The sequence below is a fragment of the Anas acuta genome, chromosome 21 (genome assembly GCF_963932015.1).
Source record: "Anas acuta chromosome 21, bAnaAcu1.1, whole genome shotgun sequence".
Lineage (NCBI taxonomy): Eukaryota > Metazoa > Chordata > Aves > Anseriformes > Anatidae > Anas > Anas acuta.
In genome coordinates, this window is record NC_088999.1 from 3,464,737 (window position 1) to 3,530,665 (window position 65,929).

Genomic DNA, 65,929 nt, shown 5'->3' on the forward strand with positions numbered 1-65,929 from the left:
AAAACCTGCCACAAATCATTAATTCAAGACGTAGCCTGAGAGTGAGTGAGGCTGCCAGGTGACATTGAAGCAGATGCATTGTGAGATGTTTCTGCCTAGCACAGATAACTGGATACTGGCTAACCAGCATCTGGCCAGCTCTGAAGTACTGCAGGATGCAGCTGAACATTCTGACTTTCCAGAAGAGCTCCCATTTCTCAGGTGTAGATGAGAAAACTCCTGCTCAGAGGAATCTCCAAGGGCACTTTGTCCCTCCAGCTGAATTCCCCCTGAGCTTCTTCCCCATCTGCAACCTGAACAGAAAGCTTCTTTTGCTGCCTGCTTGCCCTTTCTGATTTTTTCTTGCCCTTTTCTGATTTTTTGAGAATGCTTTGAAATCTCTGGCAGGTCTGTTCTGAGGACTAGCTTGTGTAGAAATTTGTCCTCTGGATGGTAAGGCTTAAGAAAGACCAGAAAACTTTCCTTTAACTTTATTTTTCCCCTTATACATCACAGCTGTCCTGAAATTCCTCAGTCTGCCTTCAGCTCCCTGAACCTCTTCCCTGTAACACTTCTGTGCCTTCTCTGATGTGTGTTTGGAGATGCTACAGGGGGAGGCAGCGGCACTTTGGAGGCACAGAGGAGGCATTTTGTAACGACGGCGCATCCATCGCTGTGACTGGCAGTGTGTGTCAGTGTTTGCAATACCGACTATAATCTCATATTTGATTTCATCCTCCTCCTTCAGATAACAGAAAATTATAGAAACCACTTAGCTTTAACTGCAGAAGAACAGCCAGACAGCTCTCCAATCAAGAAACACACAGGACCTGCACTGGATGGCTTTCTTAACAGAACACTACACAAGATTTTAAAACGTGGGCTTTGTTCTGTTAATTATGCCTGTTTATCTGAAATGGTGCATAAAAATGTACTCTTACAAGTGTGTGTATATATATATATATCACCACAGTAGTCATACTTAGAGAAAATGAATTAAGGGGAAAATGCTCCAAAGACCTGTGCTGCTATATAAACACTGTAATCAGCGGTAGCTGGAGATGGATCACACTTTGCAGATCACAGATTTGCAAAGGGCCAAAGCAAACCTTCTGGACGGGGTGGTTGCACACCTGGCCCCCTCTGTGAGCACAGCTCTGGAGGAGCTGCAGCCTGCAGGGGATTGGGATTTGGGTGGTGAGAGAGGAGGGACAGAGGGAGGGGATGCTGCTGCTCCTGGCCATGCAGCGCTGTGCTGGCAGTGCTGGCCCTCCAGCCAGCTTTCCTTTCCCACCCTGCCAGCTTCTTGGGGGCACTGCCACTCTCATGTGGCAGATGAATCCCCCAGGGAAGGGCTCTGGGCTGAGCAGCAACGTGGTCAAGGGACAGGAGCTGTGCTGTTCTGAATTTGTCTCGCCAAAACTCCTCAACTGCAGTCTCTGCCCTTTGAAGGCTGGTTCTGAATCCCACCAGCATTAGAAGAGCCTTCCGTTCATGATACAGGCACTGACATAGTTGAACAGAGTTAATTTTAGAACAGTTCAGTTCAATATCACACAATTACAACAACTGTTACTAAATTCAGTTCTAATACAAGCGGGATTCCAATGGCTGCGTCTTGTGTGACTTATGGGATAGAAGTCACGCAGTGAGAACGAGTGGGAGAACTTAAATAACATCACTGCTGCTAAAATAAGGAACTAGTCTGCATTTTCTCTTTCCATTCTCTGAAAAAAAAAAAAATGCTCAAATTCAACCAATGCAGTCTCCTGAATCCTGCAGAAACATAGGAAATAGGCAAATATGAGAAATTTAATAGCATGGCTCTGTTCCCTGCTATGAGAACTGTTCACGCTACCTGTGCTAGAGGACTAGGCTTTTCTGTCTGCTGTTGAAGAGAAAAATACTTTCTTCACCAGCTGACTTAGAGTATTTAAGTAAATCATACTTGCATCTGATATTTGTAGCTGAGATTTGTAGACTTCTGTGGTTTTGGGCAATTGCATAGAAATCAGAAAAAAATGGGATTTTTTGGTGATTCTCCTATTCAATTGAACCACCAAAGCGTTTGAGGTTCATCCATCACAGCAGCATGCTCCAGTCAGATAATCACGCAATGCAAAAAGACACCGTTTGAGCTATAAATCTGGAAGTGTGGGCCCTGTACCACAATCTGCAGGTAAATTAAACTCGCCTTGAGAAGCGGAGCTGTACATAATAACAAATGCTGGCTAAGACCATGTGAACAGTAAGAAATCAGCAGCCAGAGCTCTTTCTGGAAACTTGAGGGAAAGAGGCATTGCCCTTGGCTTTGGAAATCGGCAGCAAATGGCAGCGGGGTGGGTTCAGGCGCTGGCAGTCCCCAGGGGGGTGCATTTACTGGGGGGCAGGACCTGCACTGCAGGAGGGGAGGTGGCTCTAACCCAGGGCTCTGCTCCACAGGTGGGCTGCTGACACCCCTGCGTGGCAGCCCCCTCTCTAGGGAAGCCGGGGTGTTAAATCTGGCTGCATGACCTGCTTGTGCTGCAGCACAGTGAGGAGCTGAAACCTGCTGCTAGAGCCCAAGGTAAGGACAGAGCTGCTGGCCCATCCTTGGGGCTCTGCCATCTCCTCCTTTGGCTTCGGGCTCTCAGCTCCTGGGTGAGTCAGGGCATCAGCAGCAAGTCCTGGAGCTGAGCTTACGCTCTCTTAGGAGGGTTGGTGTGTACCAGCAGAGGAACCTTGATTGGAGATGTCAGGAGGGGGCAATAGCTATAGAGCCGCCTTAAGTTATGATTGCCTGGAGATGAAAATAGCTGCAGCAGGTGGTGAGGGTGCAGATATAAATACCGAGTCTGGCAGGCACCGTCGTATCTGAAACACTTTCTGGTCTCCTGGCTAAAAATGGTCCTGTGGGAATAAGGTGTGGGAAGCACCAGCTCCTGGTGGCATAGCGAAAGGCATCCCTCTGCCACGTGCTCCCTTTTACCCCCTCTGGTGCCACCTTCACCACACTGTGGTGGGACACGAGGTGTGCAAGGGGGTTTGCAAGGGCAGAGCCACCCCACAGCTCGGGGGGCTGCAGAGTTGTTTGACCTATGCTGGGGCTACCCTGGCGTTCTCACAGCCCCTCTGCATCTCTCTCGGGGGTTCTGTAGGTTGGTGTCAGCTCTGTTTTTTCCAGTGGTGTGATTCGCAAAGCCACCCCTCTAAAATAACCCTGCACACCCCAAGCTCCTGGGGAGCCTTGTGCTGGAGGAGCCCTGGTGCCAGCAGGGACTCAGCCAGAAGCAAACGTAGGCAAAATGCACTTACCCAAAGCACCCCTCACCTCGGGGTTTGCTTTGGTTTTGTTCAGGACTGCCAGCACGTGGGAAACCAGTTTTGTTACAGACCAGCTGATGCGTGGCAACTTGTTAAGCTGCAGTTGCTGTTTCATATCTTTGTTTTTGAGTTACTTGAGTGTTTTCTGAGACCTACAGCAGGTCGCAGGAAGTGGTAACAGCGTTCATACAGTTCAGCGCACGCTTTGCAAGTGTGAAGTTCACATTCAGCAGCTGTAACCCTAATTTTGTAATAAAAGGCACTTGGAGATCCAGCAGTCCTTCGGCTTCAAATTGCAGTGCTGCAATAACCATGCCAATTTAGCCCAGGTGAAACAGTTTTGCTTATCACAATACTTGTAGTGTTCCCTGCAGCTACTAGAGAAAACAGCGAGTCAGTGGGTAATGTTATTCTGGGAAGATAACTGGCAATTTGACAAAAGAGGTCCCTTCTATGGAGAACATGAATGCTTTTGTGGGATTTGGAGTCTTTATCCTATGGAGCTGGCCCTCAGAAGGCCATATATCATCTGTCAGTGTCCTACATGCAGGAGGAGGGATAAAATAGCCTGAACCACACAGTTTGGTTGTTTTCTCTCTTTTTCATCTCTTTCATCTTTTCATTTCTTATTAAACAGCTGTTCTTCCTGCCCATAGCTTTCTGGCTTCCTACTCTTCCTTTTCTCTTCCCTGTCCCCACTCAGGATGTGGGGGAAAGCAAGTGAGCAGCTGCGTGGTGCTTGGCTGTCCATGTGGGTTAACCCTCATTAAGGTTCTCTCCCTGCTGGCTTCCTAGCTAGAGGTCAGAGTATCAGGTGTAGCGAGAGTTTCAGGTGCAGTGTTGGTGATAGATTTTAATTTTTCTTGTGTAGCATTAGATTTTTACTCCATTTGCTTGGAGTTACACTGATGTGCAAGTCTAAAGTCCGACAGCAAACCAGGAAGGTTCCCTGGAAAAGGATTTTGCTCTTACGGGAACTGCTTTCAAGATTTCTGGGTTAGGACAGAACAGAAGTGTCTCCGTCGCTGCATAAATGCCAGGGGCTGTGGGCACGAACTGCTGTGATCATTAACTAATGGTCTGCCTGAAGGCAAGCTAGGGGTTCCCAGCTCTGAAGCTGAAAAAGAAGAGGAAGAAACTCTTGTACTAGCAGCAAAAAGGGCAGCAAGTGAAGGATGTTGCCGAAGGGGGCCGTAAGGCGGCTTTGGGATTGAGCTCTGGGTGCTGCCCCAATGTTCCCAGCCCAGCTGGCCCACGGTGCACCCAGCGAGGCGCTGCTGAGCTGCCCTGTGCTGGGCGTCCTTCCTTCAGCCTCTCAGCTCCATCCATCAGTGTGAGTCTTCCAGACGCCCACCGTGATACTTCTTCATGGGTCAGAGTGGGACGAAGCAGCGTGACTAAAATTGCTTTTGGCATTAATGACTTTGGCTCCTAAAGGTTAACGAACAGGGATTGATGTCACTGTCCTCCTGTGGTCAGGCTGGGAAGTCACTGGACAGCAGCCAGTTTCCATGCTGGAACAGGACTGACCCATACAGGACCTTTGAAAAGAAGACACCACTGTTTCTCATCCCGATTCCTGCCCCCATGTGCTGCTGTGTTCTCTATTTTTGCTGTTTTATCAGTAACTTGCCTGGGGCAATTTCTACAAATAGCCAGCTGAGGAGCCCGGGGCTGTTTGGCTCACACTTGTGCCAGTGCTCCCTTTAATACCAGGTAGCAGGACGGTTTCAAAGCCGTGATTTCCCAGGCTACTTCTCATATGGTCATTGCAGGTGATAAAAAACAACCGAGTGTGTTCTCAAAGAGCAGAGCAATCTGTTCTTGCTCGGTTTCACACGGAGGCTCTGGCAGTGCTTGTCCTGCCCCAGACGGGGCTGGGCAGGGTCTGTGGTGCTGCTGTTCTGGGGGCCCTCTGACACCACGTTACGCCTCAGCTTGCCAGCGTGTCACACCTAAAAGGGCCTGGATTTAAACGTAGGGCTTGGAGCCAAGCGTGTGTGGCAAAGGAAGCCTGGAGTTCAATCTGTCGAGAACAAACCAGCTGTTGGGAAATCATCAGAAAAAGAAGATGGTATGTAAAGGGGAGGGGAAGGAAGGCAGACCTCCTGCAGCTCAGGCTGTCACTAGCCCTTGCTAGTGGTTGGACTTGGTGATCTTAGAAGATTTTTCCATCCTAAATGATTCTATGAGGTTGCAGGGATTCCCACAGCGCAGACCTTTTTCCACGTGGAGCTGTGAGGTGTCTCAGGGCAGACTGCCCATATCAGCAGGTTTCTTTCCCTTGCCCAAGCAAAGAGGGGGTCTCATGGTGAACCTGCCTGGAGGGCAGAAGGAGGGCTGCTGATCCCCCTGGGACACCCCCTTTCTGTGCAAAAAACCAAGGCATTGCCCTAGTTCCCCATTACATTACATCCCTGTGACACTGGATAGGATGTAATTTGGTGCAGGTACCACCTGGGAGGTTCTGGGGTGCTCTCCCAAGTGGTGTGGGGATGCGTGGAAGTGGCAGCACCAGCTCAGGGCACTCTGACCTGGGCAAGGAGTCTGGCACGGGCTGGGAGCGCCCTCAGGGCTCTGCTTTCCTGCGGAATCAAAGCTGCAAAAGCCTGGCTGGGTGGGGAGAAGCAGCTCTTAGAGCAGCCCGAACCTTTTTCATTAAAGCGAAGGTAATAAAGGAAATTAGCAGCTTCGAGTGGCTTTTTTGTTGTTGGGTGGGTTTTTTTATTAATTGAAGATTTCTTAAGAATTCAAGTGTCAGGAAAGCCTTTAAGGAGAATGCATCAAAGCTGGTTTCAAGTGCCACTTCAGCGGGTGAAGTGATGGGTAAGCAGTCGGCGTGGCTCTTTTCTGAACACACAGGGAGCCTTATTCGTGGTCCCAGGAGCTGTGGAGAGAAATTGCTGGAGTGTGGTGATCCAGCTGCATGGGGCCTCAGGTAGCACTTCCCTGGGGAATTTGTGGTGAAGCCTGCGGCTGGCCAGAGTTGTGGAGGACACCAAATGTGGCGAGGCAAAACCTGAAAGGTGGGCACAGGTTCCCCATTCCCCTGATGTTGTTCCTGTCACCAACTGAGAAGTGGCAAACTGTTTGCAGTAGGGCTTTCTGCTCTCCAGGCAGCTGCTCGCTGCTGCCCATAGCAGGGAGCAGGATCTGGAGCCCCCCATGTGTCCATCGAGCTATCCACCGGTCCCATTTGCATGTTCCTGTGCACAGGCTGCACAGAGAAATATTTTCTGATGCCCAGGATCCTCCTCCAAAGCACAAGACTGATTGTGCTCAAGGCTGTTTACTTAAAATACTAATTCCAGTAACTTCATCATCCTAAAATTCAGCTGAAGGATGTCTCGCTGACAGCTGGGTTGATCTTCAAATGGCTGGGGAGTGAATATGGCTTAAATACCATGACCTATGTAGAGGCAGACAGGTGAATTACAATTTTCTGTGGAAGGAAGAGTTTTCCTGTGTTGTGTCTTGGCGTGTGTTTTTTTAAACGGGACTAAAACTCAAGGAATGTGGTGACCAGGTCTGGGTTCCTCTCTGGTGCAGGCAGCGTGCTTCCAGTCCACAAACAAGCACCCAGCTGGCTGGTAGCCCACTGATGGGAGCTTCCTTGGGGGAAGAAAAGCCTCCATGAGCAGCCCTCCCTTCCTGGAGGAGAGCTGCAACAGCAGCCTGACTGCAGAGCTGCTGCAGGGCCAGCTGTCCCCCTCGGTTCGTGCTTCTCCTCCCTGGATGCCACTTAAACCGTGGTGATATGGGGAGGGTGTCATGACTGCAGGTATTTTCCTGCGCTGAACCATAAATCCCTTCCGTGGCCATCATGCTGCATGACTGCTCCATTTAAGCTGTGCTCACTGGTCTAACATTTGTCCCTCCGGACTTAGCATTTTACAGTTGCCTGCATTAAATTGCATTTACTGCCTGAGTCACCTAAAAGATGCAAATCCTCCAGAATCCGGGTGTATTGTGTTCACTCTCGGTGGGAGGAGCGGGAGAAGGGGGTATAATAGAAACATGTTCTTTCTTTGCCAGCTCTTATGAATCTGTTCTGACTTAAGCTATGAAAAAACATCCAAAGGTGTCATGCCTTCTTTTTGCTTTCCCTTGAATGTGAACAAATCCACAGTATTTTCTGGGGTTTAGATCCCACTCAGGCCCTGGCTATAAACCCTGCTTGGGCTCCGGTCTTTGCTGGGGATTTTCTTTTGTTTCTATCACAGTACCTGAGGGGGGAGCCTGTTGTACTAGTCCCTCTGTATATTCAGTGTAAGCAATTCCTCAGCCTCAGGAGGCTGTAATCTGGGCAAATCTGGAAGGATTAGCCTTGATTTGTGCATAGAAATCTGGGACAAAGCAAGCTGGGTTTGTGCAGCAGCTTTGTGGAATTGTTAACACAATATCAGTGTAGGTCTGTGTTGTTGGCACAGGTTGCAGAGTAGCTTGAAGAACAGGTAGCTCACTTCTGGTTGTGTTTTACAGCATTCAGCAATTCCAAGGTATCTACACCATGTCCACACAAGGGTTGGTCCCAGCTGCAGAGGCAGAAGTAAAGTTGGGAACAGGAGGTTCAGAGTCTGCTTCCACTCCTACTTCCAAATGATTGTGAGCCTTGTACCTCGCAGGTTTGGGATTACTGCTGTCAGATTACATGGTTGCTACACATTTTCATGCCTGAAACCTAGCCTGAGGGCAAGGGAGAAGTCTGAAGAGGCAGCTCCAAATGCATCACTATAGCATCTCACATTCCAGTAGGGTGTGTAGAAGTATAGGGCTCCTCCAGTGAAAACAAGTCCAAGAAGACTTAGTTTTGCCAGAGGTGTTGTCTGTTTATTTCAGAAAGATGCCCTCAGCCCCCTGCTAGCATGGCATTAGGATACCCAAGGACTGCTGGGGTCTGCTTTGTGACCTGTGCTGCTGAGCATAGTGGGAAAGATCTGAAAGGTGAGGGAGCAGAAAGGGGATGAAATTTGCTCACCATACTGTGTTCTGTGCACCCAATCTGAGGGCAAGCCATACAGAATCGCAGAAGGGCGTTATGAGAATAAATGGCAGCTGAAACTCAGTGCTAATAAATGGAGTCCATGTGTTGGGGAAAACAACCCCAAGTTTGCATAAAGTGGGTTCTGAGCTGACTGCCACCATTCTTACGTGAGATTTTGGGATTATGATGTGTGCAAGGTGAGCTCAGTTTCCAAGATTAGTCAAAAAAAGCAATCAAAAAAAGTTAGGCATTAGGAAATGAATAAAGGAGTACAGTGCACCCATATGTTCCTGTGTAAATCTGGGGTTTGCTCACACCTGTACAGTTCCTCTCCTAACACCACTTAAACATGGTTATTGGAAATAAGGATGATTGTGGTCTGCAGTATTTTTTTTCTACAAAAAAAAAATAATAATAATCTAGGTTTGGGTTCAGCTTGATGGAGATGACTTTGGGGGGATGGGTGTTTTGCAGTGGAGGTCGGCAGAGCCAAGGACGGCGTGCAGGTGCTGCAGCAATAGCTGTTCTCTAGAGCATGCCCTGGGAGCCAACAAATGATCCTGAAGATGCTCAAAAGAGACAAGTAGCAAGGCTGTGGAGCTGCTGGTCAAATGGGTGTTGTGTGTGACAGCTACATACAGACTAAATGGCAACTGAGCAAATATTAGGAGGGAGATCAGTTTAGGATCTGCTTAGCCCAGTGCTTATGCCTCAGTCCTTCTGAAGGAGCACGATGTGGGTTTGGTGGAGCTGGGGTCTGCTGGGGTCTGCTCACCGACCTGACCCCCCCTTGCCTCAGCAAGGCTGCTGGTTGGCATTTTCCCAAACCAGCTCCCCCTGAAACTGCAGAGATGTTCCTTCTGTCTCTGCACTCTGTGACAATAACTGGCAATTCTTAATCACTTTCAGTAATTACAACTTTGCCTGGTTTATGCCTCCTCAACTCTAGCTGAGGACAGGAGCTGTTCCGTATCTAAATAATATTACAGCTGGATTGCTCTCCTGGGGAGCTGTTGGTCTTGAAGGCTGAGGTTTAATTCTCCGCACTGCTAATTAGATCAGGAAAACAACTAGGAGGATGCGAGCAGGAGGTTTGCAGGGGTTGTTAACAAACACGTCTTCTGCTTTGTTTTAAGAGCGGCACAATGGGCCTGCTGTGATTCACAAACATTCATTTCTTACAGGGGTGGAGGGAAGGGAGAAAGAATTGGTGTTTTCTCCCTAGATACTGTTTTTCAGTAGCACAGCAAGGGAAGGAAGTGGAAGGTAGGAGTCCAAAACTTGAATTTGCTTTAATAGGAGAGAAGTTCCTTGGCTGGGAGAGACCTGACAGAGCTGCCAGGAGAGGAGGTCATGACTGCAGTTAGATCAAGCTTTTATGCCGAAATCACTCTGTGATAACAGGAGACTTCGGTTTGCCCCACACCGACTGATTAAATATCGTGGCAGAGTTTGTTCAAATGTATTTAGACACCAGGACTGACAGCTCCTTGGAGCAGTCGAGCAGAAAACCCCCAAAGGACACATAGCTCAGTGAGGCTGTAAGCTGCATACGGGACCCAGCTCAAGAGGTAACCATAAAGTTCAGTTGCAGAGGCCAAATGTACTAAAATTCAACGCTTTATGGCTGCGGAAGAGCCCAAAAGTGCATTAAAACAACACTCTGACGTGGTTTTCCTTTCTTGCAGACAGAGGGAGGAGGAGGGAGGAAGGGTAAAAGGTTTGTGGGAGTCTTGGAGACTGCTTACAGACGTGCTGTGAGCATTTCGGAGTAAATGCTTCCCCACCTATCCAAGCCACAGCTAAAATACTAAAAATAATAATAATAATAAAAGATACAACACCACAGCAGTTCAGTCAAACAGTAGAGTAATGGGTGCTTTCAGAAGCTGGGTGTAAAGCAGCGTTCCCTAAAGCAACTGAAGACTGTTTTTTTTAAACACCATTGTCGGGTAATATCAAAGGGTTAAAAGCTAGAAATAGGCAGAAGGAATGAGAGTTACTCACAAGGCAGTTAAAATGCAAACTGAGAGGGTTACAGAAGATCTCCCAAGACTGAATAATGACCGGAGAGAAAATAATTAAATGTTTATGGAACTGTTCTTGTCCTTCCCTATTTATGTTACTTCTTTTATTTGTCAGGATACATTAAGCAGACAAAAACCCATCCGTATAGGGGAAAAAGGGGTGATTTTAATGGAGGATACGTAATGATACAAAACTTCTTTTTTAACCTGGGCGGAGTGAAAACTTGGTGAGGAGCAGACTGGTGAGTGTTTATTTCGTGGCTGGGGCTTTATGCAGCACTGGAAGTGGTTTGATTTAGGTGATTTAATTTACTTGTTGTACTCCTCGTGCCCAAATCCTCCAAGTGTATGGTCATTAGCCTCTTCATCGCGGGAAGTTCCTTAAGCTATCAGAAAGCTGTTGCTCACTGAGGTGTGACTGCTGCCCTACTGGTGGCTGCTTCCTTTGCATGAAGATAATTAGAAATAATGCATCATTTGGGGGTACTGGGTTTTTTCCTTTCTGCCTACCCATACCTAAAATCAAAACTGTTTTAAGCTGTTACAAGGGAAGCTAAAATAGATTGTTTCTGGTTCTAGAGATGAGAGATTGAGGCCAGAGGGAAGAGAGCCTGCGAGCAGTCTGCTCACCTCCAGCTTCTGCAGCTGGTGCACGCCCTCGCTTTCTGCTTTGAGCTGTGCCTGGTGGGAGCTGCTTTTTTGGTACATCCGAGGCACAACTTGAGAACATGAACTAGAAACTGGTTCTTTTCTGCACCATTGCTCCTGAGGTGCTGGTGCCCAGCTCTCCCTGGCTCCCCAGGACTGTCCCACAGCCCCAGGAGGGAGCGTCCCCAGCCCCAGAGGACAGCACCATCGGCTGCCGCACTCGTCTCCAGGCTGTTTCTGTTCTAAACCACTGGATATGGACAATCACCTGCTTCTTCCCTGGCAGTCAGGGAAAATGAACTCCCTGCTTTGAGGTTGTCTTAACTGCTTTCCTTAACTGCTTTGACTTCATCTCTGGTCCCACAGCACTCTCTGCATACCTGCCCTTTCTGATCTCCAGGCGCTCTCCGCTCCCTTGAATGCTACAATTGTGACCGGTCTGCTTCCTTACAGCCTACTTTTTTTCCTCTGAAATCTCCTATTTCTCCTGTTATCTTAAAACCAGTGCTGCAGATGGTGTGTTTCCTTTTGCACCCTGCCAGCTACCTGCCCAGCCTTCGTGGCAGCGGGTGCAGGCAGTTCATGGGGCTGGCCTCCCTCCGAGCTGCAGCATTCCTTGGAGCCGTGTGCTTCTCACCATCACCACCTCAAATGGGAAGCACAGACTTGCACAAAGGGCTGCATTCATCTGCCCTGGCTGGGACATCTGAAGGTTGTTTAAGTCAGCTCTCAGGCAATGTAAACCAACCCCAATTCATGCAGATTTAATCAGAAGCAGTCCATTTTACAGCAGATTTACCAAGTTCTTTTGAAAGAAAAGAAGAAAAACTTCAGGCTTAACTTCGGTTATTAAACTACTGCAAGTTCCTGTAGAGCAGCCTGATTGCAGCTGTAGCTTTGCATGAGTCAGTAATAGTTTGTATTTTTCTGAAAAATATTTTGTTCCTTTTCTGACCTTTAGTCTCAATAAAAGGCAAAATATAGATCACCTCCTTAATGTGGTGCAATTTGAAACATTTGTCTTTTCAAACTGGGTCGAACGGTAAATTGGCGTTTGAGACACTTAGGGATCCATTTGCTATGCGTCGCAACAGGGAGATATCTGCTGGAGGCTCTGAAATGCCCACCTGAATTGGAAAGTTGAATGTCAAGATTAATTTTTGGCCATTCTGCAGCACAGAAGGCACTTTCAACCCCCTGTACTTCCAAGTTGCAAGGCAAGCAAATTGGATACCTCTTTATTTGGTGATTTGTAAAGATTATTTCTGCCCTCTCCATATTCTTTTTTTGCTCTCGAGGATGTAAAGTTTCATTCTGAGTACTGCAAGTGGATTTCAGACCGAGATAAAAAGACAATTTTGCTAAATACAAAATCCAGAAAACAAAGGAGAAATTTAAAAGGTATTAAGCAGTAAAAGCAAAGAGGGAAACATTTATGTAGTAGCCCATGAATGACTTACGTAAAAACTCTGAAAATGCTGTTAATTATGGGTGAAAGGCCATAGTTCTTGTCTTAAAATGTTTACTACAGAGGACGCCTTTATAGCAAGCATTGTTTTCCTGAAGGCTTTTACTCCAACAAAACCGTTTTCCCCACCAGGGTAGTTTGTGGTAGGTGCAATTATTCCTCTCCAGCAAAGGTGACTGCTTTTTCTGTTGCATTTTACTGCCCCATTCCCACAGCAGGGGAAAATGTGCCTGTAAAGAAAATGGCCAAGCCTGCTGGTGGTCAGCTAGAACTTTGGGTCACTGTTCTCACACCAGTCCCCTGTGGGTTTTTTTGGCCAAGGTACTGGTGTGCCCTGTGTTCCCAAGCTGCCTATGGGGCTTAGGAGCCTGAATCCCAAGCAGGAATTGGTGCCTTCAGAGGATTCAGCTGTCTTGGGAAGTTGTGGCTGTGTTCCTGGTCCCTCTTGTGTTATTTCATACAGAGATGAAATGAACTTGTTTTTTCCGCCTCAAGCTGAGTTGTCCTTGCCTGTCCTTGATCACCTTGAGCCTGTTTGGTCCTTTGAAGCAAGGATTCATAATCCTCAGGTGAAGCATATTACAGTGTTTCACATCTTCTGTGCGTTTTTTACAAGCGACAGCCTGGAGTTTTGAACCTTATTATTAACTATAAAACCTAATGATTAAATGCAGCAAGGTTTATTATTATTTAATCAGGACACTTGCTCCATGCTCTGTGAGATGAGACATTGCAGGAAGCAACAGAGAGCTAAGCTCAACGGTAACAATTCTCCTTTTTTCTGCAGATAACTTTACTTTTCCACTAAGCTGCAGGTCTTGCCTCTTCTCTGAAGGAGGCGGGGGGCGTGAGAAGGGTACAAACAATTTAGCAAAACTTGTTTCTGTTATCTCTTTGAGGAAGTTTCTTCTCCTTAGTAAGATGGGTAATGATGCCTGGACTTTCTTGATCCTCTCCGCAAAGGGATTAATTTCATTCTCAAGTCCTCTTTGTTAGGGATGAACAAGGTGGAATTAGATACTTTGATGGGTGGTAAATAAGCTCCTAAGCCCCAGTATCCTTACCAAGCAGGGATCCAGTTATCTGAGAACAAAAACAATCCGATGCTGCCTTTTGTTTGCTCTGTGCACTTTTCCTGTCATCCACATCTGCACTGAAGAAGAGAATAACTTGCCTCCAGTCCCCTTCCTCTTTGCCACTTTGCAGAGTGGCTAAGATAAAAGTTGGGCCAAAATACCATCCTTTTAGTTGTTTTTATTCTGGAGTGGTGACAAGCCCGCAGTGAGAGCTTACGCAGTCCCTGTTGGGGCTGCACCAGCCTGTGGGGGCCGCAGCTCCCAGTTCAGAGCCCCGGTGATGGCTAGGGGCTGCCTTGAACCCAGGGCCTAATCAAATATATTTGTCTGTCCAGAAGGACCGGGGAACACCAAGCCCCTAACTCAGCACAGTATCAGTTCTGGATAGTACACCAATGACGTTGCCTCTGAAGAAGTATGAATATTTCTACTAAATAGTGGTTTTCCTTCCCTTTTCTTCTCTTCCCTTCCCTTCTGGCCCTTACCAGCCCAAGGAGCAGCCTTCCTCTGAGTAATGGGGTTGGTTGCTCTGATGTGATTCACAGCCAGGAGGAGCACCTCTACCTTTTGACCCTGCTGAACCAATCATGGGCAGAAAATGAACGGTTCCCCAGGAAACATGGAACCCACCTGTCCCCTGTTAACTCGCAGGACCTGCACTCCATGAATCTTTTTGTTAAAAGGCATCTAAAGGTACAGGGAATGGGCTCTGATGCCAAAGATTGCTCTGCAGAAACAACGGTGATGTGTGGAGGTCATGTCCAAAGCTAACAATAGAGAAGTGGAGGCTGCAGGGTCAGGGGGTTTGCCTGGTGAGCAGGGGACCAATTTATTTCTAATGCTGGTGGTGTTTTCTCTGGAAGAGCTCAGTACCTTCAGCCCCATTGACCTGAGTGGTGTTTCTCAATCTGCCCCAGTCTGAAAGGACCAAATTTCCCAACTTTTCTCTCAGCACTTGGAGGAAGCAGTTGGAGCACCAGTCAGTGCTGGTGCTGGGTTTTTGCCCTGTGCAGCCTGGTGTCTCGGCATTAACAGTCACACGTTGTGACCCTGTCTGTCCCCCCCCAGCTCTTCAGCTGTCCACCTACAGCAATGAGGTTCCAAGGAGCTCTGAAGGAAAAGACAACTGAGAAGAGGGACCTTGCTTGTTTGCCAGCTGAGAAAGAGGAGTCCTTCAGCTCACTGCCATGCCTAATGCTCAGCATGAGTTCAGTCTGTGACCCCTGCTACAGGGAAAACCAAAATCAATGTTCAAACACCAGAAAGACCCTTCTGTTCTTTCACTGCTCTGTAACAGTGTCACGGGCTTGAATGCTTATGGTGTGACTTTGTACTGCTGTGGTAGAAGTGTTTAAAATGTTCAAGGTGCTTTTGGGTGCCAGAGGAGTTGGTTAGTTAACAAAACAATAAATCCTGACTAATGCTTTTAATGAACGTAAAAGATCTGACTGAAATTCTCAACCTCGCTATTCACCCCTGTGATGTCTATCTTTCCCTACTGCTTTGTTCCGTATTAAGTCTGTAACTTAGAAGATCTGAATCTCTATAATGAATAAACAAGGAGAGGTGATGTTTGGACCATTCTACATGTAGGACTTGTCCTTTTAAGGAACTGTGGAACCAAGATCAAATAAAATCTTACATCTTTTAATTTATAGTGAAGCTGCTGTGCAGCATTGGGGAACGTAAAGCAGCCTTGACATGGTCATCAGTTACTGCATAGTTCCTGTAGAACAGTCTCATCCTAAAAAGAGCAAGTCAGTCCTTTAATTTATGGGGGAGGGGGCCTGCGTAGGTCAGCTTTAAATTGGAATACACTTCTTCCAACCCAGTCTGCAATCTCCCCATCATAGCTTTAACATCTGGAGTCCTGTACTTACATGTTTCCCACTAGAGAATATGCGGTATGATGCAGAGCAGTCACATCTGAGCTGTAACAAAAGAAACCCTTGTAAAGCCTTCAAGTGTCATTACGAACTTAGAAACCGCAGCTCCAAAGGCATTTCATTGACTTCCATTAAAGGGCTCAGAATTACGTCTTCAGGATTCAGAAGAACATGTAGCTTTTTTTTTATTTTTATTTTATGGCATGATTAATGACTCTAGGAACAAGTTCTTAAGCTTAATCTCCAGATGGAAGAACATTAAAAATATTGATTTATTGTGGTTTCTTGCGTGAAGTCTGCTCAAATCAAGCTACTTGAGCCAATTTTGCTGTCAGTGTGGTCACTCAGCCCATGAGGCTTTGCATTTCTGCTCTCATTTGGTTCCCTAGAGCACTCTGGGGAAAATTTCGGTTCCTTGCAATGTTTGGGGATTTTAAAAACAATATAATGAAATTCCCATTTACACGTGTATGGGAACTGTCCATCACAGCATGCTTTTGGAAATCCAGCTGTGGGCACAACAGCACCAGCTCTGACTTCCTAATAAATAAATAAATTTTCCCATTCTTGGAAAAAAAAAAAAAAGAGGGAAAGATATCAAGAGCCTAAATCACTGTCAGTTGTTAAACCTGCTCAGGGCTGTGTCCTCAGCTGGTGCAAGTTAGTCCTGTGCACCTGGATTAAGTTGCAGTAATTCAAGAGGAGAATCTTTAATGAAGCAGAAAATCATGATCATAAAACTCGGTTCCTACATGTACCTGTTCTGTCCTAGGCTCCTCTGCATGTGCAATTGTGTCCCAGAAAGTCTGAGCTCCTAGATTAAAAAGAAAAAAGAAAAAAAGAAAAAAAAAAAAAGCCTTCTGTTAGACAATTTGATGAGCTTTAAACAGTTGTAAAAATTCTTCCTTAATCAGCCTCTTTCCTTCTCAGGACTATACTAGGCTGGGGACCTCAGGAGGACCTCCAGGTCCCCTACAGACCCAGCTGTGCAGCAGCTCCGGTCACAAAAAAAACAGCTGCTTTCTCCCCCAGTCAGATTTGGTATTCAGAAAGTTGTTCCTGATGTCTAAGCTGATTTTCTTCTTGCCGTCTCAGCACATTCTTATTATTTCTACCATGGGTGAGGGAAAGAGTTATTACCTTGTTCGGATTTGCAGCTTCTGGGATGGCGCAGCTGTAGTGTTGGACTTGCGCCGCTCTTCGGACTGGATCAGTAGCGGGTTCTGGCCAAGCCCGGCTCAGGACCTGGGTCCAGACAAGCTCTTCAAGTTCCTGGAGGGAGCTGAAAGCCAGTGGCCTCTGCCCGGTGCAAGCCTTTGCAGCTCCTCCTTCACTCCTCTCAGGAGCATGTTGGTGGTAATTAATCAAATACATTGTTCTCCCCTGCCTGGAGGTAGAGACTTTTCTCTCTGGGTTTTTAATTTTCCTTCAGTGCTTCATCAGATTCAGCCTGAACACCTCAAAGCTGTTATCAGCCAAGCCCCCAGAGTGCCAGGCTGAGGTCCTTGGCCCTCACCAAGCACAGCCCCTCACCTGCGTGCAGCCCTGGGTGCCTGCTGCAGGCATCCTGGGGAGGGCCGGAGCCCCTCAACCCACCTTTGCTGGCCCAGTATTACAGCTCCCAGTGCTTATTTTGTCCCCTTTTCTCCTTGATTTGCTTTCCACTTCATTCTTCACTTCCCTGTATCATATCACAGCCCAGTCACCCACAGGCCGGGATTGCTGCGCTGCACCCAGCTCACGATGGCCTCGCGGCCTTCCCTGCACATTGCTGTTCATCTGGATGTAGGCGGGGACTGCAAAAATATGAAAGAATATTAAAAACTAAAGCTAGCAGTGTGCAATAATGAATGAGATACTGCTGACCCGTGGGCTTTCTCTCTCTTCTGGATAATTACAGAGGAATAACTGTATAAATCTTAGCTGGATTTCCTGCCCCCTTTTTCTCTTGGAAATGGATGGCTCTGTTGTGTTTCTGTTCCCCAGGCTGGAGGATTGTTTTAATTTAAATGCAACTTTACGATGCTTTTCTGCTGTAGCAAGTAGAGTTTAAAAAAATAAAAACAAAGGAAAAAGAGCGAAGCTTTTAGTTAACTTGGTTGTTTATCATGCTGCTTGTTCTTGGGCCTGAGCTGCAATTTGTTACGCTGCCTAAATGCAGCCCCAAGCAAGCTCTTGCCAAAAGCCTTGGATTCTCTCTTTTCCACAGATTTCCTCTTTTCCCTGGCTTAGAAGAGGAGGGCAGCACTCCTGTGGTTTTCTGTTTTGGCTGATCAAGCCTTGGGGTAGCCCCTGTCATGTTACGGTGTGGGTGTCCGAACCGCAATGACTTCTGCGATGGGGCTGGCACGAAAGCTTCTGTGTGGCGGTAGCACCACAACTCCTACACGTCTTTTTTTGCTTCCAGAATTCCCAGTTCCCTTTGATCCTTTACTATCAATGCTAGGGCAGGTAGGATCTAGCACCTGGCTTACAATGCTGTTTCTCACCCAGCGTTTTATCACTATATTAAACACGTGTGTAAATACATTAAATTTTTGTTCTGTTTTATCCCAGCTTTGAAAGTGCTTGCAGCCACCCCTGACCTCAAAGTGTCATCCATAAACCCATTAAAAAAAAACCTTTGGGTTTCTTGCAATGTTCCTTATTAAGATCAGAAATCCCTGCTTGCTCTGCAGCCCTTCCCCTTGTGGCACCCTGTGCTCCCCAGGGACCTGGCCCTGACCCTAGGGGAGGCCGGCACTGATGAGGTGCAGCACGAACCCAAGGCATAAAACAGTGAGAATTAGATGGGTAAGAATCAAACAGAATGTGATCGTGGTTTGGATGCAGGCTAGAGCCTCCCCAAAGTGCAGGGCTGACCAAGGCTGATGTTTTCATCTGCATCTACAGGAGAAATGTAGGTTCACAGGAGTTTGTGTGACACTGTTCAGTTGAAGCTGCCTTCAGGCTTTGGCATCCATGGCTCTAGGCAAACCCATTATGTATGGCCTGGATTGCCTGCGCTGGATTGCATTAAATCCCAGCCTAGGAGCTCTGCTCTTCAGAGTGGTCTAATTCAATGTATCTTACTTTGCATTCAGCATCAATTAAGCTAAATCAAATTAGTGCCGTTCTAATTCTGAATAGGAAAGTGCCTACAAGGCGCCTTAATGCAGTTTGAGTAACCACTACAAATTCACACCTTTAATTCAATTAAATATTTAAGGTGCTTAAAAGCTTGCCTGCACATTGTTAGTGAATACTTTCCTTATCTAGGATAGCGTATCTGAGGAAAAAAATTGGATGCAGGTTGGACGTATGGTGGTTTTCAATCAGTGGTGTTGTGAGCTTTATTTTAAATCTCTCTAGGGCATGTTGTTGATTTTGGTGTTTGAGTGTCTTACTAAAGGAAACAGGTGTTAGCATTTCTGGCCTAAGCAGCTGGGGAGAAAAACTTTTTATATATGGATACATATATGGGTGTGCTCTAAAGTCTCTCAAAGCTGATCACAATTTCTAAAGTGTTTGATTCTAAGCTTATCCCTTGAATGTGAGGAGAATAACCATGTTCCCCAAACATTCAGAGGTCACTAAACTGTGCTTCTTACCTCTCGTAAAGGTTAAGCTTGTGATATTTCCATGCACCGAAAGGTCTAGGGAGGGCATTTTTTGGAACTCAGTGTAATCTTTTCACAGATCACAGACCTTCCCATCCAATCAGTGATACGGCTGGATGCTGCTTGATTCACCACACCGACCAAAAGCCCGGATTGTCCCAGACTGGGTGGCAGCTCCTTGTGGATGACTGAGGGAAACTTGTGCTGATGGGAGGGAGGCATTACAGCTCCCGCTTCCACTCCCAAGCAAACACTATAAAGGTGTAATTTCTCGTTCCTTAACAATATTCTGCCTGCATCTGTAGCTGACGTTGTGGCTATGGAATGTCCAAAGCCTGTTCATTGCATTTAGAAGATAACTATTTGCCAGCATGTAGAATGGCTGTGTGTTTGAATAAGGAAAAGCTACTTATAATCCATTAGCAAGCTGCTGGACTGCAGTTTTTTAGGTAATAGGATAAAGAGTGAGCAAGGAACACCTTTCGCACAGTAACTGCAATGCTGTAATGCTCCCATGTGTTCTTCCCTCTTAAATCATGGTCTGAACTTTTGGGTAGACCTGTGCGGTGTCAAGAGTTGGACTTGATGATCCTTAAGGGTCCCTTCCAACTCAGGATATTCTATGATTCTATGATTATATTTGCTTGTTGCTGATGGAGAATAGCATCCTGTTAGTAAGGAAGTCCTGAAGAAACCTCAGAGGGCAGCAATATCCTGGGCTGGGGACCTCAGAGGAGTTGCACCTGGGAGTATAAGCTGCAGATCCCAAGCATAGGAACATCTTTCTGTCCTCCTGATAAAGCTCTCCAGGCACAAAGGACTCTGTTTTCTCTGTCTTCTGACACAGCAACCTGATAAGATCCAAAGCCTCTTCCAGAGCTGAAAGCCTTCCCTCTTCTTCCCATTTTTATAGGCAAATCTGTCAGATCCAGATGATGATTTTTTTCCCCAGTGTTATTTTTCTGAAGCAATTGTTCTATTTAGAAGTTGTGTGCTTATTCGCTACAGAAACTTCTAGGAGACTTCCTCTAATGCCAAAAAGGGAAAGGAGGGAAAGAAGGCTGAAATATGTGGAGTGGACAAAACTCTCTTTTACCTCTCCTTAAAGCCCTCTATTTCTTTTTAGCCTGTTGCCTACTAGCTGTCTCCTCTGCCCGAACAGGGAGCTGCCTCTACAGGGAGTGTCTTGGCTAGGGCCATGATCTTTCTTTCAAACAGCAAGCCACAGAATTGAGCAAAAGATCACTTCTAAAAAATGATTCTCCTTTTTCCTTGACCTAGACTCAAATGACATGTAGCAAAGTTGAATGCAATCCTTCCAAGTGCAGCAGAACGTTCCTTTTCCAGCCTTTTCTCACCTATCCCCCCCTCCCTAATCTGGGTCCTTGCCATTCTGCTGAGTTTGGATCCACTTCTGCTTTTGTTCAGCCCACCCTGTGACTGATGTTTTGCTCCACAGAAGTTGGAGTGATGCATGGATTTGCTTAGAGCAGGATGCCAGGACAAAGCCATCAGCTTGTCCCAGCCCTGGCTGCACATCTGAGGTGCCATGAAGCTGCCAGGGAAGCTATTTATATTGTGCTCACCAGCAACAAATGGAGACGCCAAAAGCTCTTGAAGTTTGAATATGGAAAGGAGCATTGGAGATGTCCAAGCACCTGGTGCCTGTCTCCTCTTTGTTAGAGGATAAACAAGAAGGGCAGAGCCTGAGCCATCAGCTGTGACCACAGATGTGATCGGGATTCTGCTTTTCTAACATAATTCAGGAAGGTGCAGGGAGAAATCCAGCCAGTGCCAAGTTCTCTGTGGAAACTCTGCCATCATTTGCCACCAGATCCACCATTGTCAATTTGGGTGATGAGGAAGGCTGCTGCGACATAAAATAAAGCACTATTCCTCCCCCAAAACATGGGAAACACTTTTCTTCAACAATCTGCTGTACAGTTGAGAGCTCTGCCATGCGCCAGAACAAGGTCTTCAAGTCTCTGCTTCCTTGATGGATGCATTAAGACTGGGGCAGGTTTTGTCCCTGGTGGGTGGAGGGAAGAAGTCTTCTCTGTTTCATCTCACAGCCATCCCCGAGCCCCCTCAGGTTAGATACAACCCAATCCCCACTTTAAAGGCAGCTTTGGAAAACTTTCCCACAGATGCTTGCGGCCAAGACTGCTTCAAATCCACTATGTCCCACTTCATTTCACATAATTAGGCGCTGTGACTTCCCTGACCTGACTCTTTGTGTCTTGAAATGAGATTTTCAAAGCAGCAATCCACCAAGGAGAAATTGAAAGCAAACTGATTATCCATGTGGGATGGCTCTGACCTCCTGGTATTAAAGGATTGACCAACTTCTTGCTAAATTCACTTAATCTTCTTTTTCCCCCTCTCGCTTTTTTAAAAATAAAAGACCTTATGCTTAAGGAGAAATACAAATCCACTTATGTATTCAGTGCCCACCTTCCCTTTGCTTCTTGTGATTGCTTTTGCATCCTGTGATCCTGAACTGGGTCTGAACTGAGAGGAGGGGGCAGAGCTGGGTGTCAGCTCCAGGTGCAAAAATGTCAGGTTTGAATCAGACCAAAGAGTTTCCCACACACTGCATCAAAACCAGCAGCAAACTTATGGCAAGGTGAAAATTGAACCAAGTTTCCAGTTGAGGGATCTTATCTATGTGCAAAGCCATCCTTCTGGGAACTAAAGAGAGCAGCAGAGGACCTGAGCTTCCTGGGGGCAACGAAGCAAAGCCAGGTGGCTGAGGCACAGACCCCAGATGTAAGAAACAGGCGATTTCTTCCAGGGTTACTTTAGGCAAGTTGATTTTGCCACTCTGACTTCATTCCATGGGTACGAGCCTTGGATGTTTGATGTTTTTCTCATGCTCCTGTGCTGCTTCACCACCTGCATCTGCAGCCTTGGCAAGGCAGTGACCCAGGCATGCACCCCAGTGAGCACATCGTGGCTGAAGATGCCTCGCAGGGAGCACTGTGCCAAAAGAGCCTTACGAAGAAGTGGGGAGCACCCGAGGTGACGTGTGGCTCACACTGGTCACATAGTGAGCCCTGGTCACCTGTTTCACCCTATCCCTCCAAGCCTTCAAACTGGGGATCAGCACGAACAGGGATTCAGACACCCAAGCTGAATCCTGCCTTTATTTCATGCAGGCACAGGAAAGAAATTTATCAAGCACATTACCTAAAATTAGCAGCAGCAGCAGTTTAAGTTGCATGTAAAATTAATCTGATTGGATTTTAAAGAGAGGGTTATAATAAAGAAGGCTGGGGCTGTTTACAAACCTCACCGCAATATAATTATATTTTTCAGCATGAGTTGAGAGCTACAGGAGTGGCTGGTCTGGTAGCAGCTTTATTAGATTCAGTGAGTCCTAATGAATAGGAAGCAGATTGCAAAATATTGTATATTTTTATTGTTATTCATGGAGGTGAGTTTTGCAGCAAGGAGGTCACTGACTTTATTGCTCTGGGTTTCCACGGAAGAGCAGAGCGCTTTGCCGAGGATCAGAAATGAGCTGCTGTCAAGGGGAAGGAGGAGAGATGGGTCTGCTCTAGCCTGAGAGTCACAGCTTCATGGCAGGGGAGGTGCCGGGGGCATTAATGTGACCTTCAGGACTCCTTGGACCAGACCCATGCCCTGTGAGGAGTTCCCAGCTGAGCTGTGCTGCTGGTGACCACCGTTGCCCTGTCCCACAGTGGTGCAGCATCCCAGTAGGGATCCCATACACCTCCAGGCTGGGCATGCACCCTGAGCTGACCGTGCAAACACCATGGTGTCACAGGTATCTGTCTGTTGGAGCGAGATGAACTGGCTTTTCTCATGGCCCTGGGAAGGGCTCCTATGAAAACCACACCAGTTTGGCCCTTCAGATCCCAACCCCAAGCATAAGTGGGAAGATCTGGCCACAAGCCTGTTGGTGACTGCGTGCCCCGATGGGCATGACAAAATCAGGGGGAAATTCTGTGCTGTGGTATTGCCCGCATGTGAACACAGGGGCAGGTGTCATGCAGACCTTAGAGCAACTCTCTGCAGGTAAATTTCCAGTTTAAAATGTAGATTTTTGTGCCAGGAGAGAGAAACTTCAGAGGACAGCATTGGCTGTTGCTTACTGGCTTGCATGCAGCCTGGAGAGAGATGTTTATTCCAGTTTGACCTGTAATGAGAGAGCCCGGAGAGGGCAGAGCCCCAAGCAAGCAAATGTTCGTGTGTTTCTTACAACTTCCTAACAGTTGCTGAAAGAGTGGCAAAGATATATGTTACAAGATTTACAGGTAAAATGTAAGCTGCAAGTACACACACACACACACACACACACAATTGTGCTTGCCTGCATTTTATTTTTGTTTTAATGAGTGTTGATAATAATAACGTGGTAGAAGATCACAAAGGTTTTCTTCCTTAGGTGTTAAAATAAGAAGCAATTAAGGCTGTTAAAAGTTGCCATGGTGGCAGAATGAAGATAGTTTGGGGAGGTGAGTTGTTTATTCAGGTTGTGTCTGGGATTGCTTCTTCATTACTCCCACTTGCCAGTGCTGGGACAGTTCTGTATCTATTGGGGAAAAAAAAAAAAAAGACTTCAGATTCAACTGGGTCAAGTTTATACCAATAAATAAATAAATAAACAAAAAATCGTAATGATTATTCAGCAAGGAGCTTTTGAAGGACACCTGAGCTTTGATCTCAGGGTGCCAGGGCAAAATTTGGGCAAGCCTTAGACCTGTGACAGCCTGGCTAGCTGAGGATGGGCCTGTTTCCTAGCCCAAAGCTCCTGAGGTCACATCTCCAGGCACACCTGAGCTGCTCAGACTCTGGGCACCGCCGTCCTGCCCTTCTGGGGCCTCTCTTTCCCTCCAGCCCCCTGTGCCCGCAGGGAAGCCGTGGGGCCCAGCCTTGCTGGCTTCTGCCAGCCCCACGGAGCCTCATGGGCAGGAGGGGGTCCAGCACGTCAGGTGGGATCTGCCGAAAGTGAGACTTCAGGGCTTGAAGCACTCATCCTCATCCCTCTTTATAGGCAGTGCAGAGAGACAGGCCTCTCCAGAGGGCTATTTCTCTCATGCTGAGACAAGTGTTAACGACGGGTCAGAGGAATTGCCCTCTAGCAGTTCTTATTTCTCTCCATTAACTACGGAGAGAAGCACGTTAACTAGCTCAGGCTGAAAAATTAAACTTTAAACCACCCAAATTCAGGCAAGGTGAATACCTGGCCAGGAGGAGCCAGCGTTTGTGGCCTGATGCTGGGAAAAAAAAAAAAAATAATAATAAAAAATCTGCCACTGCAGAGATCCCTTTTTAGCCTTTTTATGCATTTTGTGGCGTGCAGGTTCATCGAGAGGCTCTGCCAGGTGGGTGCCTTGCAGGATGCCATGGGGAAAGGTCTGGGCATCCCAGTGAAATCCTGAGGTCCCTCTGCTTTTCCTTTCCTACAGCTTCGTAGTGCAGGCCAGGCTGCTGTCTCCTAGGCTCAAAAGAGGTTTGCGTCAGCAGCAATGTCTGCAAGCAGGCCAAAATTACTGAAATTACAAAAAATTGGCCCAAATAACCAGTGTTACGAGAAAAAGACTTTGTAAAGGACCTGGTTTTTCAGAGTCAATGTCTGAAACTGTTTTAATCCCCAAACCCCACCTGATTAATGCTCTTAAAAGCTATGCACAGCGTTTACCTGTGGGGTCAGGCTGCTGCTGTTGGTGGTGGTTACTAACAGGCTGCTCAATTAAAAGGAAGGGGTGCAGACCTGAGCTCCTGTCTGGGTACCCCAAATCTCTAAACACCTTTCATTCTCTATATCGTCAGTTATTTTCCCTGGAAAATAGTGAAGCCCAGGCCAGAGGCTGTTCCTGTAGGTGGTGTGGCCGATGGGGTCGGGGCAGACTACAGCTGCATGGGCAAAAGCCGTGTGGTGCTGCGTCACCTTGGGGCAGAGAGGGGGAGGAATCTCCAGCCTCTTTTATTTGTGACTACAGAACAAGGGAATAAGGCATTAGGATAAAATAATGCTATGCAGCTTGCTGGAGAAGAAGAAAGTGTTAAAATGTGCATTACGACACTGCACCTGAGCGTGCTGAATCATAGCAAGGAGAGAGATTCTGCTTTCCCTTCTCATAGGCCCTCTGAGCTGCTTGATGCAGCTGGATCCAAAATCCCCAAGCTTTAGCACAGGGTGAAGAGTTTCAGCCTTCCCAGGGACACGCAGAGGTCCCTCCGCTGTTCTTTGAGATCAGTAGGTGACAGGAGCCTTGTGACAAGCTGTGCTGCTTCATTTCTGCGATTCCAGCTGCAAATGTTTCCCTAGCCTCAGGATGCGTGTTCCCTCTGCAAAGACCTGGATTTGGGTAGGTTTTCACTGTTTGTTTTTCCCCTCCTATTTGTACTGCAAGATATCCTAAGACTGTGGTTGCTGCCCTCCTGTCTGAAGATGGCACTGCAGCATCTCACAAGCCCAAGCACCTCGCAGCAGCTCCTTCCAGCCCTAAATGACTGTGGGGAGGCTGAACCAACAGCAGAGAGAGAAATGCCTGAGCTCGGGAGCAATCGGGGAGCGAGGGTGGGGTGCTCGGACGTGAGTTGTGCAAAATCTGCCAATAGTTTGGCGAGGAGGGGATAAGCAGGAGAAGATCGTGGGTAAAGCTGGAGAACTGTGAATTCAGCCGAGGTGCTGCTTCATCCTCCTCCTTTCCCCTTGGTGCTTTGCCACGGGTGGGATGCTGAAACGCCTGATTCACACGCGAGGCCAAATCCAGCACGGGTGCAAACTGGCTCCCTTCCGCTGCCTTCATTGCGTCTGCTGGCTGAGGCTCCGGCACTACAAACTCACTTAAAATAAGAAAACGGGGGTGTTAGTGAGAAAGGAAGGAAAATCCCATTGACTGAGATGATTCAAATGCTGAAATAAAGCCCCACGCTGCAGACAGGCACCTCGTGGCTCACTGCTGCCGGTTAATTCTGTGGCTTCAGCACTGCACGGGCAGAGGGGCATCACCTTTTAGTGGGAAGAGTCTGATAGATATTGAAAAACTGGAAGGAAATTAAGAAAACGGATGTATATATATGATGTTTAGCTGAGGTTCCTGTTATAGCAGTCTTCCCGGAGTTTGGCATGATGAGCCAGAGATAGGTTGAACATTCGAAATTGTGGTCACAGCTCCAGGGAGATGCCGAGGTGTGCAGTGCAGGTGAAGAATTCCCTGGAAGGACGTGGAACAAGAGGAAAAATTTGAGGGCACATCCAAACCGAGTCCACAAGGCAAGGTCCTGCTTTTGTTTAGCCCAAGAGCTATGGGAGATTCAACCCCAGCCTTTGAGGCTTGTATCACTGACCGCACCTTGAAATGCTTCCAACAACCTGGTGAAGGCGTTGAGCTCAGGGAGCCGGGCGAGTCCCTGCCCTGGCGCTGCCTGCATCGCACCAGCCCCTGCAGGGAGCCCTGGTCGAGGCCCAGAGTTTGTCCTAACACATCGAAACCTCTGTGCAGCGCTCAGCACAGGCCTTTTGAATGACAGCTGTGTCAGACCCAGCTCCTGTGTCTGCTCTCTGACCTGCTGCGAGCTGCTGTAACTGGTAATCCTCCTTTGCCATCTCCTTTCATCACTGCCTGAGACCTCTCCCATCAGTTACCCTGCGCGGCACTGAAACAGCAGGTAATCTATATGTACAGTAAATTGACTTTAGCTTTTGCCTTGAGCAGCTAAAAATGAAACAAGAAAAGAAAAGAGGGCAAACACTGATTAAAAACAAGTTATAACCTCTGTTGCAAAAGGGACAGCCTGTCATCAGAGCATCTTCTGCCGTGCTCTGCTTCTCCAGTGCAGAGTAAACAATTTTGTCCTCACTTTTGAATCGAAACACCTGAACTGTGTGGCCTCAGCTTTGAAAAAATTGCAGGTTCATTCTGGGGAGGAACGGGCAATTTTCCTCCAAGAGAGAATTGTTAAATGTCAGTCAGCCCCGCGTGGCCTCCGCAGGAGCGGCACGCTGTCTGAAGGGCTGGGAACGTCTCAGCTGCGTGGTGCCCTGTGGTGGCAGCGGCCAGTTTGGAAACCCAGGGGTGAGGCGAACAGAGAGGTTTTGCACCCCCAGCTCAGTGGGTTCTGGGGGTGCAGGGGGAGCTGGCACGAGGCTCAGCACTGGGCTCATCATCTGGGCTGACCAGCTCGGCTCAGGGTTTTCCAGCCTCCTGCCTCCTTCCACCCACAGAGATGCTTCAAATTCATCTCTGCTTCCACTTCGGGGCAAGGCATTTATTTAGGAAGTAGTGGAGTTGTGGAGGGGGGGGAGCATGGTCTTGGTTGAGGCAATGCTGCTTTCTTGCTGTTCTGAATCCATGGGACAGAGCATGTCCTTCTCCCGCATCCATCCACGCAAGGGCTGCCCGGCCCCAGCGGTTCAGAGCCTTCTTGCCCTGACAGAGATGCCCTTGGGATCAGAGCCACTCGCTCTGAAGTGCTTAGGAGGAATTATCCTCCATTTGTTTTTCGTTCGCTGCAGACCTCTGTGCTTCTCTCCTCTTTCCAGCCATTGATTTGAAGTCCAGACGTTACGTCGTGGGGAAATCGAAATTCTTATCCAGGCTCCATCACTCTTACGTTTAGCCAACTCATAGACATCCTTCTTGTCTCTTACTAGAAATCTAGCCTTGAAGCCTTCCAGAGAGATGGCAGCCCTGGGGGAAGCGTGGCCTCGGGAGGCTGTTAGAGCCGCAGAGAGGTTTTGCACCAACAGGAGGCTGTGGGCTCCAGTCTGGCTTTTCCATCCTTCCCAGCACACGTCGGCACGAAGCAAGCCCTGCTTAGCAGGCACCTCCAGCCCCTCGCAGCTCTTTGTCTTCAGGAGAGAGTGGGTTGGTATTTCGCGTTAGACAGAGAAGGTTAGAAATTCACCTTCAAGAAATTATTGAAAGCTTTAAATCTGAGGCACAGAAACCAGCTCCTGCTTGTGCTAAATCCTCGAGGCAGGATTTGGCCAGAACCTCAGCCAGGACAGGTCTGGGAGCCTGAGTTTGTGCTCTTATAACACAGGGAAATCTTGGTATTTCAGTTCCTGGGGCTGTAGCATTCACAATTTATTTGGCCCGGAAGAAAGAGGATTTGAACCAGGGTCCCAAAACAGGCTTAAAGCCAGAAAACTGTCTTTTACTTCAGGATCTGATTCGTTTGATGCACAGGTACCTCTGGGGGCATTGCTGGCTGTCACTGTAAACTCAGATAAATCAAAGAGTGTGGATAAAGGAGGGAGGGAAGGAGATTTCTGCTTGTTTTGCACAGACAGGGAAACCAGGAGCTCTGAAGCTTTTTCAATATTTTTCAATGGGAAATTGTTCTTCTTGGTTGTTTGTGTTTTGTGTTTTTTTTTGTTTTTTTTTTGTGTGTGTTTTTTGTTTTTCTTTTAATACAAAATAACACATCTCTGATCGGTCAGATTTAGATACCTTGTTCCAGGGTATCTAAATACTCTTGCCATGAGGACTTTTAATGGGAAAAAAAACAGGTTTTCAACATGTTTTCAAGCTATTTTTTCCCCTAGTGCTAGGGAAAACACCAAGACAGGGCTCTGAGGAGCCTGGATCCATTGCTGGTTCTGTCCAGTCCTTCCTGAACCTCAGGAAATGCTCAGCCAGGAGCTTTCTCTGCAGTGGGTCATGTTCCCGCAACAAGGACTGGTTTTGACAAATCATCTTTTTTTCCAGCAATAATCTATATTATTTTCAAAAAATTAATTAAGAAAGTCTCTAATAAATGATGTCTCAATCTCACAAGCCATCTCAGAGCGGTTCTGCTTTGATTTCTCCCAGCCTGGAGGAGCCCTCCCTCACCTCCTGCATAGCAGCCGAGTCTTTCCCTGCTCGTGCCCATTTATCTTTGCTGCAGACAGGGAAGAATCATCAGTCAGTGCGCCCAGCTCAGCGGTGATTGATACCAGCAGGCATCGATTGTGTTTAACAGACAGGAATTTCTGTCGCCGGCTTCCCTCCCCTTAGGTTTTCAAGTCATTTCTGCATTTTGCTCAGCTCTCACCCCTGTCTCCTTACTGTGAATGCCACATCCACTCTGGCCCATCATCTCCTTCACCATGAGCAGACACATCACTGATGGGTTGGAAAACAGAGCACTGGCTCAAGGGGGGTAATTAATAAATAGGAAGGGTGGACTGAGACAGTGCCCTGGCCTCCGTGGAGCAGGGAGACCTCTGGTCCTTACCTGCTCCTTCCACAAACCCCATGTATAATTTATGTTCTGCTTGTACTCTGCCTTTTTCCACTTGTTCTGCTTGTACCTCAATCTTGTGTACCTCTCTTTCTCCTCGTATCTTTGTGTTTATTCATAATAGCCAAGGCATGGGCTTATAGGCATCATATTTTCCCACTTGTCTGATAGGATCTGCTGGAGCAGCAGTGTTCTAGCTGAGAAAGTTCCCGAGAAGTTCAGCACTAATATCGGAGGCAGCAGCTTGATATGGCAGCCACACTAAAATTGCTTTTTTCTGGAAAGAAACATTCTTCTGCAAAAAAAGAGAGGCTGCTCGATTCGATGCGTCTGGAAATAAGATTAGATTGTTGTCAGGGGACTTGACATATTTTGTTGATCACAAGTAAAGCCGAGGCAACCAGCGAGCCTGAGAGGAGCAGCTTTCACCTGAAGAGCTTGGCGTGCTGTGCGTGCAGCTGCTCCCAGGACGGATCTGTTCCTCCAGTCTTTCTTCGGGTGGAGAAGAGGTGGTTGGAGAAGAGCAGATGGACTCTAGGAAAAGCTTATGCCACTTCGCAGGGCTCTCGGATCCAGCTGGAGTTTCAAGTTGAAGTCCTAGAAGGAGTTGAAGTTCTGCGTTTCTGCTCTGAATGTAGTGCTGGAAACCAGAAAGGCAAAAATCACAGGGGAGATAAAGGACTCACTTCAACGGGCTCAAATGAGATGGTATTTCAGCCAGACTTGAGAGAGCTGGCTTGAAAAGAGTCCTCCTTTAGCCAAAGAAAATCTGAGAAACCTCACAGTACTTTTGTACAAAATCCAATAAGAGATGCAAAAGCTGCTTCTTGCAGGGTTTGCTGCTTTTGCTGTGAAAATTTCACAGAGCTGTGAGAGGGTAAAACTCGCCTCTTAAATCTAATTTATAAGCTTGAAAGCATCTTCTCTACAACTGTTTACAAATGTGAAGGTTAAATGAGCAGTGATCTGTCTTTAATTTGGCTTTGGCCAGTTTGGAACAGGCCAGTGATTTTCTGTTTTCAGGGTAAGGATGTATATTTTTCTACGAATTTAACATACAGTGGAGATTTTAGAGAAAAGGGGGGTTCCTTAACTTTGCAATATTATGTTGTAGGGGTGGTAATACTTCTTCCTTCATCCCAACTCAAGATCATCTGAGGCTCTAGGACTGGTCAATATTTATTCCAGCTGGTGAACCTCAAAAAAAAAGTTCTCTGTAAAAGGCTGGAAAGCGTTCCCTGGCAAATAAGGTTTATGTGTAAAACCTCCTCTATAAAAACACAACAAAAATCATTTTTATTTATAAAACTCTAGACTTCCCTAACTAACCTGGTTGCAAAGGGAAGGTTTAGCAAGTGATCCCCACATCACCAGCAGAGCTCTGGCTGGGTGGACAGCTTGAAAAATAGCTCTGAGAGGTGTGAACATCCCCATTCATCCTGAGGACAAATTAATGCTGAAACCCAATCACCTGGAGAGTGAGGGCATTTCCACTCCAGCAGGAGCGCGAGGACAGGGCTCCAGTGCTATAGGACAAGAGATTTTTCTTCAAGAACCAGGAATAATCCATCCTGTCAGAGCACTGTGCAGTTTACTAGCTGCATTAGGCTTAAATAGTCAGAATAAAAAACCTAAATGTGAACTTTTTTACAGATGAGACCAACGTGATCTGGCAACTAGGAAGCAACCAGCTCTGTCTGAGACATCTCCATCTGAAATGTAAAAAAGCTATTAAATGTCCTCTTTAAACACGGCGCAAGAGGCCAGTGAGAAGGTTGTGTCTCCTGACAGCTCGGAGAGGGAATGGTTCCTGAGGTCAGTGAGCTGTGAAAGACTCATGTTTCCTCCCATTTAATTGCTCTGTAAAAATATGAAGTGAAAAGTGCACTTCCAAAGGTCACCCAAAAAGTAGTAAAATCAACAAAATCTTCCCAGCCAGGGTTCCTCCCCCTCCCTCTCAGGAAAGATGTCCACGGACGTGTCAAGGGCAGAGTCCTGAACCCTTTCCATGGTCCCAGGAGCTGCCCCATTGCTCTGTGCCCCGCTTGCCCTGCAGAATTGCATGGCTCCAGCCTCTGGATGTTACCCAGAGAGAGGCTCAGGAGTTGCCCATGGGGCATCTGGCCAGGCAGAAAGCCCCAAGAGACCACGAAATGAGAGCTTTTGTTGTGAAAAGGCCAGTGGCAGCCTTGCAGAGAGATTTTGTCTTTTTGTGGGAGAATGGCCCATGCACACAGCCACATGTACACACACCAGTAAATACGCACAGATCCATTGCACACCAGTGAACAAGGAGTAAAAGGGGAGGTGCTCCTGCAGATTTGCTCCTGATGGCATATCAGGGCAGTGAGAAGCCAAGGAGCACAGATCAGGTGCCTGAAGTCTTAGCTCAGCGAAACCTCTGTTGTACCCTGTTTCCTATTCCTTTTCATCTGTTATTTCACTGCACATTGTGCCATGAAGTCAGAAACATCTGAAGCTTCCTCTGTTGTGTGTATGTACTTGGTCTTGCAGCAGGAATGCAGGGAAAATCCACAAGCTGTTACTGGAGAGGTATGGAGGGAAAGGAAATCACTGCTAACATGGAGTTGCACCAGAATGAATACTGCAGAGTCCATGTAAAAAAAATCCAGGCAGGTTTTCAGGAAATTCAGGAGATATTTGCAAAATCAGTAAGCTTAATGTTTCTTAGTATGGGTTGCTAAATAAAATTATACAGAACTTAATGGATGCAGCCATGTAGAAGATATCCCCAGTGGAAGCATTGAGCATCATTTTCTCTGTTACAAGACTAATTTCATTCATCTTTCTCTTAGTCAATTAACACAAAACTCCACTATTAATATTAACCAATACAAGCCTGGAAGGTCCTGTACTTAGTAAAGAAATGATCAGGAGAAAACGGTGCCATTAATCATCTTTCAAAGGGCACCAGATGCTCACAGATTCAGCAACTGAGAGCGTATATTTGTGTTTTGGTTTTAAATTATTATGTGCAATTTTAGAACGATTTGTAGCATAATTAGAAGTGGTTAATTAAAGCATGACTTGCTTCCAGCATCAAACAGCATTTGTGCTTTGGATTTGGACGCAGGGTGCAGTCTAGATGGGCTCATACCCAGTTGCTGACTTGCTGGAGCAGTCGGCAGCCTTAGGTATCAGGATGAAGTCCAGTGCTCCAGAAAGTCCCCATTTAAGTGTGCTATGAAAAGAGCCAGCTGCATATTTTGATGGCTTCTAATTATTCCACTTCATTTCTGGGGAAAACATGCTCAGGTACTGCGAGTTTTTCCCCTTATCAGGAACGTACTCGCAAAAGAGATTTCCTTGCCTTATTGGCAATGGCAGCGCTGATTTTTGTGCTAGCTCAAAGGTTCAGGCGTTCACTGGTCACTCCGGGATCTGCTGTACTGTTGCTTTTCACTTGATTTTAATGCAAGTGAGGTTTCCTTCTCTGTGCTTGTTCACTTAATGCAAGAATAGGCGTCTGTCCTGCGTCTTCCTGTGAACACCAGCACTCTGCTCTGGCTACAGTCCCAGTCCAAGCCCTGTGCCTAACTGGGTAAAGACACAGTGGTGTCAGAGAGCCACTCAGGCTAAGTCTTTGATTCACAGCCTGATGGCTGTTTCCCTCAACATATGCTTAAATGGGATAAACAGAGTCAAGGACAAAAATCTGAGGCTCTAACAACTTATTGTAATGCCTCTAATTGAGAAGCTTGTCAGGTGTCTGATTAAGCATGCGAGCATTGAGATTAGTAGCAATGCAATTATATTAATCCACATCTTAATACAGGCTGCAAAATATGGGAACTTTTGGTATTTACAAAAGAAGTGATTTCACTCTGGGAAGCCTTTTTTATGTTTTCGCAGAAAACTGACATGCCTACTCCAAACCTAGCTCAGGCTTGACTGTCAGCTTCAGTGATAGATGTTCAGCATTGACAACAGACTGTGACAGTGTTCCAACCTCAATGTTTCCTGAAATTTGGGTCTTCACCCCTCTCCGTCCCTCCTTCCCCCAGCAAATTAAATCTTCTGCAACCTTAGTAACCAGTCGCTCACAGGAGGGAACGAATGTTTTTCCACTCGTCATTTGCTTAGCAATTAGGAGCGATGAATAAAGTCAGTGAAGTCGCATCTCGTCTCCATACATCTCCCTTGACTCTGTAAACGGCGTGAATCAATTGCCTGTTAGCAAATTGCCGGGACATTTACCCAGGCAGCAGATGTAGCTGGAAGAGTCATCAGCAGGTGCATCCCATCTTCTCCTGCCTAAATGTTCAACTTTATAATGTGCTGCGATGCTCACGCTCCAGCCCAGGTGTGTGCTCCCTGCATGCCCAGGGAACACATCGCAGGATTGCTGGAGGGTTTCTGAGTGCTGGTCCTAGCCTAAGTAACCCTCACTAACCTCTGTGGGCTGCACCAAACCTATGGGCTGCACCTAACCTGTGAAGAACTATATGGTTGCACGCCCAAAAGAGAATTAATGGTGAGTGCCATCGTGTACTGGGTAGTAGCTGTGCACCTGAGCTCACTATGCTGTGTGTTAGCAAAAACCAAGTGCTTGGAGAACCCCACAGGCAGAAGAGATGCTGACTTTTGTCACCTTGGTGAAGGTCTGAGGAGGTTTGGATGCTGATTTTGTGGTTGTGTGCATACCCAACACCATCAGTGTGACATCTGGAGGGCTGTACTGATGGGGGATACAGTGCTGTGGGAATTTAGGCAAGAGTTGAGAGAACTTAATTTGGGATTTAGCACCTGGAGTAGCAAGGACTCTCCTCACCTGACTTGAGATAGCAGCAGTGCGAATAGCTGCAGTTGAGGTAGGCACCGTGGGCTCCTAGGGGAAAGAAATGAGCATTTAGGAGGTTGATCTCACTTCTTTTAGAGCTTTGAAGGAGGTGGTGGGTGGCCTTAGTTCCACTGATGGTGTCTCCACTGGGATGTCCCTGCGCAGAGAGGTACTGCACTGGTTGCATCAGATATACCGAAATTCCTCTGAAGTCTGCCTGGCTCCACAAAGGAGCTCAGTATGAGGATGTTCATCTGATGAAGGTTGAGGTATTTCAGTGAGGGCACATGCAGAGATTAGGCCAGCCTGCCAGTCCCCTGATCCCAGTCACCCTCTGGAAGTGGCTGTGTCCTCTGACTACAGGGTGAACATTGGGCAACTGTGCTCCAGACTCAATCTGAAGTAAATTACGTGGAATAAAGCCAGACACCTGTATTTTTGGCATCCCATCTAGCTAGAAATGTGTTCCTTCTCCATCATTTTGTCCACTTCGTTGCTTGAATATGTGGTTTTGAATATCAAAAGTACATATTAGATGCTCTGATGTTGACAGTGACCTTCTTTAGGCTGGAAATTTACCAAACTTGAGTTAATCAACTGTTAGTCACCTACTGTAACCTCTTCGTTCGAGCTTTGATGTCGTGCAAGTCAGCAAACATGGGTATGGGGAAGCCACCCTCTGCCTCCTGGATCACAGGCAATCTTTCTGTACATTGGTATCACGTTGGGCACAGCAGGATTTCAGTACACGAGGAGAACTCCTGTATCTTAACGTAGTACAAGTGATAGCAGGAATGCAATAACTGTGCTAAACTCCAGAAATGGTATGTAACACAGCAGGTGTGTGGATCCTGGCTGTATCCCTAGTGTTCATTAGTCACGCAATTAAACATTTTTTTTTTTCCTTCTTCATTGAGACTGCACAAGGTTAATTTTAAAATAGCCAAGAAGATGATGGGAAATGAGCACCCAAGCTAGTCCTGAAGCGAAACGTCCAGCTGTTGCCTCCAGCCCGTGCGGTAAATGAGCCTGCTTGCTCCCAGGGAAATGCCACCAATACCACTTCAACTTAGCAAGTTGCAAATGTCAGTGCTGTAACAACTGGATTTAACATGGGGAGATGTTAAACAGCAGGTTACTGCAAGTTCAGCTCAAAAAGAAACCCTTCACTGCTATTAACAATTTTACTGTTCCGTGAAAAAAAGAAAAAGAACGGGATCAAATAGTCATTATCTGAATTGGACAGCAAATGCAAGACTAGAGACCAGGCAGTTTTTAGTAGGTCAGCTATCTATTTAAAGTAATTTGAATTATCTAAGGATAATTGAAATCCAGTGTTCATCCATTACTTTCACTTTCAGGTCTTAAATGATTATATCCATAGCTCTGCCTCACATTTATTTCGTGACCTATGAGACCTCCAGCTTTCCTGTCTGTAATAGGTCACAGTATTATTTTCCATCAAATTATAACATACGTAGTAACAGGTTCTTCAAATGCAATTGGCTTGGCTGGGTGACAGCTGGAAGGAAAGCTATCGCCTCAATCTTATCTGGGGCTATTTATATTCAGCTCTGCACCCTAACGCTCCTTCTTTTGTTGGTGTTGCTCTGCTTACCAAGGAAAAACAGCGGTCCTGTTTTACATGGGAGCATCGTTTTCCAGCAGGAGACACCGACAATGATGGCTCTGAAAAAAATGTTTAATGCTGCAATGTGTGTGTGGTTATTCACCTTGAATCAAGGTAACCAAGATCTTACCCTGTCCACAGTTTTTACCAGACTTCTTTATAATATGAGATCTGAAAGCAGTTAGCATTTGATTTAACCCCCAGCGCTTTATACAATAAACTGCATTCAACTTTTATTGCCACCTCTTGTAAGTGAGCAATTAAGGAAACGAAAGGAAAGCAGGTCGTATTACAAACCACTGCAGCTGCACAAGTGACACGTTTCCCTGTAAAGCGAGCTGTGATGTAAATTGCAGAGCATTTCACTTTGGTCCCATGAACAGCATTCACAACCACCTGCAGCAGTGGCAGAGAGCAGAAGTTGCTCTACGCATTTCTCAGTCCATCTGGCTTCGTGTGGTAGGCTGCACGCTCGAGGTACAGCTTTGGGACTGGTGCATCTTTATAGAGCCTTGAGTAAGAGCGGTGGAAAATCTGAAGATGAAGGTGGAAGATCCCCGATGCCACTCCAGCTGGGCTTCTGGGATTGCAGTGAGGAGCCTTTGGGATGTGCTTGTGCATGGCAAGAGGACGGAGGTGCCTGACCCAGGCTGCTGTGTGCCAGCCCCCCACAGCTCCTCTTAGCTACGGGTACAGCAGAGATGTGGATGTGCCATGCCACAAGCTGGACTGAGGAGCACTGGGGACATTGCTGGGTCTGCTGGCCTTGGGAACAGCCACCTGCACGCCACTGCCAGGAGCAGCACCCTGTCCCTTTGTGGATGAGCATCACAACCTGGATGATTTCAGCAAGAGCCCCTCACGGAGGTGGGTGAGCAGCAGGCAGCTGCTACTACTTGGGGCTGAACTTGAGCACCAGTCTTAACATAGAAGAACTTTACAGGCTCACAGCAGGGCTAAAAGATGCTCAAGTCCATCAAAAGGGCATCACTGCTGATGTGAAGAGCCATTTGTATTACCAGCTGAGGACTCCTGGCTCAGTACAGACGAGGCACGGTGGTGAGCAGCGTTGGTGGCCCAGGACACGTGGTGGCTTTGGAGACCGAACAAGGGAACACCAGCCTCGGCTTCAATTTGTCTCACACAGCTCATGGAGAGGGAGGGGAAACAGTTTTAAAAATGAATAGAGAGATTTATTTCTCTTTCCTTCATTTTATTAGAAGAGCTTGTGCTCTCACAGGAATCTGTCATGTTTGCCATCCCTCTCCTTGGCAGTCCCTGAGCGGCACAGCCGGGGAGAGGACAAAGCGAGTGCACGTGTGCTGTGCTGCCAGCTGAGCTGCTGCTCTCTGGGGGCTGTCCTATGGGTCACAACTCTCCCCTCTGCTTTTCTGCTTTTTTTTTTTTTTTTTTGGAAGGGGAAACAGATAAAATACTTCATTTGAATTTTTTTGCTAATGGCAATATTATTTGAGCAAGATCTATCACTGACTCCTGTAATTCAGGAGGCACAGCAGCATCTTACTAAACAAGCAAGACAATAAAATATTTTCCCTATTAGCTTCCAAACTTCAGGAGCCTGTGGTTTTCAGAAAGCTGAGAATGGTTGATTTACCGCAAGTATCTCTCTAGAAGATCAGTAGACTCCGAGTAGTTTTTCTACAGGACTGGAGCTATTTCCTGAGCAGCCTTAGAAACTGAAAACTATTCTTAATTTTTCTTCCATTTTGGAATGAAAGACAGATTACTGCCAGAGCAAAGGAGGTACCCAGGGATGCTCAGACATCCCTGCTTGGGGTGAGCAGGACAAGGCCCTAGTGGGAAACGCTGGGGTTACCCGTGTTCCTCACTGGGGTTTCCAAAGCCTTCTCACCCTTGCTTTCCCAGCTGACTTTAATGTAATCCATGTCAAGAGGTTTGACCGAGATTGTCTGAGCTTCATCATTTCTGAACACTTACCAGGTCCTTCAGGAGCACTTTGTGCAGGAGTAAAATTCTGGGGTCATTAAGTTTCCCATTAGATCTCAAGGAGACAGGCTATCACTGGGGCAAATGAGACGTAGCTCATGATTCCTGTTTTTTTTTTGTTTGCTTTTTTTTTTTTAACATAAGATTTATTAAGCACCCCAGACAAAAAGAGTTTCTTTTCCTACAATTCACAAGAAATGAAAAGGTTAATCCCTGTGGGGTTTCAGGCTGTGGTGTTGATTGCTCAAGCTTTTGAGATTTTTTTTTTTTGTTTATGGAAGAGTTGCTAAGTCATATGGAAGTGTGAAGTTTTGTCCAGCAGAATGTCCATGTCCCCTTCTGCTCTCTCACACTATCCTTCATCCATAATCTTTTTCCCCAAGTCTCTCCACATCTATTTTTGCTTAAAATAGCACAGAGATAAAGGGTTTGATGTCAAGTGTCAGCTCCCAAGCAATTCTCCGCATGGGATTTAATCACCTTCCCTGCCTGCTGCCTTGCAGGCTGTGTGACACTGCGGTGCCTCGGTACCACGGCATCGCCACGCTGGGCTGCAGAGTTGGTGATCCACAAGTCCCGTGAGCAGGGCAGGCCACGCTGAAGTCAAACTTCTCACCTCACTTGGAGAAACCAAACTAAAGCCCATCAAAAACACTTTTATTCCAAAATAAGGGGAAGAGATAGTTTAATTGGGGGGGAGGGGATTTTTTTTAGCATTAATCTGGGGTGAGAAAAAGAAAAAGATATCAGGGGAGTTGTGTCACTATATTCTTGACATCCATATTTTACTATCAGTTATTTTGGAGATGTTTCTTCAGGACGGGTTTTGGTGAAGTATTTCTGTGTTTGTAACAGAGTTCCCTTGCCCAGACTCCTCCAGGAGTCTGACCAGCTTTGAAAGGAAAACTACCTCCAGGACTCCAGCAATCTGTTGAATTGAGAAGGCAATTATTTTGATATGTAAATGAAACGGTGGGAGGAAAAAGGTATCAGTTTTGAAATGCAGTCAAGGCCAAAGATAAAAAGGATTTCTCATCTGCTCTCCAATAATTGTTTTTTAAATGATGCCCTTGGCGTGGGCTCCATGGCTGTTTCCTGAGCTAACTGCAAGAAAAGCCACTTGTACCATTACCCCGAAGGCTGGGAGGAAGGTCATGTAATTCTCTTCTGCGATGGCAAAAAAATGGTGGTAAAACCTCTATTGAGTGCACTTAATGGCTCGGTAGATTATTAATGAGATACGGAGCTTTTCAAATCTAATTCCCTAGGTTTAAATCCAAGCTCTGTCAGCAGCTGGAGGAAGACCTGAGGGAAATGAGTTTGTGTTCCCGGCCCAGCTCCTGGACAATGAAACACTGCCCAACACTTGGCACTAATTACAGCCGGGTCGGCCCCCTGCTCCAAAATGCCAGGGCCACCTGGGGGTCCCCTGGGTCAGCCCCAGTGGCTGCCCCAGCACAAAAAGGGGAGAGCAAAGCCCAGATGGTTCAGGTGGGCAGAGGAGGGCTGGGAGAAGAAACTCAGGCACAGGAGGGCCATTGGCCACCAGCTGCACGTACCCAGCATCTCACCCTCTCCTCCTGCCCAACCTCATGCTGCTCTCTGCTTCTGCTCCCACCTCCCACTGGCTCTAAAACTGCCTAAAAGCCATTGCAAGGTGTGTTTTGTTCTGCTTGTGAATCCTGAGAGGATTCGAGACGTATTTCCCAGCAATGACTCCATCTCAGCATAAAAACCCAATTAGGATAATAAAGTTCAGTACTGTACATGGAGTTTCTTTTGTCAGAGCCACTTAATCACTCGCTTGGGGCTCAGGCCACCCTCCAGATCCCATCTGGAGAGCTGGAGGCAGAGCAGGACGATGTCTGCAGCCCTGCCTTCCCTCGGGTGGCCCACCCCATCTCGGCCATGCCTGCAGGCCCCACCATGTCCCGTTGCAGCACGTGTCCTCAGAGCTCTGTGGCACCAGCTCTGTCTTTGCTGTAAGGGAAACAAAGACGGACCCTGGAGCACACCCTGAGCCCTGTTTTCTGCTCTCTGAAATGCCTTAACAAAGGGCAAAGCGATCACCAAACCGATCTTGGCTACCCCAGGACAGGCAGGAGGGTGGTAAGATTTCATCAAATGTCTTTTTTTTAATCTGGGCTAAAAATACTTCTCTCTGGAGCATTTTATCTTTAAATAGCTATCATTATCTATAAAATAAATAAAACAAATGAATAGAAGTCTCTTCTAAAGGCTACCACACCCTGTCTATGAGTGGGAGCCCATGTAGAAACCTCAGTCACTGTATTAATGTCAGTGGATGCTTGATCTCTTCTTTCTCTATTAATCTTCTCTAATCTGCTGTGGGTTTGTAGTACTCCCAATTAGTGGCCATTCAATAATTTCTTCATTTTCCAAAAAGGTGGATGTCTCAGTCCGATTGGCACTGCAAGCTGTGGCACTGGCTCACTGAGCAGAGTTCAGTTTGTGGGACAAGCGGGAGCAGTTGTTAGATCAAGGGAAATACCTGGCTGGCCAAGGCACACAAATGTCACTTGGATTGCAGAAGTTAAGCCGAGGTTCTAGGAAGTCCCGGGATTTGTTTCAAAATGATGATGCTCAACAACATTTGCAGGTTCTTTTTACTTGACCTTTATTTTCTGAAGCTGAATGCAGCAAGCACTTCATCCTACTTAACTGCAGCCTTCCAGAAGTTAAGTATCTTGCCTGAGCCCTTTATAGACTGTAGAAAGAATCAAGCACAGCCTGATCCAGCTCCCTTAGAAATGTCTCCTGTTAAGAGGGAAATGAAAGAGGACAGGCTGGGAGTCCTGCTGACCGCGTTAGACTTGATGCTTGAATTTAAAATGCAACCTACGCTGACATTTTTTTTATTATTATTATAAGTTCAGTCCAACTACATTGGATGCTGGAGAGAAATTTCCCTGGGAGCTGTTTTCAAGCCAAGCAGCAATATTAGGCATGTTCTTTCAGAATAGGTAGTCTATTTATACATGGGCTGCAGCAATCCGAGAGAATACGATTCAACAGCCAAAGGTCTGCTCTGGTATTTCTCACTTCCAGCTTCATTCTGTTCAAATTCATCCCAGATTTCTGTACTTTTTAGGACTGTGTTATTAAAAGGATTGTGTTATTAAAAAATGGTAAGAAAAGCCAAAAAGGATCTTGGAGTGGTTAGGATGTTAGAATAAGGGTCTTACAGGGGGATACTTTTCCCCTTTGCCTCAATGCAGAGCTGCTGGACTCATCAAAAGATAGAAGTGTTGCTCTTCTGCCAGTGCATCTGTTCCTTGGGGGGTTTGCCACAGGTCTGCAGACCATTAAAACAAAACACAGAGCTATAATATTGGTATTTTGTAAAAGACCCTTGGGAAGTCTGAGGGAATCAGCCCTGGCTGTGAACCAAGGGCGGCTGGAGCATGGGGCCAGCTCTGAGGATGGAGACATGAAAAGGGGCTGCAAGCCCTGGTGATGTGCCAGGGAGGTTGAGCTGTGAGTTGAATTTCTGATTTAGCAGGTTTAAAAGCTAATGGGATTCAAGAGTTAGATCCAAGACAGCATACAGCTATCCAGCCATGAAGAGCGGAGCGAGGCTCAGTTAGTACCATAATAGCATCTTGAAGAAAAGGAAAGAAAAATGAAAAAAAATAAAAAAAATCCCTGGAAGGAATTCTGGGGATTCTAGAATTTATTTTCTTTGCATCAGAATGGAAGGGGAATAAATTTTCTTGCCATTGTCATGTGCACCCTGGAATGGTCCCAGCTGTCTGTGCCCCTCTTTGTCTTGACTCTCCAGACTGAGATTCTGCAGGGCAGAGATGCTCTCGTAGAGGGGTGTAGAAACAGACAGGGGTGTCCTGATCTTGCTGGGGGCAAGCGGATGCCACAGCAATTGAATCCATGAGTTATTTGTATTTGCAAAGAGGAAGAGAGATGGTATCTGTCAGCCCAGGTTGTTCCTCCCAGCTTTCCTCAGATTATCTGTAAAACCGAGGCTTTCCCGCTCATGCCATGCAGTTTGGGGAGGGGTTCCCCCAACCACGACCTTGTAAGAGCACGTGGCAGCTGCTTTGCTGCTTGTAAACACACATCTGGGACCAGAGTGTGCTGCAGGGGGAAGAAGCATGGCTTTGGTTACCTTCTGTTCCCCTCGAGCCCTGCTCCTGGCAGCTGCTGCAGGCAGAGGTGTTGCTGGGGCTCCCCCCTGGGAGAAGAACCCTGCGGCGCCACGTCCCTTATGTTGGGAGTGATGAATGCTGCAAATGGCAAGTAATACCCAGGGGAAGTTTACAGGAAACCTCTCCTGTAATTAAAAATAATGCCTGCGAGACCACCTACGGGTTGTGTCACAAAGAAGTGCCATTTCTCCTCACTGCACGTCCAAATCAGGACGATGAAGGGAAAATATTAACAGCCGATCGCTTCCGTGGCCAGGGAGGTGGTTTCATTCCACAGGGTAATTATCTGCACCTGCTTTCACCAGCCACACGTCCAGGTACATTTTGGCAAAGGGGTTGCTTGGGGAAATTCCTGGGAAATTGGAAAAAATGAAGGTGTCTGGGCAAACAAGGAGATGAAGCTGGTTCTGGAGCATCAAGCGGGCTTCTTGGCACCTGCAGCATGCTTCTGCGTGCTGCAGAATTTCAGGTCTGATCCTTACCATCTGGACAAATAATCAAGTCTTCATTAGAAACACAGATTTGTTGTAAATTAGAACATGTAATTAGAAAATGTGTCTGCTAATTGAGTCCCTTTGATGTACGCTTCAAGATGTGACGCTGATCCCACACAGAAAGGGTTTTTGATGCCTTTTATTTATATACATTTCCCCCATTTATTGTTATTTGCAGCTAGAACTCTTTGCTGATCAGAAATATGCAGAAATTCATCTTGCAAAGAGCAGTGTCACTTCGGCTATTTATAAACACGACGCTGGCACAAAATGCCATTCAGCAATTTCCTTTTTTTAGGTTGCTTCTTTCCCCCCTCCTCCCCCCTTTTTTCCCCCTTTTCTTTATATTTCCAACTACAAACCGAGAAGTTTCTATTTTAGTGTGCGCGGGGATGTTCAAAGCGAGCCGAGTGTTGCTGATTCAGTAGGTGGCACTCCTCCCTCTCCGTCAGCTCCCTGCCGGTGGCAGCCCTGGCACACTGGGGAGAATTTTGCCTTTTGCATCCCCCAGGAGATGCGAATCGGGCTCCTCCATCTCCCGTGCTCACCGAGCATCCCAGAGCACCCACGGCAAAAATCAAGGGGTGAAACTCAGTGCCGTGGCTTGTTTCCAGCTCAGATAGTCTCGAGTTTGCTCTTTGCAGTCCTCCCTGCAGTTTTAATCGGAGACGGAGGCCTCCGCTTCCCTTTACGTCTTAGGGAAGTGGCACCCACTCCTGCTCGGTGCTCGGTGGCTGCCACTTTGCTCAGGGTTTGTGCGGGGGCAGCTGCGAGGCCTATTTCTGTCCCCGCAAAATGTTGTGAGTTCCTCGAGGAAGGGAGCGCTGCAGACGTGCAAAAATCTTATTACCCTTACATAAGCCAAAGGAATTAATTAAATAAATGCATAAAAATAACCTCTCAGGAAAAACAGAACAGCTCGCATATAACTTAATTTCCTGCCACTCTCTAAAATCTGCTGCAGCACAAAGCCTGGTCTTTCCAATGCTTTTCACCTTGCGAGAAAATATCTTCAGGCAGAGGAGAAAAAGAAAGCTTAACCCCTAGGATTCTGGCCTCTTCCTGTGTTAGGATAACAGCTTCATCCTCCGAACCTTTGAATACCCACAAAACATGAAGGAAATTGGCAAAAGCACAGCATGGGGAGCTGCAGCCCGGGACCGTGCCATGCCCGCTGCCCTACAAATCCCCAGGTGGGGACCTCTCCCGCTGAGCTCTGTTTCAGCAGCGCTGGCTCTTCAAGACGGAGCCAGGGCCTTTATGGGACTCTGGCTTCTTCACAGCCGCTCCTGATGCAGACCATGAGAGGCTCAGAAGCAGCCCTGGATGGTGAAGGCACTGGCAGAATTTCTCTTGGGATGGTGCTGCAGCCCCGCATCGCTCGTGCTGCTCCAGGGTGGTGGCTGGTGTGTTACCCTCAATTAAAAGGGGGAAGCAGACACAAAGGATTTTGGCCAGGGGAAGCTGGATGGATTCGCCTCCAGATTCTGTCTCCTTGCAGGCTTAGCTCACTAGCTAAGGTTTTCCTGGGGCTGTTGCATGGCACCGAGCAGAAGCCCTTAGAGCAGACCAGCACCATCAGCCCAGCTTGCTGCTGTCCTCGCTGCAGTAAGGTATTAAGATTGCTCCCTCCTCTCTATGCAAAAGGCAATTGATTTCCTGGATTTGGGACAATCCTTGGAGGTGCTGAGCAGCTCCAGCACTGGAGCAGGTATCCTCCTGTTGGCCCCAGCCTGAAGGGAGCGTGGCTGAAACAATTCTGCTCTGCAGATGTCCTGGGAACAGAAGCCACCTCTCTGCTCCTAACCCAGCTCAGCTACCTGGGCTGCATGGATGGCCGAGGGTTTGGGTCGTAATGAAACAAACGCTCGTGGCTGCAAACCCCGCTGTGACAACATGCTGCATGCTGTAATCAGGAGAAATGCATATTGCTAAAGACACAAGAGCATGGTAGATGAGTTTAGTGTTCCTAATAAAAAAATCTAATTCGCCTAATCTGTATCAAACACTAAAAGCTACATGCTACCAATTATTTTCGTCTAGTTTTAATTTACAACAATCAGTTATAATGGATGAAATTAATTCTTAGTTTAATTTCATTGGCTGTGTGCTTAGAATCCCATTTTTTTCCATCTCCCCTTTTCCTGTTGCTGGAAATTAGCTGCATCTAGCTTCAGTGGCGCTAGTTAGGATGGAACATTGGTCCTAATTGTTTACTAATCATCGCAGCCATTGGTGTAATTCACTATTTGCTGCAGCTTCAGTGTGGGTTTTTTAGTCTCATTAGCTTTGTTTACCCTTTCAAATCCAAGGTTTTAAAATTTCAAACCATAAACATCCCCATCTGCATCTCCCATCAATACATCTCTGCTTTCAGTGCTTCCTGTGGTCTGCACTTTCCTTTAGAGAAGCCTTTGGGGTTATCCTAGCTTACGCTATTTAACAGGACCTTAAGACTCTAAAAGCAGTCAGAAATCCTACATTTGAGGCCTTGTGTGAGTCCAATGCTGTGACCAAGCGGGGCAGGGAATGCTCCACATGTGGGTATGGGGTTTGGGCACAAACCCAGCCAGGCCAGTGCCAGCACCATGCCATGGGGCTGATGTGCAGCGAAGCACCCGGGGAAGCAGCAGAGCACACGGCAGAGCGGTGAGAGAGCTCGGGAGCTGTTTTAGAACGGCAAAATTATGCTCACGGTTATAAGCTCGTGTGCTATGCAAATCATTGCCAGCCTCTCTCTCCTTCTTAACTACACTCTGCAATTTCCTGCGGCAGCGGTGGATGTGAGCAGCTGTTGCATCGCAGAAAGTCAGCAGAAGCCTTCCAGCAGCAAGGGGGGGCTTTTCCCTGCTGAAGGGAGCTGTGAAGGAGTTTTCCATCACGCTACATGCCTTACCCAGCTTAATTATCCCCAAGGACCAACGGTTGCATTCCCCTTTTCCTGTCATGAATACGAACCTTTGTGATAGGAACCTTTCCTGGTTCATATTCAAGCCGCACCAACCTTTAAGATAAACGCACAGAGCTGGCCTGGAGGAGCTCTGACAGCCTGCGTTTGCTGAGCACTTGTTGACATGAAAATGTTTTCCAGATTTATCCTGATTTCCCTAGAATTTTGTCATCACGCAGAACTGGAGCAAAGTTCAGAGGAGTCGAAGCGCTGGTATTTTTAAATACGACGTCTCACTTTCTCCGTTGTACCTCGCTTTTTGTTTCGAGTGATTATTTTTGCCTGGCAAGTGATAACGTATTGCATCATCAGTCAGCCAGACTCAGAGCTCGGCGCGCTGAGATCCCCAACCCGCAGACACGATTTCCGCGTCTTGGGTTCGGTTTTCTCTCTGACACCGAATGAAGCCAGTGTGAAAATTGAGACCCCTGGGCAAACAAAACACCATTCCTCTCTCAGCTCTAACAACAAAGAAACTTAGGAAGGGCTTTTAGCATGCCCGCCTGCTATCAGCGCTCTGTCTGATCTACATGATGTGCTCAGGGCAGCGGGGACCAGAAATAGTTGTACTCGTGAATGCTCGCTGAGTTAAACCGATCAAATACACGCTGCTTTTATTTGCTTGAAGTGACTGAGCTTATTTTGCTGTGGTAAAGACGCAGAGATCGTTATCGAGCTGGAATCGCTCCCACAGCCTGGGCCGGGCTCCCTGCGCCGCGCTGCTCTGCGGCATCACGTCGGGTGCATCGGTCCTGCCTGTCGGACACATTGGTCCTGTCCTGTCTGTTGGACGCATTGGTCTTGTCCTGCCTGTAGGTCACATCAGTCCTGTCCTGTTTGTTGGACACATCAGTCCTGTCCCCACATCATGGGTCCCCTGGGCTGCCTCTTGCCTCGAATCCGGTGCCAGACACTGGGCAATTTTAAGCATAGCATCAGGTTCAGGATTGCTTCTGGAATATCCACTCTATACCTGAAAGATCACCAGTTTCTGACCTCCCTTCATCTCCCTCTTCCTTTTTTCCCCTCCCTTTCAAGCCCAGATTTTAGCTGATGGTACAGAAAAGCCTTTGCAAGCACCCTGTCGCCGTGCAGAGCCCTCTGTGCCGCTGAACGGTTAATAGGCGCAATGCAGGCGTAATTACAGAGTTATAAGAGCTTTATTTATGCTCCTCGCATTAAAGTGATATCACACTATTAAATCTTCTTACCATTAGCTACTTGGTGTGGAGAGAGAGCGCGCGAGTGAGGCAATCATGGGGAAATTTTCTCATTAGGTCTTAAGAGCAGCGGAAGGCACAAAGCAGGTGGGTTCCTCGGGCTGGGCTGCGGCCGAGACAGGCAGAGCGCATGCAGGGCTCGAGCATCGGTCCTGCAGAGAGGTTTGCACGCTTCTGTGCAAAGCACGGAGGTCACAGCTGAAACCAGGAAAAATGCAGGGACATTTAGGAACATTTCAGCTCTCAGAGCATTGCCTTTCCCTGTGTTTTGCACGAAGCAAGTGGAAGCAGGTGAGCCGCTCTGTGGTTCCAAACAACAGGGTCACTGCTGACACCCGAACAGCCTCTGGCTCTGAAACTCCTTTAGTTACATTAAGCCATATCGCGGCTGTGTATGGGTGAGAAAACCTGTTTGTTTATTTACTGTTGCACAGCAGTAAAACATGAGGCCTTTTGATTTTTCTCTTTGCCAAAAAGTTCGTAAAGCCCCTGTTTAGTTTATTTTTTCACTGTTTTTTCAGAGCCACCAGCAAAGCACACGGCGGCAGCCCTGAGACTCCAGATTCACCAAAGGTCCTGTGCAGGGTTTACTTGCTGTTAAAGGGCTGTTACAATGTTTATCTGAAATTAATAGTAGAAAACATTTTTATTATATGATGTGGAACAGTAAACCCAGATGTTCACCGAGTCCAACAGAGAGCTTGCGGCAGTGGCATAAATCTTGTATTCGTATAGTAATCTGTGTATTCACAGAGCTTTTGTCCTCTGTCAGATGTGCAAGGACAGGTTCTGGTGTGTGTTTTACCCCACTCAGTTCTCACGCAGATAACCAAAATGAAGCTGTTTTGGTCTCCAATGCAAATGCTTTGCCTGAGTGGAAGCGCCCACCAACCCACGTCCAAAATATGGTCCGGGTCAGACCTCAGAGGTGCTCTGACCTGGGATCTGTTAGTTGTTTGTTTTTTTAGGTTTAGGTTTTAGGTTCTGGTTCGCTTCCTCCTGGATCAGTATGGCAATGATGAGTTATCACAGCTTCACCCAACCCCCCAAAAAGTAACCCCAAAAGGAGCTGCCGCTGCGGCTGCTTGCCAGCTTTTGCGGTTGTGCTGTTTGCTTGCAGTGATTTCATGGTGTGTTTCAGATCTTCCCTTAATTAGCCAGCAGCTGCAAAGTTCAGCTGCTGGCTGCTCTGGTGTCTCTCTCCTGGTCAGGTTGGAAACCCCTGCAGTAGGAAAAGCTGTTGCCAGATGGAGCTGGGGTGAGGTGGAGTGAGGTGGTCCTGCTGTCCCTCGCACTGCGCAGCTGAGCCGTAGATCGCAGGTGCGGCACAGCAGCATCGCTCGGGCTTTGCAGGTGGGGAAACTGAGGCACAACCATCTCAGTCAGGAGGATGCCCCAAACCTGAACGTTGGCACTTTTCTGCTAGATCTAGCTTCCCCTGCAGAGCCACATGAGAGCCAAGTTTTGAAAGAGTCTGCTGAGGAGTTAGTGTCACCCCTTGGCTGTCAGCCCTCTGCAGCACTGAGCCACAGCCACCGACTGTCCCCTCCTTCCTTCCATCTCCGTACAAGGGGACAGGGGGAGGAAGAGCATGGCTGGGACAAACTGCGTGAAAATGGTGGCTCTAGAACAGCTTGGGGGTTGGGGGGGAAGGAAATAGAAAAGGCTTGTCGTGTGCTTCCAGTAAACACAGTATCCGACACAGAATTAATGGGGGGATTATGCGGAATCAGCACGCGCATTTCTCAAAGTGACTTTCTTCGACAGAAGGACACTAATCGCACTTTTGGAGATCAAAGCCTTTAATCAACGTTTAAGCATCTTAAGTTTGTTCCACTTTATTAAATGAAAATAATGACACCGTGTTCTACATTGCATTAAGGAGGAGGAAGGTGCCCCAGAAAATCTGCCTGTCCCTGCTCTCTGCCCAACCTCTGCCCTTCACAGCTCATCACGAAACGCCCTCCCATCCCACAGGGAGCCGGGGTCGGTGGCAGCTTACAGGGTGGAGCTGGAGGAGGCAAGCTTCGTCTCCATCACCCATAAGGAGCTCAGACACAGCTCTTGACATGTGGTAGAGTCCCTGTACCATGGGCACGTCCACAGCAGCTGTGCGTGCTCGGGGAGATGACAGATAGTTCTGTGATGATTTGATGGTGTAAGACCCTTTTTTCACTGAAAAACAAAGTGCCTGATTGAAATCTCATGGAAACTTATCCCTCCTCTGCTAAGCAGCTTGCGCTTGCTGATTGTGCTTGGAAAGGGTTAGATGTGTCCCCTCGGAAAGTTCTAAAATTAAACTTTTACATTTTCCAATTTGAAGCTTTCCTACTTAGAAATTACCGTTATTTTTATGATCACTTCTGAAAATGCTCAAGCTGGAAGGAAAACTTTCCCCAGGGTCTGCAATTACTTTTTTTCCTCAAATTTTCTAAAGAAAAGGTTAAAAAAAAAAAAAGGGTTAAACTGAATCTTTTCTTTCCTGTTGTAAATTATGCACCATTATGAAAGAGCCTTGAAACCAATTATTCAAACAAGTTGTTGCTTTCTCCTGTGCTGAAGGACAAATCCTGCCCTTGCAGTGAGAGAATGGGTCCAAGAAAGGGAGGGAAGCTTTGCAAACCTTGTCTCTGCCCAGCACCCCCAAGGACAAGGGAGGAACTGGGCCCTCCTGCATCACAGTCAATACAATCTTACCCAGTGTCAGAGCAGGAAGGTCACATACAGCTTTCAATCACCCTCCTCGTTAACCCCCCCTCTCCTCCCAGTCAATAAATACCCAGTGACCGAGATGAGCAAACAGGATTGCAGGAGTCAGCACCAGCTCAGGCTTCCAAAGCAGCTTTCCAGTGCTGCGAGCAGCTGCTGCCCCCGGACACTGCCGCGATGCTCAGCTCAGTGCAGAGCCACTTATCCCATGAGGCAAGCAGCAAGGAGCACAAGCATCAAGCTCTGGTTCTGCCTGCAGTTCTCTGTATGGTTTCTGGGTATGTAGTCTGTATGCTAGCAGAAAGATTCTTCCATCCCTGGCTGGTGCATCTCAACCTCTCGCCTGCATTTGCAAAGACCCCACTGGTTTTTTGCTGTTCTAGGTGCAAGAACCTGGCAGATGGAGTCCATTCGGCCAAGTGTTGGCCAGACTCACCCCTTCTGTGTCTGTCCTTGCAGAGGCTTCTGGCTGCACTTCCAGTTCTTGGCCTGAACACTTCCACCTTGCCATCCACACGGGTCTAAAGGATGGGGTTGGGCAGTCACTGTCAAAGATCAGGGTTTCTTAGTAAGTCAAGCTCATGTTCTTTTATTAAGAAAATTGCTTTCCATAGCCTGCGGAAGTTAGCAGCTCAGCTGAATTTCAGATGCTCACATTCATACACATAGAGGAAAATGATAGGCCAGATACAAATGTGTAGCTGAATCTTGAAATGAGGAATTTTTCAATGTGTGACTTTTGTTTTCTCCAGTCAGGACAGCCTCTGCCCCTGCACTCCAGGACTATTACCTCCTCCTAAACATGCTGTCTGGCTTTTACGTGTTGGCAAGATGCAAATTCACTCTGCTCTTCCATTCCTTCCCATCCAAAGTCACATTTGTGCTGGGTGGCATTGATCCTCCGGAGGTTTATTTTGTATAAGCGATCATTATTGCTATTTTTCTTGCGATACTGAGCAGCCTGATCTTTGCATGTTACATGTCATTAGGTTTAAAGTCATTTAGCAGAGCCATTAATCTGCAACTGGATGGAATTGTCTGGTATGTGCCACTCGAGCTCTGCCTTCATCGTCTGACACTCGCTCCAGGCTTTAAGATCTTAATGCGATGAACCCATGCCTTGGTTTACCTTTCTTACCCACTAATTTGATTTAAGGATGGAAGAAATATAGTCTTCTTCTGACCTGCACTGTTTCAAATAGTGATTCACTAACTCTTGGCAGATCTTTGAGCCACATGCACAAGTGCACAAACACATGAGTGTGCAAGCACATACCGGCACACACCCACACACACCAGCCTGCAAGCAGAGGGAGGTGTGTGGCTCTTCAGCCTGCATCCTGCTCTGCTGGAGACATCTCCTGTGAGCTATCATAAGGGTTAGTTCATTAACACTTGTAGAAGGCACCTGAAGTGAAAAATCAGTTATGAGCGTGCCGTTTGGGCAGTGGAGAAGGGCTGTCGTACCAGTTCACTGCTCCCCATGAAACTGTCACCTCCATTTGGAGTTTGCCTCTTGCAGTGGCTGAGCATGGACATAGACGCATCTCCCACCCAGCATCATCTGGGCTGGCTCTGAAGTTGCAGACAGGTTTTCATCTGCCTAAACCATCAGAGTGAGAGCTCAACAGGAGATTTGTCCATGGGGGGAATGAGATAAATAGCAGACAAGACTTACTGTACACAATAGGCCTGCCTGGTGGGTGCAGCCCACTGCTTGCACGTGACCAGTGTGGGCTGCCATCCACAGGCAGAGGACATACATGTAAGCCCCCCTCTCTTCCTCTGTACCCATTTTAACCACCTGGGCTGGTGGAAAAAGAAGAGAGAGGTGGTTTTCTCTCATAACTCTGACAATCCTGCTTTTTTTTTCCTCTGTGGCATTCATCGCATGGGGCTTAGAGAAAAACAAATCAAGCTTTCCATTTTTTCCACCACATGTGTGCTTGTCCAGGTTTTGTCTCCCCATCGGTGAAACGAGTGATGGGATCGTGCTCGGTCCCAAACAGAGACAGCAGCTATTGCTCTGGCGGCATCCCTGCAAACCCCAGTCCTGTCAGCACAAAGCGTTCTGCAGCTTCTGCCACTCTTTGGGCAGCATCTGCTGGGATGTGACACCACCACGCACGGAGCAGGGAGTGAGGGGCAGAGGCAGCAGCCCGCACGGCAGCCGCTGTTGTTCCTCGCTGTTCACGTCTCGCCTTGGCAAGTGGCGGCACGCACGTTCAAGCCGATTGCTGGGAAGTGGCGGGGTTGTTACATGCTGCCACGCCGGCTCATCATCGCTTTTGTCAGCAAGTGACCTTGGCAGGTATCGAGTGTCTGGCAGCACTAAAAATATCAGCTGTTGCCGGCTGCTAGGTTGCAAAACCACAGGCACCCGTGCGGGCACAGGACATGTAAGCGAGGTGAGGTTCTCCAAAATCCATCCTTCCATCTTGGCAAGGCAGTATCACTGTTTTCTCGTATGGCAATGTGTTTGAGTGCAGACCTTTATCAAAATGAAAATCCCCTTTTTGGGGAGGATGGCAGAAACCCACCGTGACATGATTTTGGAAAGTGAGATATAGAAAAAAAGTGGGGATGGATGGATGAATGGATGGACAAGCACCAGGCTGGGATGGCAGGAAAGCTGAGGGGTAAGGGCAGCCTTTAAGAGACAAGATGGGCCAGACAACTGCAGACAACTCAGCAGTGGTGTTGGCAGAAGGCTCAGCAGGCTCCTGTGGCGCTGATGCTTTCTCACACTGACTTCTTCCATTCTGTTCATGTTTCCTTCTATTTCTACACCTGGATCATGGCCAGAATAAGAAACAAGAAGGGGAGATAGAAAACTTAGTGCTTTTCAATTAAACAAGGAGCACTTTGCCATTGTAAGTGAGCTTATTTAGACATTAAATCAAAATCAAATGCTTGCTCTATCAGTGCTACTTACAGTCTGATAATTAATGATGGCTTTCCCCAGCGAAAACTCTTCTGTGTTCTGTCAGCACCACTGTACATCTTTGATCGAAAGCTTTTTAAGTAGTTTCAGAAGCTGGATCTGTAAAATAAAAATAACACGAAGTGGTAATTCTCTGCCCAGGAAATAAATAATAAAGGCTTGTAACATTTAAGTGTTGGATGTCAGCTAATCAACAATTTCAGCATCATTGCGTGATGGTGAGCTGAGAAATGTGAGAACGAAGGGTTTTCTTTGCAGTTATGTGGAAAGCCTGACAGCGTGAAGGAGTCTTAAAGCAGATGTAAATTATTTTCAAAACCTTTTCCATAACCTAAATGGTGGAGAGGGATCTTTGTGCTAATGAAAATCAAGCCCAGCTCCTCTCAAGGAAATACAAACCATCCCCATCATGTCCCCCCTACCCCCTGCTCGGTGTTGCAAGAGGATAAAAGAAGAAAGGAAGGCAAAGCTCTACGTGTTAAACTGCATACATTGAACTGTGTGCTTTAGTCTTTACTAAGCAGATGTCCACAAGGTCGTATCCCATCAGGGGCTGCAGCAGCCAGAAGGCTACATGGGCACCTCTGGAGCTGGAAGCACGATATGCTCCTGCTGGAGAAGACGCTGCCTGCAGGTGGAAGGGCTGCAGGAAGGTCAGGAGCCTCACACAGGGACGGGGCTGGCAGGTCTCACTTCCCCACCCACAACTCACTTTTCTTGCAGAGCTTGAGCTGGCCTCTGTCACAGCTAGGCTTTCTTTTCTTACCTTTTCCCTCCCAGTCCCTTGAGAGGCACCCAGGAGAGCTGTCCCCATCCCCACCTCCATTTGGAGGCAGAAGGACATCCCTCCTGCTGCTCTTGAGCCGTGTGTGCTCAGCCACCACGGTAGTATCGCTCACCCATCCCTCCCCAACTTGTCTGCTGGAAGGAGTCTTCATTTCTCCCATCAACATGCTCAGCGGAGGAGACAGCTGCCAAGTGCAATAATTAGGCCTCACCTCACTCCGCCTAGCACTGCCAGCTGCTGGTGCAATTAAGCTGCATTATTACTTTCTAAATTGAGAAACGTTTCCTCCCTTTGCTCCCCTCCTTCCCTGTCCCCTTGTGCTGGTGCAGCTCCGGCACGTACCAGCCCAGAGGGAAGCTCCTGGCAGGATGAGGAGAAGAAGAAGGGGCTTCTGCCCTGCTTGTGGGGAGGGACAGCAGGAGGAGGTGGAGAAGTGAGAAAGTGGCGAGTCGTCCATACAACCTCTCTCCTGTTATTGCCTTCAAGAGGCCAGGCATTCACCGATGGGTTCCCACCAGGCTGAAATTCTTCTCGTGCATCCTCCTTGGCCTCCTGTGGTATCCGACCTGTTCCCCTCTGTGTGCCCACCTGTGCCCCTGGAGGAGGGCAGGGGCTGGTGGGTCTGCTGGCACAGCTGCTTGTGTGACCTTCTGCTCACCCCAGTCAGCCGAAATGGGTCAGATTAGAGGGAAATGGCAGATCTTTGAGGTTTTGGTGTGCGTGGAGTGAGAGATTAAGGAGAGCACCTGGAGCAGGTTGGCGTGCAGGTAATGAGAGTGGCAACATCTTTGGAGAGCAGGAGGAAGCTGGAGGGAGCTGGGCCTCATGCCCCTTGAACAAGCAAATGGCCAGCGCTAGAAGCATGAAGAAAAAATACATCCTCCTCCTTCTTTGGCTACTGCCAAATGGCAGAAGGAGGGCATACGTGGTGACAACTGCCTGCTCCAGTGAGTGGCCAGAGGCAGGGCCATCAGGCTGTGAGGGTGGCTTCGTTTTGTTCACAAGGAGGACACGTCTGCTGTGGAGGACAGGCCATAGCAGGTGGCTCCAGCACCTCCACAAGAACCCATGGGGCCTGCCTAGTGCAGACCCATGGGCTTCCAAGAGCAGGCTCGCTGGAAATAGTTATTAAGAACAATTTCTCTTTTGGCAGTAGTTACTGCTAGAAAAACACAATATGACATAAAGCTGTGGTAAGCAGCCCATAAAGGACCTATGAATTTTTCTTACTATGGTTAGATTTATTACTTTGTTTACTTTTTCTGATTCAAATCCAGTTGAAATCATTGAAAGTCCTTAAGGAAGCAGGTTGGAGCAATCTGAGCAGAACCATGCCATGGACGTCACGTTTCCTCAAACCGTGTGAGAGGCCTCCTGGGGGTCCTGAAACACTGACGGGGCTTTTTGGAGGTGACAGCTTGGATGCCACTGGCTTCTTGTCCTCTGCCTGTGGTGTAGCACTCACTGAATCTGGAGCCTGGGGTATGTGTTCTTGTCAGGGCTCGTGTGGAGCAAGGGAGGGACAACAGTGTCAGGTCTGCATTTGTCATCTGAGAGGACTGTAACCACGGTAATTAACTGTATTTGCAGATTTTAGTCTGGCTGGCAATAAGATTTTACACAGTGTATCTTCCACAGAACGATTTCTATTACTTCGAGCAGATAAAAACTGACATAGGTTCAGAATGACTTGGAAAATCAATAAGCAATAAAACTTAGCATGAAAACAAATAAATTACCCCAATCAGAAAAAACACTGAGAGACCGTCAAGCTAGTTAGACAGATGAAGTCAAACGTCACTCTAAGAGAGGAGCAGTTGTTAACGCAGAGATGCCAGGCTCCATTTCAAAATATTTTCTCAACTTCTATCTCTCTTTAGGTTTGGGCTTGTTTCCATCTGCCAAACTCAGTCTGAATCAAGCACAAAAAGATAGACAGACCATAAAATACTTCATCTTCCCAGAAGGTATTTTCCTTTGTTTTACTCATCTGTAATGAATTTAACGTTCAGAGGAGCTCAGCAAAAAAGCTGGGGGTCAGAGAACATCGGGCTTGCTTGGAGACCGTGCACTGATGGTGAAGCTGAAGACCACCATGGACAGAGCAGGAGCTGGGCTCATGCCTGCGGTGGTGCTGGGATGTGGGGTCTGCTTGCATCATGGACCTCCCGCCTGCCTTTGCTGCCTCCCAGCCCTTGCTCCCTCCTGTAGCATCGCCCTGCATAAGCAGGGAATGAGGAACTGACTTCTGCAAGTGATTAACTAATTAAAATGCACTAGGACAATTGCAATTGAGTGTCTGACTATAACCTTCAGCTCTAGCTTAATTAGTACATAAACCTTGCTTTACGCCCTGTGCAAAGGAATGAATTTAATACACTTGGAATTATCTGTTCAGCCTACCAAGGAGGGTACCAACAGCTCACTCTGCCACCGATACCGCTCCTCACCTCACTGGGCTGTGATCAGTCATTGATACCTTACAGGGCACTGAAGGAGTTTAATGATTTTAAGTCAATAAGGACTGGGCTAGACGAACGCTAGCCTGGATGATGGCATTGTACAGAGGAACAGTCTCAACCAGTTTCCAGCAGCATGAGAAATACATTTGTATTGCTTGTAATTATATGTTTTTAGCTAAATTAATCACTGCACTAAAGCTAATTTTGGTTCAACGGAATTGTACCATGCTATGCTTGATACATTCTGAGTTTGACCCTCTGACTTTGTGCAAGCTAGGTCTCTGGATGCTGGTTATGGGAAGAGGGAAGAATTATCTACTTTTTAGCACTGAAGGTGTTGCAGCAAAACTGGCTGAGCAGGGACATTTGGTAGCTTTTGTGAAATATTTGGGGGTTAACTTGATAAGAATTGCGTTTTCTCCAACTTATTAACAAAAGAAAACTGGATAAGAAATCATTCCAGTTGGAACAAAACATTTGCTTCTTTTGTAGTCTTTATTGTTCAGTTTTCTAGAAAGAAATTGGGTGATACAATACCATTTCAAAATAAAACATCATAATGTTTCAGTATGGAAATTTGAAGTGGGGGAAGGAGACCAGCAAGCTGAAGTGAATGAACTCAGTGCTAGCTTGTGCCGTATTTCTGGTTGACCAGGATCTGGATTTTTGAACATAAACACCTGAGCCCAGCTGTACCTGGGAGAAATAACCCCAAGTCCTTGCTTGGCACAAGCTCCTTGATGGACCTCGGGTGAGCCACTCAGGCCTTTAGACCTCAGTGAAGGGCAATTTCAGGAGCTCAGGAAAAAAGTCACAATCTGTGTTTTCCCCAAATGAGTAATCCACATAATGTTTATAACTAATCTAAAGCTTTTGTTTACATCAGTTCTTTTTGGTTTTGACCTTTTCATCCTTAATTGTTTTTCTCTTTTTAAATGAAGTTAAATTTTGAATCAGCTTAAACAGAAAACTAAAGCTTTTAATTAGTAAACTGTTGAAACAAGATGTTTCAGAGTTCAGAACTTTTTGAGCACCTCACATTATCATTGGGTCAAAATGGACCTTCTCCTTTGAAAAGTTCTGGTTCCAGGATTTCTCAATGGGGAAAAGAAGAGGAGTTTAAATGGACAAGCTTTAAATATTTCTGGTACCTGTAGTAGCTTTTTCGAACCCCTTCACATGCTTCACTTTTACCCTCCCACACACACTGCTGAGAAACAAATCCTTTGGAAATGGAAATCAGGCTTGAAGTAAACAGATTAGTAATGGTTATTTGGTAGCACTTTATTAATTAAATGTCCTAAATACACTTAAACCTAAGCATTTAATTTAGATTTATAAGGATAATTTAGATTTATAAGAATAGTTATTATACATTACGTACAGTAAATGCCAATTGATTTTTATAGACAATATTTACTGAGGTGTAACCACACTGCAAAATTTAATTATCTTCGTACTTTGTTAAGAGGACAGCACTGAGGTTTCAGAAGCAGAACATTGTGGAAGGGCTGGCAATGAAGGGAGATGCTCCTGCTAATCTCACCTTAGAAAGCCAACCTTGTCTTGCCCCATATCATCTGGTGTCATTTCATAAACGCAAAGTAAAAAGCTCAATGTGCAACTTTCAATGGGGCAAGTGATGGGAAGTCTTTTGTGTCTTTGTCCTCAAGCTGTTTGCTGCAGCAGTGGCCCAAGGACTGAGAAAATGAGTGCTGAAGCTGAAGCTTAGTCAGTCTCAGCTTCCTTTTGGTAGAAAGAAGAGCAATGGGTCCCACTGAGTATTTTCTGCCAGAATAATGCATCTCTAGGCTCCATACCTGGAGAAGAGGAGAACCTGGTCTTTGGTAGCATCACTCATCATCAAAAGAGCCAAGGTGTATGGAAAATAATGTCAGGGAAGCCAGTACAGTCAGTGGTTATGAGCAGAAGAAAACGTCTCTGATTTCTGCCATGAACACTGACTTGTCATTTTGGGACTGTTTGTGGGTAAGGAGCCACATCAACCCATCCCCATACTGGGAGAAAAATGTTAACTTTTTCAAGTTGTCAGAGGGGTGGTCTGAAATGGAAGGTGTTGATCCTTTTGTTCAAATGACTTCCTATTTTGCCATTGTGTTCATTTCCTTAATGGGGCGGAGGAAGAGAAGGGTATGATCATAGTCATTCAAAAAAAAAATCACCATTAAAAAAAAAAAAAACACGTTTTTCAATAACACAATAAAACAAAATCTGAGAAATTCCGTCAGGGCACAAAAACCCTTTCCTCCCTATCTCTAGTACTTTTGCCACTTGAAAAGCTTCCATTTTCTCGTTAGGCTGTGTGGGAACTCATTCACAAGTTAGGTCAGGTCTGCCCTCACCGTTTCGGTCAGAAATGACCCAGGACTGTGACTGCTGCCAGACCTGGTCAGAGGGACCACAGCAGCCAGCGTGCCCAGAGCATCATTCCCCAAGGGCTGCTGATGAAACCGCATGCAGAACCGATGTCTGCAGCAAGGTAGCCTGGCTGTATGTACAGACTGGGGGAGGCTGGAGGGCAGCCCTGCACGGGGTATCTGGGGGTTCTGCTTGACAGCGGGTTGAGTACAAGGCCGCAGCATGCCCTGGATGCCAAAAGGGCCATCCACACCCTGGGGTGTCTCAGCCTGGAAGGTTTCTGCACCCAGAGGTGGTCGGGCACTGGGACAGGCTCCCCAGGGACATGGTCACAGCCCTGAGCCTGCTGGAGCTCAAGAAGTGTTTGGACACCACTGTCAGACATCGGGTCTGGTTTTGGGGTGGTGCTATGTGGAGCCAGGAGTTAGACCCAGTGGTCCTTGTGGGTCCGTTCCAACACAGGCTGTTCTGTGATTCTGTGATTCTGTGATTCTGTCAGCCTGGTTCCCAGTCCTTCAGGGGTGAGGACCTGCAGCAGGTCAGTGGAACATGCCCAGTGCAGGGGCAGTCTGCTCGGGACCTCTCACTGCTTCATTTTGCAAAAGTTTCCACAAACATTTGATTCATTTTCAGTTCAGGATGTTTCATGCTCCATAAGTTTCACTTTGAGATTTAAGCAAGAACAAGCCTGGAATCTCAAGCAGAGGCCAATGAGTCTCACCTGTGTTCACATCAGCCCCATAAATCAGCCCAGGCACTTAAACAAGTTCGTGAACCTTCGGGAAACTTTAAATGAACCTGAGCTGAATTTCCAGGCTAGGTGCACTGTTTTCCTAGCAAATAATTCACAACATGCAGCTCAGCTGGCAAGATAATGATTTCTAAAGCGAAAATAATGTAAAGCACTGATATTATATGGGATAAACACATTTTTAATGCAGTTATGCTGAAGAATTTGCTGGTGTAATCTTGGAATGCAAATTTGCCTGCTCTGACCACTATGACTTTCCCCACATTTTCATTTCTCTCAAACATCACAAGTACCGAAAGCATACAATTCTTGCTGAAATTAACAGTAACCCCAAAATGCTTAAAAACATCTGCAAAACCCATCCTATCCTGTATATTCTGCATTCCGTCTCTGTAAGATGCAATATTGCACATTCTCCAGATGAAAAGTGATCCAGTGCTGGATGAGGTGATTTCACAACTAAATTGCTCGGTGCTCCTGAGCTCAGCCTGACACCGGCACCAGGCAGGGCTGAGAGCACGGCATGGGGGCACTTTGGGGGGAAATCTCTGATCTCTGTGCATGGGGCATCTAGTTAGCAAATGAGATCATCCTGTTGAATCTGTAACTGAGATAATCACTTGGAAAATGGGTGGTTGAGTTTGTGGAGAAGCTTGTGTCCACATGTTCATGTTTCAGTGTGGATCCATGAGCTGACTCCATGGCTACAGTTTGGGATCGGCCAAGCTCAGTGATGATGTTTTTAAGGAGGCGAGGTTTCCGTTCCCAGAAGCATCAGTCTTTGTATGTAGTATTGGAGGGAAGGCAACAGTTCAGGTGGACTTTAGGAAGGAACAAGAACAGGTGCCCCCTTGTTGGAGTCCCCTTGCAAATTCCTGGCCTAATGGGGAAGCCAGAGAGCAGCATGGTTTGAAATGCTTCCTCTAAGGTGTGCCCTGGCAACAGCATTGGTTGTTTTGTGTGTGTGTGTGTTGTTTTTTGTTTGTTTGTTTGTGTTTTTTGGTTTGGTTTTTTTTTTTGGTTGGTTTTTTTTTTTTTTTGGTGCTGTGCTGCCCTTTGGCACGTGGCTCAGTGCCCTAGCAGTGTGAGACTCCGTGAACACAAAGGAAACTTGGTAGGTGCGTGGTGGTTCGTGCACGGGACCCAGACCAAGATCTTGGTGGAACTTTGCAGGGGGAAGGAGGACGGAGGCTGATTGGGCACAAACACCTCTCTGCTGTCTGTGTCTGCTGTTCTGGTGCAATTCTGAACTAAAGCATCACTTCCCAGGGCAATGTGCTGTCCCAGGAGCCCAAACCTCTGCCCAGGATCGCTTTGCTCAAGAGCAGCAAGCACTGCTGCTATGTCTGGACCAGCTTTATGCTGAGTGTCCTCTGGGTATAAACAATCAGAAACGATGCTTGGACAGGGGAGCAGACCTGGGAGCGAGGCTTTTCTCTTTTGTTGGCATTAGAGAGAGTGACCAGGCAGAGAAATAAAAGGAGAGATAAATCTACTCGCGCACACGCACACAAATATTGTGATGAAAATGAAGACAGTTCTGTTGTGTGAATGTTTCGAGGAGCACAGAGCACTGGGAACATGTTCCAAATGTCAAATGGATTATACTCCAGTGCCCTTATTGTTTCATATAATTCTCATCTAATGTCACCCCTGGCAACAATAATACAAGTCTCAATATTCGCTTTGATGGAGCCTCACTGAATATTTTTAAGCAATGAGGAAATTGCCGGGGGGAGTGAGAGAAGGAGGGGCGTATGGGGCGGGGGCTGCTGCTGCACCCAGCATGAGGGTGACAAAACAGATCCCCGAATTAAATCCATCAGAAAGATTGAGTTTGCAATTTCAGGGTCTCTGACGCCTGTGCTGCTGCAGCTTGGATAGGCTCGCGTTTGAGTTTTAATCATGAGGTTTGTCTCCATTGGAATACAATTAGGGAGCCCTGAGCTTGAAGCAAACAGATTGGAGGAGCAGAGTGAGAGCAAATGCAGGAACATGAAGAGGGACAAATCATCTTAATTCTGCCAGCCTGAACGGAGCTGTCACATCACAAGGTCAGGCCCGAGCGAGCTGATTTTGCGGGAAGGAAGGATAAAATGGCTAGAAAGGTGGAAAGCACAAAGAGGCAGCTTGGCTCATCCTCCGTTATTTGATTGCTCTTTTGACCCCACAGGTTTTCATAAAGTTGATTAACAGATACAGGAGCCAAGCCCTGCGGCCCTAACACAGCAGTTAGCCACCCTCCTTCCAGGCATGCTCAGGCTGCTGCTGTGGGGACGTTGCAGCGTTGCTCTGTGGCACCAGCACCAGCACCAAGGGACAGTGGGTGCTCAGGGAAGGGACAGCAGAGCCCCACCTCTGCTGGGCCACCTCTGCTTGTCTGTGTTAGGGCAGCAGCAGCTCTGTTTCCAGCACAGGCTGGATCCACAGGAAGGTTTCTCACCTTATCCAAATGCCTCCTCCCCTGTGCTCACACTGCTGAGCTGAAAGGAGAAGAGCCCGTCTTATGCCTGCTAGAAGCTGTGCTTCTGGACATGGCTGCTCCTTGCACAGCAGCACTGGTGCAGGAGAGGGGACAATAGTGCTGGGGAGTGACTTTTGGCTCGGTCAGATAATGACAGGAAATGAGAGGATGGTTTTAAACTAAAAGAGGGGAGATTTAGATTAGAGGTTAGGAGGAAATTCTTCACTCAGAGGGTGGTGAGGCACTAGCACAGGTTCCCCAGAGAGATTGTGGATGTCCCATCCCTCCAGGTGATCAAGGCCAGGTTGGATGAGGCCCTGGGCAACCTGATCTGGTGGGTGGCATCCTTGCCTATGGCAGAGGGGGGAATTAGATGGTCTTTAAGGTCCTTTCCAACCCAAGCCATTCTATGATTCTATGAATATTCCACTTAAATGCTATGGAAAATTGCTGATGAACACAGCAAAACTGGGATTTGTCTTCTAGGAGTTACAAATCATGCATTCCTCCTCCTGCAGCACTTCATCTCAGAGGCATGTGAGACCACAGATGGGACCAGGACAGTTGCAGTCTTTTCTGTCTGAAATTCACTGGCCAGGGAGCCATCCTGTGCTGGGTTGGCAAGTCCTCCCCAGGGGCTGGACCTGCAAGAGTAAACGGGAATTAGGAGCATTCAAACTTCATTCAGTGCAGGCTCTAATCTTCAGAGCATGAACAAAATCTCATTAAAGTCAGTCACAAAGTTTATGTCCATTTGACCTGAAAGGAGGCTCAGACAAAATGTTTGTACAGGAAGAATGGAAAACACTTTCAAAGCAATTAAATCAGAGAAAGATGGTTAGCCTTTCACTGAATTCTCCAAGGAGTCTCCCAGAGTAGATGCCACAGTCTGTTTCAAATTGGTGCTGTCATGCCAGATGCACAGACCTGGGACTGGACAATTCGGGGTCCATAATATTTGTAATCTCAGTGTGAGGCCTCTCTTCTGTGTCCTGCTGTCTAAACTGATTGCATAGTGTTTGCCTTATTCCAAGAGCCATCATATGTGACATGGGCATAATGTTTTGCTTCTTATTTCACCCTTAAATTATAGGAGTTTCACTGAGCTCTATGATTTGTGCGGTCAGTATTACAGGCATCACTCACAGCTTGCCTTTTTCCCTCCCATCTCTAATGCCACAAGGTTTCTTTCCTTCAGTGCCCTTCATCCTACACAGACCTAGTGTGAATTAAAAAGGCTGCTTGGGGATGAACTGGAAGGATAGAATAACATAAAATGGTTAGAGGTCTGGCGTCAAATGGGTGTGCAGAAGAGCAAAATACTGTCAGCTTGTGCAGTTATAATCTGAATATCGTCTTATGGTTATCTCCTTCGGTTTCACTAGAGCAGCCACAAGACAGGATTCAGGAGATGGGGTCAGCACCCAGCCAGCTTCTGCCCATGTGTGAATTCCAGCTCGTCAGATCCTGCTCACCTCGGGGCTCGCCCCATCGCTTTCGTGCCCCACTTTGGTTACAGTGCTTGGACCAAGCTTGTCCCTGATCATTTCCAGTCCGAAGCACATGTGTTGTGTAGGATCTCTCTGCGGTGAGAGGAGGTGTAGACAGGACCTGCACAACTATTTCAGGCTTCGATGCCACATTGCTAACAGGTAGTGAGATAAATCCCACATTACATTCTCTCTCCAGCCAGTGAAAACAGAAGGATGCCTTACAGAAGTGAACTTCAGTCTTCAAATAGCCTAACGCTTCCTGAAACTGCCCATCTCTTGGTATCAACTGAGAGGACAACTGGACTGGCTTGCATCATCTTAATTTAGCTGCTTCAGTGAGGTGCCTCCATTGCATTTCTGCAAGCAGGTGTACCCTGCAAAACAACCTTTGGTTCAAGTTGGGTCCCCAAACAATATCACAACAGCAATTTCCATCATTATAAACACATACACAATCGAAGTAATGGAGAATTACAATATATGAAACTTATTGTCTTTAGAGTATTCCTCCCTTGTTCTCCATGCTGAAATTCAGTGGCTGGGTTTGGCCCCAAGTCTTCAGCCTGCGATAGCTGAGCAGACAGATAACTGCTGGAATCCCTCTTGGAAAATTTTCCCATTTCTGATGAACAACACGAACTGATTTAGCTTGGAGTAATCCACTGCCAATACCCAAGGTGATGTCCTTCCTGTGCCCTTGCTTCTGTCATCCTGCTGAAATGCAATAATGGCCAGCCACCTGCAACTTGTTTTGATGCCGCTGATATTTCTTATTCTCTTTGCTGCTGCCTGAGGGTATGCACCAATCTGTTAATACATATATAAATATTATCCTTGTTAATCCCTCAGAGAAAAATAACATCAACAAAACTTATTACCATTTCCTGTGTGGCTGACTGAATAATGTGAACCAGATGATGTTTATATTTAAAAAATGAAAATACCAATAAAAGTAATTTTAAAAAGTCACCTCTTGGTATTTTCCTATAGAAAATGGGGAAATAACAGAGACACGCTACATCTGCATGTTAAAATTCAGCAGAAACAAATGGTCTTTATTACAGCAGTCACAGTGCTTACAGCCATGATGGCCCCATTTCAGTCACACTCCTAATTTTAAGTGCGTTCCCAAATTTTAAGCATTTCTGTAGGATGTGCCTAATATATCAAGAGCTTGTGAACACTTCTGGCAGGAGCACAGGTCAGAGCTACCAGGTCTCAGTTGTGCCCTTCACAGCACAGAGCTGGATAGAGAGGGCTGTTTCTGGAAAAAGCTGGTGTAACTCTGTTCAGTAAGGCCACGCTTATTTATATAGGTTTACGTAGTTCTGGAACTCACTCATCCATACCAACAGCACAAAATTGAAATAAGGGAAACAAACAAACAGTAAAATCACACTTAAGCCTCTCCAAACAGGACAGAAGCATCACCATAGCTGTAGGAATGGCCCTCTGCATGTTACACTTCAGGCGGCGAGGGAACCCATAGCAAATACTACCATCAGCAGATGATTTTGGTCCCCTGCAAAAAGACAAATTTATCTGATGCTCTTTAGAGAGTATGTATCTGACCAGATGTTAAGTGCAGAAAACTCCAATTTCCTGCTTTTATCCATCCATTGCTTCCCAAAGTTTTCATCTTTAGGCTATAATTATTGCTGATTGATCCCTTTCATTAGATGATTTATTGTTTTGCTGTTTGTTTTGAGTCTTTGAATTCTGTAAGCAAAATCCTTTTTGCCATTCCTGGTCACAATCATAAAAGAAAGAACCATCAAGAGCTAAAAACTGAATGGCCAAATTATCAATCAAGGGTGCCCATCATCTTCCAGAAATGAGAATAATCAGGCTACTTTTCTAACGTGATGAAAATAGAGCTCTCCATTGCAAGTGCCTTGTGTTGCATCTATGAGACCCCAGCCTGATCTGTAATTGTGAACTGGCTACCGTCCACTTACAATTCTGCTGCAATTCTCTCAGTCGCCGAGGTTTCACTTCAAGCTCCCGTCTAGCCATTTGTGTGATCAGACGGGACTCTCAGCTTGTGTTAAAAAACAATCACTCGTCTAGTCCTTATGGCTGTGAAAGGAATAATGTTTAAAACACTGCTTCTTAAAGAGAGAGAGTGAGACAGCACGATGCTGGGATGAATTTCTCTTCTGTGGAATATCTGTTCATGTCTCTCCACCTAGCTAGCTGATTGTCTTTGTGTCCTTCTAAAAATTAGATGTGCTAAAAAGTAATGAAAAAGCGGATGATGGTCATTCAGCAGAAGGCCTTGCAGTGCATACATCTCATTCAAGGCTTTAGTTTAGGGCCAGAAGGGGTTTAATTTAAATGTTGAGGGGGTGATTTCGTCCTTGTAAAAGCCCACTAGCAACTGGAGGGCTCAGCTGGGTAAATTTAGGGCAGAGAAATGCTGGTAGCACCCTGCTGGGGCTGAACGCCTCCAGATCAGGCTCCATCTCCTGCACGAGGCTGGGCTGTGTGCTGTGTTCCCCGACCCCAGTCCAGCTCGGCAAGAAAGACAGCGATGAGGAAAGGGCTGCATAGGGTGATGGGCACCCATGCTCTTCCTCCCCATGCAGCTCCACAGCCCAGGGTGATAGCAGCAGGGTTCGAAAAGTTTCCTTCCACTGCTGGAATGGCACAAACTTCTCTGGCAGGCACTCAGATCTGGCGTGCTGTGAATGAAACAATTAAAAATGATAAAAGGGCTATCTTGGTACTGAACACTTCGGTTGAGTGAAGAGATAAGCCCCCCTTTCATTCAAAGTCATTAACGGCTCAGCGATTTCAGTGTTGTTTCCCCTCGAAATGTATGAATTTTTAATCCCTTAATTGCATGTTATCCTAAACACCACGTGTGCTTTCTTCTTATTTATCCGCTTGCTTTTGTTGTAACAGGTAAATGCGTTTCTGAACTCGCTTTTATTGGGAACAAGCCCATTGTTATCTCGCTCTGCAGCAAGCCAGGGCGGGCTGCCGGCCCCGACCGCTGCGTGGCAGAGGAGCGGAGTCTCCGGTGGCTTCTCCATTCAGGATCTGCTCCAGAGGAGAGGGGCTGAGATCCTGGGGTGGGCATGGAGGCCTGGGAGAAAAGCAGGGTTTTTCTTCCCAGCCTCTGAAATGGCTTTCGCGATAACAGAAAAATTAATTACTGGGGAGATTACCGAAAGAAATATTCTGCCGATATGATAACTGTGTTCATTTGAGACATCTGTTGGGTTTTATTTCCGAAGAAACTCCTGTGTTTTGCTCTTGGAGCTCTGAATGGCTGGTAATACAGCTATTGTTGCAATAAATATGCATTCATTTCCGACCTCAGGAACATTTATGGAGCTTTGTCTACCCTGAGTTGAATTTTTAGGAGTCTGAACACAATGGCTCATGCCAAGATTGAGATCAAATTTTTTCAAAGACCGGGGAGATTGGAGCCAGGGATTAACTCTAGATCACAGGCTTCATAATTATAATAGGGCTCATTTAACGGAAATAATCAACAGAACAAACCATT

At 46.9% G+C, this 65,929-nt stretch overlaps 2 long non-coding RNA genes across 2 annotated transcripts; one reads left to right on the forward strand and one right to left on the reverse strand.

The window, feature by feature from the left end:
* Nucleotides 1–47,911: 47,911 nt before the first annotated feature.
* LOC137843109 (uncharacterized) lies at nt 47,912–52,982 on the reverse strand. Its single transcript, XR_011089367.1, has 3 exons — nt 52,843–52,982; nt 52,068–52,175; nt 47,912–51,922 (listed from the first exon to the last, which is right to left on the reverse strand). It is a non-coding gene; the product is annotated as an uncharacterized lncRNA (long non-coding RNA).
* Nucleotides 52,983–53,233: 251 nt separating this feature from the next.
* LOC137843110 (uncharacterized) lies at nt 53,234–56,798 on the forward strand. The gene is made up of 2 exons (XR_011089368.1): nt 53,234–54,345; nt 54,744–56,798. It is a non-coding gene; the product is annotated as an uncharacterized lncRNA (long non-coding RNA).
* The last annotated feature ends 9,131 nt before the right edge of the window (nt 56,799–65,929 follow it).